The sequence below is a fragment of the Indicator indicator genome, chromosome 33 (genome assembly GCF_027791375.1).
Source record: "Indicator indicator isolate 239-I01 chromosome 33, UM_Iind_1.1, whole genome shotgun sequence".
Classification (NCBI taxonomy): Eukaryota; Metazoa; Chordata; class Aves; order Piciformes; family Indicatoridae; genus Indicator; species Indicator indicator.
This window is the reverse complement of record NC_072042.1, coordinates 2,983,705-3,050,674: the sequence shown is the minus strand read 5'-3', so window position 1 is coordinate 3,050,674 and position 66,970 is coordinate 2,983,705. Positions and strand designations below refer to the sequence as shown.

The following is a 66,970-nucleotide window of genomic DNA, read 5'->3' as shown; positions in this document are numbered from 1 at the left end:
GGTCTGGGAGCTGACACAGGTGATGGAAAACAGCTTCTCAGGATCCTCAGCAGGACCTCAGGTCTCAGCAGTCCCAGCCCAGCTACCCTCTGACAGCTGCAGGGCAGGGCAAAGCTCCCCATTACCCAAACTTTGTACCATTGCCTTGCTATGGAGCTGATGCTCTGACTATGGGCCACAGAGAACTGGACAAAGGGGCTGAGGCCAGTGGAGGTCCCCAGGCACTGGTCCCTGGAGTTTTCAGGGATCCCACGTCCCTGCCCAAGGCAGGGGGGTTGGAACTAGATGATCCTTGAGGTCCCTTCCAGCCCTAACAATTATTCTATGATTCTGCCCAACAGGGTCTGCAAATCAGTGCAAGCAAAGAACAAACTTCCAGCTTCAGACCTGATTGCTTCATTATTATTTTTTTTCCTTCTTTTCCCTCATCCCTTAGCATCAAAGTGGGTTGGTTTTTTTGGTGGTTTTATTTTTCCCCTTCTTCTTGATTTTCTATATTCTTTAGCAGTCGCTGAATTGCTCTTCAGCTTTACAGATTTTTTTTCCACCCACTGCTATTTTAAAGGTCATTTAATTATGATTACAAAGAATTACGGAAAGACAGAGAATTGTCTAAATGCCTCGAGCTGCAACAGGTTATTAGCATGGATTTTTATAGTCGTGTTAAGTGGATTAGTGATTGCAGAGCTTTGTGCTAAGCAGAGCTCAGAACTCTTCCCATCAGACTGCAGCACCCCCAGACTGCAGCACCCAAGGATTGCAGCACCCCATGGACTGCAGCACCCTCCGGCCCTGCAGCACCCAGCTCACTCCTCTAGGTGGGAGCCTGGCAGCACAAATCCAGCATTGGATCACAGGTTCTTCCCTTCCTTTCAACAGCACCTTAATGAGCAGGGCTAGAGGAACCGAGAGTAAATCTCCTGTTTCCACGAGCAGACAGTTTCTAGGCAGAGGCAACTAACTGCTGGTATCCAACCCTCCACCCAAACACTGCACAGCCAAGGACAGAGGCAAAGGATGTGCGGTGCTGGCAGGGCTGCAAACCAGCAGGACAGCAACAGAGACTTGGCAGAGCCACCCCAGGTTTATTTTCTGCTCCCAGCAACTGAAGTTGGTGATATATATTGCACAGAGAATTTAAGTTCATAAAGCCAAGGGAATATTTCCATATCTGCAGATAAAGGTGGACAGGCAAGCTCAGGAAGGCAATGAGGGTGTCAGGAGATGGCACTAAGCAGGCAGCAGTCTCTCGCTGACCTGCTCTGTATCAAGGTGACCTTTGAGGGTCCCTTGCAACCTGATGCATTCTGTGTGATCCTGTGACTTCAGCCTTTTCATCCCAAGTGCTCATTCCACAGAGCTGGGGACAATCAACCACGGTTTGGACTAAGTTGTAAAACCTTGTTCTGTTCTCTACAGGAAAGGCTGAGGGGAAAAAAAAAGACAAAACCACAACTAACTATTAGGAAAGGGACAGTTTGTCCCACAGAGTAGAGCTGACAGTGCAATCACTTCTCTTCCCCCTTCTCTTCCCTCGCTGTCAGACATGAATCAGGCATGTGGGCTGCGAGGACAGGGCAGAGGCTGACAAAGAGCCCTCAGCTCCCACATGCTGCTCCTGAATATTGTGTTTCTTGGAGTCTTTCTGCTCCAGATGCTGTTTTGCAATAAATGCATCACTCCTTTTGTAGCCTGTTGTGTAAAAGTGGAAAGACAGGCTGGGGCCTGGCTCTGCTCTCCCCATGTGGCACAGCAGCAAGGCTGAGCAGAGTAGGACGGGGGCAGGAGGTGGCAGGGGCTGAAGCCACCCTGAGCGCAGTGCTGTGCTGCGGAGGTCCCTGTGCCCTGGATCTGGGGAGCAGCCAGAGCCCAGCACAGCTCCAGCTTCATACCAGCACTGCACTGCTCATGCTGGGGAATTCCCAGCCCTGGGTCTTACCTCATGGGGACGGAGCTGCTCCCAGGGTGTAAGCAAAGGAGAGACTACTTCTGTGGCACATCGGCACTGGGAGCGTTGCACAACGCTGCGTGTGAGGCACAGAGCTTTGCTCCCCACCAGACAGCTCTGGCTGCGTGCATGGCCCTGGGCCAGCCCTTGGCAAGGAGCTGTGCCACCACTCCCTGGTGCTGCCAGTGAGCACCTTCCCCTGCTCAGCCCCAGCAGGCAGAGAGCATCCCCAGGACCCTGCCTGCTGACACAGCCTGACGCAGAGCAGAAGAGCAGCCAGAGCAGCCCCTGCTGCCACTGACATCACAGGAGCTGTGCAGGCAGAGCAGTGCAGTCTGTCTGTCCTTCTGCCCCATGACACACATCCTTCTGTCCTGTGGGAGGGCTGTGAGGAGCCAGGGCTGCCTCACATTGCACAGGCAGACAGGCAGGCAGTGCCACAGCCCCAATGTACCCCGGGTCTCCACTGACCCCACCTTGGAAATGAGCTTCCTGACCAGCAATGTGTGCCCAGCTCAGAGCCTGGCACAGCCAGGACCCCTCTATTCTACAAACCTTTAACAGCACTCCTGGGGAGACCCAGCCTGTGTCCCAAGGGTCCTGAGTCCCCTTAGCACAAGAGGTCCCAAAGCAGCTGTCAGAGGTTAGCCCCTTGGGCTCTTACACTTCATCAGGGCTTGTAAGAGAAGAACTGAAGGTGCACTCTCCTCACCTCCTGGGGGCCCAGGGCAGACACTCCAGCCTGGGAACACCAGGAAGTTATTCTGGGATGAGCAGCCTTCCTCCCTGTGCCCTTTGCACAGTGGCACCACCAGTGTGGTGTGGCCTGTTGGGAGGATGGTACTGGCACCAGTGCCCTCGGTCAGGGAGCTGAGGGTCCAGGCGGGGCTGGGCAATTGCCCTCCTGCTGCTCCCTCCCGCCACAGGCACCTAGGGCTGCCAGGATAGAGCACATCCCTGTGACTCGGGGAGGTGCTCCTGCTGTCAGAGCTGGAAACACGACACCAACCCAGGGAGCAGACGCCAGTGTCCTTTGCTCAGGAAGCATTTGACACCTCTGGGATTTGCTGCCTGTCTCCACACAGCCCAGAGATGTGCCTACAGATGAGGAACAGCTCCGAGCCACTGCCCTGGCTCAGCCCCTGGCTGCAGTGCCAGCCTTGCTGACCCAGCTCACTGCCAGCCTGCCTGCTGAGCTGGGGCACAATGCCACTGAGTGTCTGCATGCTGGGGGCATGTGATGGGCACACTGCCATGAGGCTGGGCACTGGGGCTGGCCCTCAGGACCCACAGAGTTCTCAACCCTGTGTGGTTTGGGAGGCTTTGGCCCCTGCCCAAACGTGCTGGACACAAGGGCAGAGCAAATCCACCTGCCCTCTCCCTGTGGATCAAGGGACATCCCCAGCCCACTCTCCTTACAGCATTAGCACGGTGAGCTCTGCATCTCCTGCACCCAGGTGAGGTCTGCTCCAGGGATATTGCACCATTCCTGGAAGGTAGAAACAGCAGGAGAGATCCCAGCTCTGCTGCCTGCCACTGGCTTGTCTCAGTCATGCTCTGCTCTCAGTTCCTTGGAGCAAATGCTGCTTCCCAGATGCTTCTCAGGAGGTATTTGCTCAGCAATAGGCATAAATCCTCTGCTCTTCACATTGCTCTGGGTGGGATAAGATATTCTGTGGCTCTCTATTTAAACATCTTATGTTAATACCATGAAATGTTTGTTCAACTTCTATTATCTTCCTAGCTCTGAAGTAGTGAAGGCTCCCAGGCACGTCAGAGCACAGCAAATCCACAGCTTCCGACGCTGCAGCACTTGAGCTTAGCAGGGATGTTGCTGGAGAAGGGGAGAGCTAACATTTTCCGGCAGTGGGGCTGTGCCTGGAAGGGCTCAGCCCAACGGTAAATCGCTGCTGTCACCGGCGGTTGTGTAACTGCTCGGTTTTCCCCATCGGAGAGGGAGAAGGAGAGGGAGAGGGAGAGGGAGAGGGAGAGGGAGAGGGAGAGGGAGAGGGAGAGGGAGAGGGGAGGGGAGAGGGAGAGGAGAGGAGAGGAGAGGAGAGGAGAGGAGAGGAGAGGAGAGGAGAGGAGAGGAGAGGAGAGGAGAGGAGAGGAGAGGAGGGGAGGGGAGGGGAGGGGAGGGGAGGGGAGGGGAGGGGAGGGGAGAGGCGAGGCGAGGCGAGGCGAGGCGAGGAGAGGAGAGGAGAGGAGAGGAGAGGAGAGGAGAGGAGAGGAGAGGAGAGGAGAGGAGAGGAGAGGAGAGGAGAGGAGAGGAGAGGAGGGGAGGGGAGGGAGAGGGAGGGGAGGGGAGGGGAGAGGAGAGGAGAGGAGAGGCGAGGAGAGGAGAGGCGAGGAGAGGCGAGGCGAGGAGAGGAGAGGCGAGGAGAGGAGAGGAGAGGAGAGGAGAGGAGAGGAGAGGAGAGGAGAGGAGAGGAGAGGAGAGGAGAGGAGAGGAGAGGAGGGAGGGGAGGGGAGGGGAGGGGAGGGGAGGGGAGGGGAGGGAGGGGAGGGAGAGGGGAGGGGAGGGGAGGGGAGGGAGAGGAGAGGGAGGAGAGGAGAGGAGAGGAGAGGAGAGGAGAGGAGAGGAGAGGAGGAGGAGAGGAGAGGAGAGGAGAGGAGAGGAGAGGAGAGGAGAGGAGAGGAGAGGAGAGGAGAGGAGGGGAGAGGAGAGGAGGGGAGGAGGAGGGGAGGGGAGGGAGAGGAGGGGAGAGGAGGGGAGGGAGGGGAGAGGAGAGGAGAGGAGAGGAGAGGAGAGGAGAGGAGAGGAGAGGAGAGGAGAGGAGAGGAGAGGAGAGGAGAGGAGAGGAGAGGAGAGGAGAGGAGAGGAGAGGAGAGGAGAGGAGAGGAGAGGAGAGGAGAGGAGAGGAGAGGAGAGGAGAGGAGAGGAGAGGAGAGGAGAGGCGAGGAGAGGCGAGGAGAGGAGAGGAGAGGAGAGGAGAGGAGAGGAGAGGAGAGGAGAGGAGAGGAGAGGAGAGGAGAGGAGAGGAGAGGAGAGGAGAGGAGAGGAGAGGAGAGGAGAGGAGAGGAGAGGAGAGGAGAGGAGAGGAGAGGAGAGGAGAGGAGAGGAGAGGAGAGGAGAGGAGAGGAGAGGAGAGGAGAGGAGAGGAGAGGAGAGGAGAGGAGAGGAGAGGAGAGGAGAGGAGAGGAGAGGAGAGGAGAGGAGAGTTTGCCAGTGCCTTGCTGGTGAGCAGTTTTACCATGCATGGGAGAGCTCAGGAGGTGCACACCGAGCTGGACAGCCGACAGGGAGGATTCACTCCACAGCCCCCTCACGGCGTCTCCATCCCTGCCTGGTTGGCAGAGAGCTCACAGACTGGCACAGCCCTGGGACAGCCTGGGCTATGATGGTGACACTTTGCTGACTCTGTGCTTCAGCGTTCAGCAGTTACAGATTTACAGCCTGAGAGACCTTGAAAGGACAGCTCCTTGCCTTGACGGAGGCACAGGAGAAAGCAGCGAGGGTGTGCCCTTTCCATCTGTCACTGAGGGGATGAGCCTGCCCTCCTGCAGCTTAATGCCATCACTCACTAGGAGCAAAGGTAGAGATCAAGGCTGTTTACTCGGAGTAGTACCTAAGGCCGTGTCTACTCAGACACGCAGGCAGACACGGTGACAGCCAAATAAATGGCTCTGGCATGGTCCCTCAGGACTGTGTGCTCTCCTCCAGAGCAAGCACTGCCTCCAAAACACATCTGCTCTGCAAGGAGCCCTTGGGCTACGCAGGGAATCAGTCACTCTGCTTATGAGTGCTTATGAGGAAGCCAGGGAATAAGCTCAAAGGAGAATATTCCCGAGAAAAATTCATCTCTGTGTCTGCAGCTGCAAATGAATCCCATATTGGTGGGTGAGGGTGGCAACTGGGAAGACCCCCAGCAATGTGATGAATACTGTGAGCATACAGGCTCAAAAGAGGAGTCAGTAAGTTCTGCAGATCCTTGTTCAGCATCTCCTCTAGTTCTCCCTGGCCACATTTTCCTTTTGTCTGAGAGTACCTGAGCTACCTTTACCCTTCTTGAATCACCAAGGCAGGTAGCACCACAGTCAAGAGACCAGAAGCTCCTGCCCAGTGTGCAAGAGAGGAGGGACCCTCCCACTGATGCCTCCACTGGGCACACTTCCAAACTGGAGTGATGCATCAGCTGATGGGTTCTCACTCTGGCAACCAGCTCTGATGCTGCCATCAGAGACGTCTTTATTGAGGCAAGCAAGGGCAGCAGATGGTCTCTCAGTCAGTATCTCCATAAATGTGAGTGGTTGTGGCAATAAAAGCAAACAGCTATAAAGGGATGTTGCTAAGCTTTGCTTCCAGCTTCATTGCTTGGCTTTCCTCACGAGGCATGGTGACCCTTTTCCAAAGAAAGGCCATAAATCATCCCTTGTTTTTTCCTTTAATTCCTGGATGTGATGAGCACTGTGTAATAAATTATCCTGCTCGCTGCAAAACCAAATGCAGATGCAGCTCAGCCAGGCTCTTGAATCCCTGTGTGGCAGGGAGGATTCAGTTCATCTACCTGGTGGTGTTCCCATCACCTTGGAGCACACACTGGTAAGTGCAGTGAGAGGAGCCACTAGGTCACTCTGCAGCTGAACAGAGGATTTAGGATGCCAAAGCTGTTGGGAACACACAGATGCCAAGGCAGCCCCAGTCCTGTCCCCGCCCAGAGGCTGCAGCAGGGACCTGCCCCTCCTTAGGGCTTGTCTACACGGGACTCAAAGAAAGGTAAATTGAAGTAACTAAACCTGAAGTGGATTACAGAGCATTACAATTCTGCACAGAACTCTCATTCAGAACTAAGGTGAGCTTAATTCCATTTAATTTGCTACCAAATAAGGCCATTTAAATTGTCCTTCATTAACGTAAGTGGTCCCAAACAGGCATTTATAAACAAGGTGTAATTAGCCCATTTTTAAAAGCAAGTTTGCTGCCTTGGGTGTTGGTGGGAAGGCGAGTCAGGGCCAGAGACATGGCACTGAGAGGGCTCCTGGCTGAGCCTGGAGATGTGTTGGCATCTCACCCCAAGGACGTGGCACGAGCTCAGCTCCTGCCCCACCAGCAGATCCTCAGATCCCTGGATACCACCTAAATGTGTGAGTGGGAGATGAAAGGCTCCGCTAGAGGACGAGCTCTTCCCTCCAAACCTGGGACCATGGGAGTGGTAATCCCTAGAAAAATCCCTAGAAAAATGTGATGCCAGGATTTTATGAGACATCTTCATGAGCGAGGAACCAGACTGGGGGGAAAGCTGATGATGAGTAAGCAGAGAAGTGGAAGCAGGACTGGGAGGGGTTGAATCCAGGACAGGGCTCCTGCCATCACAGGTAACCCCCTGATACTGCTGCCCCAGATGGTTTGTCCCCTTTTTTTTCCCACTAGAAGTCCTGACTCAGAGCCTTTCAGCAGCACCAGGGACTGCAGGCTGTCCTTGCCACCCAGCCTGGCACAGTTGGCACATCCTGTGGTCCAGCATCTGGCCTCACCTGCCCACCCCTGACTCTCACAAGTTTCTCAGCAGGGAATACCCAGTGCATGCTGTGCTGCCCTCAAGCCACACGAGAACTTTCTCTTCAGTTTGTAAATATGAAAAAGAGAGAGGGGAAAAAAATCAATCAGAAGTAACCCCTGGGAGCTTTGGAGCATGGCCAGCATGGCCACTTCTAGGGTAGAGAAGCCAAAAGCCCCTCCCTCCATCCTGATTTCTGTGCTTATCAAATCAAAACAGGCAGCACACCACTGCTGTGGCTGCTCTGCATAAATCAGAACCTCCAGTGCATAAATCAGAATCTCCAGCTTTGCAGCTCTTACTTGGAGTACTTCCTATCAAAAGCACATCTGTGGCCATACTTTTTGGTGCAATAGACTTTAGCCTGGAAGCAAAAGAAGACAAACAATGCTAAATTCATGCTGACTGGAGTAGATTCCAAGGGAAAGAAGAGTTGGGAAAGCACCTACTTAAGCACTGACTAAGGATATTATCTCTGATCTGAATCTAGCCTCTGTGTGTGTGTTGCTGTTGAGTACACAGTGCGGTTTCAGACATGGCCAGAGACAAGAAAAAATGATTGTTTCAGGGTAACCACAAGGAAGATGAATGCAAATGTATTCCTGTAACTGGGAGAGTTCCCTTGCTCTGAAATTGGGCTCTGGTACATGGCCTCAGGGAAGCAAATTTGCAGCTACCTTCATTAAAATGTTTAGGAATGATTAATCGTTAAGTCAGAGACGTTGAATTTCTGCACATTGTGAAATGTTCAATTCCTGCAGTTCTGTGGAGCCTGCAAGGGTGGCTTCAGCGAGCAGCCAGGGGACAGGCACTGGTGGCTGACAGATGCTTCCTGCCAGCTCTTATCTCCTCTCCAGCCCAGCTGATAAGTCCCCGCTGGCTGAATCATAGCCACCTGCCTGCCATCAGGACCCAAGTGGTGCAAGAGTCGTGTGTCAGATCCAGCCCCTGCACAGCGCACGCCTGGCACGCAGCCCGCCTGGGCACCCTCTGGCTGGCACCGCCGGTGCAAGAGGAGTCACCACGGCAGGAGACGCTGCCAGCACCCCTGACCACGCTCTGCCTGTCCACCCATCAGGTGCCCTCAGTGTCACCGTGTGCTGGGGCCAAGCACCAGCTCTTGGAAGCGCAGCTCATCCAGAGCATCAACACAGAGCACCTTCACCGACATGCCCCAAACTCACGGCCATGCCCTCTGCCTAAAGCTGCATACAGCTCGGCCTCAGCTTAAACAGCAGTAGGGCATTCTCAGCAACTCCTCAGAGCCCGCAGGATTATCCTTGCACCTGGCCCAACTCACATCCCCTGCCCGCTGTCCCCTTTCCCTCCGTTTCCAGGCTCTGCTCCCTGGTCTCCTCAGCTTTCCGACTGCCTGTGCCAGGGCTGGGGCCATGTTCTCTTGGGACCAAAACCTGCTCTTTGTCATGGCAAGGGGCAGCAGTGTGGCACCACCTTATATGCGGGCCAGGAGATGCCCTGGCTCTCGAGAAGCACCGAGCACGCATTTTGGAGCTCGAGGGCTGTCATCATTTGACATCCACCTCTCAGGGTGGCAGGAAGAAAGCAGGGGCCAGAACTTGAGTTTTAATGTTTTATTAACCTCAGAGTAACGGTTGCCAAGGCCAAGCTGGAATACCCCCTGAGGAACCAGCTTCTCTGCTCCATGGATCCGCGGCTTATTGCCTTTCTGGGGGCTGCCCCGCGGGCGGGGATCGGGGTTGGGGCAGGGGCTGTGCCCGGAGCGAGCCGGCCAGCAGCCGGCGGCGTTTGTCCCACAAGCACCTGCCGGGACAAATCCCCCGCGGTGCGGCACGGCACGGCACGGCACGGGGTGCGCCGCAGCCAGCAGCGCCTTCGCAGCGGGTCCCTGCCTGCATCTGCCCGGGGAACAGATGAATCCGAAGGCCCACGACTCGCTCACCGCACGCCCGCAGCCATCGCGGGGCAGCACGGCCCCAGGCGAGGCCGCACACCGGGGCGGGCCGGGAAGCAGCTGCCGCTCCGCCCCCGCCAGCTCTGCCCTTCCGCGTTGGCGCTCCTCGAGCCCCGGTATAAAGCAGCGGCGGCCGCCGCCCCGCCCGCTCCGGCCCCATGGAGACAGAGCGGCGGTCTGTCGGCGGCAGCCCGGTAAGAGCTGGGGGTAGATGGATGGGGTGGGAGGACTCGGGGCGGCCCCACGGGCCGGGCAGGACACGCGGTGGTCGCGGCCTGGCCCCGCGGAGGCCGGGGGAAGGGGGCGAGGCCGCTGCTCACGGCCGCTCTCGTCCCGCAGGTCCGGGGCGTGAACGGAGGCCGGGAGTCCCCCGTGGGGAGCCATGAGCGCAGGCAGCGTCTGCCCCGTCCCGGGCTGGCCTGAGACGTTCCTGGGCGCCAGGCCTCCGGCGTCCCGGCTGGTAAAGAGGATGAGCAGCAAGGAGCCGTGCGAGAGCCGCGGCCCGAGCAGGCTGCCCGGCGCGGAGCCGGCTGAGGAGCTGGGGGGCTCTGGGCGGGAGCCCTGCGACAGCGCCGAGATGCAGCTGAAGGTGGACTTCTTTCGCAAGCTGGGCTACTCCTCGGAGGAGATCCACGTCGTGCTGCAGAAGCTGGGCCTGAGTGCTGACACCAACACTGTGCTGGGGGAGCTGGTGAAGCACGGCCCGGCCGAGCGGGACAACACTGAAGCCCCGCCGGAGGCCCCGGAGGCGCCGCTGGTCCCGCGGGGTGGAGCCGGCAACAAGAGCCCCGCGCCCACCCCGGGCCTCGAGGAGGCCGAGAGCGACAACCTGAAGCCCATCGTTATCGACGGCAGTAACGTGGCCATGAGGTGTGTGGGGTGCCTGGGTGGGCAGAGCAGGCTCTGCAGGGCTGTCTCTGCCTGCTGTCATGCCCTGGTGACACCGTGGGTTTATGTGACCTCCAGCCACGAGGGGTGCTGAGAGCTTGGGGGATGAAACTCAGGGGATTTCTGACTGCAGACAGCTCCCACTGGATGTGCTGGTAGCAGCTGCTGTGACTCGGGACACCTCACTGGTGAGGGTGAGCATCATGCTTGCAGGCACAGGCTGTCTTGACAGCCTCTCCTGCCCATGGTCTCGGCCAGTGGCCACAGGGCTCCAACAAGAGCAGATATGCTTCCTGGGGAGTAAAGACATTTCCTTCTATTTTCTAGCTGAGGAGGAGGATAACTGAAGATACATTGTTCTCTTACCTAATGTCTTTATGTAAGTTTTGTAGCAGGAAGTTGCTCAATAAATAATGACAGGGTTAATTAGAGAAGGCTTTGTAACAAGGAGCTGTCTCCTGCCTTGGAGACCTGGCTCCAGATTGACACTCTTGCATTTTGGTTGAATTTCTGTATGGTGTAGAGAATGGATAAGGTGTGGAAAGGGCACACTAGTGTGGTGTCACCCTGGTAGGGCTGTGACTCACCCTCAGCATCTTGGGCGTTCTGGTGCTGGTGGCACAGGCCCTGCAGCCAGAGGCCACCTGCAAGGCCACGTGAGTCAATGCAGTAACTTGGAAGTGCAGGAAGTCTCTGAAGTGTCCAGAATCCCTAGGCTGGGTGTTATTGGCTTGATGTCCCTCCTTTCACCTTGGTTTTTGTTCCCCAGGCTGGCAAGTGTTGCCTGCTCTCACCCTGATCCCTGGTGTTGCTCTCCCCACCTCATCATGGGGCCTCATCATACATGCCCCAGGTTTCTTGCTGTGCTGTGGTTGCAGCTCAGAACAAGCCTTCTTCCCTGTGTTTCAGCTTAACAGGACTTGTAGTGTGTTTGTGATCACAGACACTGATAAAACCTAACCCTGAGTGCATGTGGAGCTGCTGTGCACCTTGCTGTGGATTCGGTCCAAGGTGAAAGTGCCCAGAGAAGGTTTGGTGACAGGTGTGGTTTTTTCTAAGCTGAGGTTGACAGCTCTGAGAACAGGACTGAGAAAAGACAGGGCACAGTCTGTGGTGTGACTGAGCAACAGAGTCCTGGGGATTCTGCTGGGTGGGGAGGATGTGACCTGTGTCCTGCTGTGTGCTTGAGGAAAGGAGCTCCTTGTGAGACCTGAGCTGATAACTCGTCACAGCAGCATTGATTGACCTTGGGTAAGTGCTCATGCTTTAAAAAATTGATTGTTTTGACAGAGCAGCCTCTTGCTTCCCCTTTTGCAAGTGATCCCAAGGAGCAGAGGCAAGATCCCAGCAGCAGTGAGTCAGGGCAGGCCGGCAGCAGTGGCGCTGCCACGGGACAGCTCGGCATGAGAAAAGCAGCAGCCTGCCTTTTTTTGAGCAATTTGCTAGAAGGGGAATTCCGTTCTGAAACTTCCTGTATTGATGGGGAGATGTTCCCTGCTGATTCATTTGCTGTGTGTACTGCGGCCTCCCCGAGCAGCTCTTGACAAACATATGCAAATCAGAGTGGAAATTAGCTTCTACTTCCTTCTAAGGGAATTTTTCCTTGGCTGCTGCCAAATCAGATCAGCCCAATTAGCTGCTTTCTGTAGAGTTGAGATTGGTAGCAGGGGCTCAAAGAGAATCTCTGCTTTTCATGTTTATCTCTGAAGGGTGGTAGTAAGCTGGTTGGTTATCTGCAGCAGAACCAGTCTGACACTGGAGAGAACGTTTAGAGCATCTTCTAATCATTAATGCCAGCCTGATCTGGGATTCTTAATGAAGATACCTTAGGTGTCTCTTTAGATCTTCTTTTAGAGGGAGTATTCTGGTACAACTTTTCAGTTCTCTTGCTGGTTTCAGGGAAGAGTGAGAACAGGAGGAACAAAGTTTTTCTCATGGTGCCACAGCAGCTGCGCTTCCTAGCACTGCCTCTGATGAAATATCAGCTCTGCAGGAATGAGTTCTGGTGAAGTTCATCAGCTTGCAAAGTGGTGTTGGGAGTTGGAATGTCATCCAGGTGGAGATAGGGAGAGTTAAGACTTGGGGCAAGGGTGGTGCCCAGGTGGGCAAAGTCTTCCTGACTTCAAACCTGTTGTTCAGCAGAGTGCACGCTGCTAGAGCGTCATCCTGAGACACAGGCAGCTGGAGCCCAGAAGGACACAGGGCTGTGCTACAGAGGTGCTGAAAGCTTGCCAGAGCCATTATCAACAGAAGAACTGATTGCACTGTCAATACTGGCACTCATAAAACAAGAGTAGTGGTTTCCTCTGAGAAGTTCTGGAAACTTATTGATACGACCTCAGGAATAGTGAAGCAGTGCTGATGTTGATGGCAAACTTTGTTCTCAAGCTGCCAAATTCACCCCTGAGCTGTTAACAGATGTTGCTGTCTCCTGCAAACAGTGCAGTTGTAGCTGACTTTGGGGGCCATGACAGAAGCAGCAGCATCTTTCCTCAGTGCTGATGTTCTTGAGTGCATAAAATGCCTTGGTTTCCTTAACTCCACAAGCAAAACACTGAGGGAGGCTTGCAGTTTGCACTGGCAGAGGTTAGCCACTGGTGTTAGCTGGCAGAATAGGACAAAGGGTGTTCAAGATCATGTTGTACCCAGGGCTAAAAATAAAGATCTGGTGGCCAAAGCCAAAGGCTCTGTTCCAGAGCAGCTGCAGCAGTGCTCCCAGTGAGGATTGGGGTATTTCCTGGTGTAGTGGGGTGCTAAAAGCAGCAGTGATTCTGTGAAGGTCTCAGTGCTGTCACTGCCACAAGGTGTGCAATGCAAACTGTGCTTCTCCCACTCTTCCTCACTAAGGGTTGTCTGAATTCCTGGATCTGTTTGCTCAGTGCATTGCCTGATGAGGCTGTGCACAACCTGAGTATTGACATCTCCATTTTCTCCTTTGATGCAGCCATGGAAACAAAGAGGTCTTCTCCTGCCGAGGGATCCTTCTGGCTGTGCAGTGGTTTTGGGACAGGGGACACAAGGATATCACAGTCTTTGTGCCATCTTGGAGGAAGGAGCAGCCACGACCAGATGTACTAATAACAGGTATGGAAATATGGAAACCAAAAGTAGCTTTTCAGGCTTACTGCTTTGTCATTTAATGAACTTGCAAAGTTCTGGCTAGTTAGTAATTAACTGCTGAATGGGGGATCTTAGCAGGAGGAGATCCAGTAAGCTGAGCTGACCAGCAAGAATTAGTCATTAACTTCTGCCCTGAGCAAGTTCTTGCCTGGATCAGCTGGAATAATTCAGAGAACAAAGAATGCAACATTACTCTGCTTCCTACCTTCCTCTTTCAGGGCACATCTTTGTGCTCTCCATCTGACACTGCAGACTGTACAGGCTTTCCACATGCTAACAGCTAAAGCTTGAGTTTAGTCAGAATGATTCAAATTGAGGGGAGTTTGCTCTGAACTTGCAAACAACTGAGATTTCCAAGAAATCCACACCTGCAGTGTGGCACTGCGAGGTACCAGCCTGCCAGTCTGGAGTGGAAATTGCCCCCTGTGTGTGAATGAATCTGTGGATGGGGCTGGCAGTATCTCAGCAGCCTATGGTGTGCCTTGAGTGTTCTCAGCAGGGCTGGGAGTCCCCCTCTGCCAGCCTAGTGGATGGTGTAGGGCAAGAGATGAGAGCCCAGGCTGGGCTGCTGAGGCGAAGGGACTGAATTTTGGCGTTTCTGTGCCTTTGGGCCGCGCGTGCTCACGGCTGCCTTTGTTCTAGATCAGTACATTCTCCGTGACCTGGAGAAGAAGAAAATTCTGGTGTTCACTCCTTCCAGGAGGGTTGGAGGCAAGCGTGTGGTCTGCTATGACGATAGGTTCATTGTGAAGCTGGCACACGAGTCTGATGGCATCGTGGTGTCCAATGATACCTACCGGGACCTGCAGAACGAGCGGCCGGAGTGGAAGAAGTTCATCGAGGAGCGGCTGCTGATGTACTCCTTTGTCAATGACAAGTATGTGCCCATCTTCCTCTGCTTGCAGGGCATCCCTGAGCCTGCTGCTCAACAGCCATGAGAGCAGCAAAGCTGAAACAGGAGAGTAGAGTGGTGAGACACTGGAGCAGGTTGCCCAGGGAGGTGGTGGGAGCTTCATCCCTGGAGGTTTTAAGGCCAGGCTGGATGTGGCACTGAGCAACCTGATCTAGTGGGAGGTGTCCCTGCCCATGACAGCAAGGTTGGAGTTAGATGATCCTTGAGGTCCCTTCCAACCCTAACAAATCTATGATTTTATGATATAGAGTAGAGTAGGAGTTCTTCAGTTTGGAGAAGAGAAGGCTCTACACCTTATTGTAGCTTTCCTGGTACCTGAAGAGGGGCTACAGGAGAGCTGGGGAAGGACTTCTGACAAGGGTTTGTAGTGACAGGATAAGGGGGAATGGATTTAAGATGGAAGAGGGGAGGTTCAGACTGGAGATTAGGAAAATTTACAGTGAGGGTGGTGAGACATTGGAACAGGTTGCCCAGGGTGGTTGTGCCTGCCCCCTCCCTGGTGGTGTTCAAGGCCAGGCTGGATGAGGCCTTCAGCAAGCTGGACTAGTAAAGATGTCTCTGCCTGTGGCAGGGGGGTTGGAACTAGGTGATCTTTAAGGCCCCTTCCAACCATTCTGTGATTCTATGCTGTCTTGTTTTAGTGATCAATGAAAAGAGCAAAATGCTGATAGAGAATAAAAAAAGCCCTGCAGAGACCTTTTTTTGGAGAAGGAAGTGTGGTGGGAAGAGCTGCCCAGCTGTGGTGAGGTACAAAAGATCATCTCAATAGCTGTGCATGGTTTTGAGCTAGGAACTCTGCTTTAGTGGAGTTCCTAGGAGGGCTCCAAGACTTGATTTTTCTCACAGGAAAATCATTAGCAGGCCCAGCAGCAAGTCAGCCACAGAGCACAAAATCTCTCCTGGTGCCTGAAGTGAAACACTTCCTGCTGTTTTTTTGCAGGTGACAGGAGGCTTCTCTGCAGTGAAAAGGGAAAGCTTTTTAGGGCTTGGCTAGCTTTAAATCTTCAATGGAATGGAAGACCTTGAGAAGAAATTAAACCCTGACCCAAGAAAGTGAACTGCTTCTGATTTGAGATTTCTTTTTCTTCAGGTTTATGCCTCCAGATGATCCCTTGGGGCGTCACGGCCCCAGCCTGGATAACTTTCTCAGGAAGAAACCTGTGGTGCCAGAACACAAGAAACAGCAGTGCCCTTATGGTAAGACCTAAACATGGGGGGCTGAGGTGTCCCTGAAGTCAAGCTCACATCTGGTACAGCTGCTCATTCCACACTCATCCTGTGCTCTGCCTTGCCTTGCAGGGAAGAAATGCACTTATGGAATTAAGTGTAAATTCTACCACCCTGAAAGGATCAATCAGCCCCAGCGCTCCTTAGCTGATGAACTCCGAGCCAATGCAAGGCTGTCTCCAACCAGAAGTACCAGTGCCAAGGAGGAGAAAAAGGGCAAGAGAGGTTCCCAGGCAGAGCTCTTGTGCTCTGTGCCCACAGAGAGCGAGAAAAGCTCTTTGCAGAAGGCCTCTGCAGAGAGGAAAATCTTGACCCACAAAGCAAAGCCCAGTGACGTTCTGCTTCAGGTCAAAGGTGGCTGCATGTCAGGAAGTGTCCCCCCTAATAGTGGGAGCCACAGGTCCTCTGAGAGGTACCAGCAGCCTCATATGGACTCTCTGTCTTACATCTCTCAGGAGCATCTTGACTCAGGCATTGGATCTCTGGAGAACCAACTGTCTGATATGTGGCCTTACAGATCTCCCAGTCACTGTGATCATTCCCATGCTGATCCAGTAGCAGTCTGCAGCTGTGGGAGGCAGAGACCACTCTACACACATTCTCCCAGCTTGGAGCAAAACGGTCTGGTCTCCTACAAGCATGCTTCCCATAAGTCTTCTTCCTCTGGTGCTAGCTTCTTGCAGTACAGCCCTGAGATCTCTCACTCAGGAGCACCTCACTCTTTCTCAAGCTATGGAGTGCCTGTGCACCCAGCTAGCCCTGGGCAGTACAGCCTGCCCGGTGAGTACAGTGCCCCTGCAGCCCCTTCCCGTGAGTACTGGTCTGAGCCGTACCAGGTGGCGCCGGCCGCAGCGCGACCCAGCGGCGTTCGTGCCCCCCGGGCGGTGCAGAGAGCCCCGGGGCCAGCCTATGGGGAGTGCGGCTCCCAGTGGGCAGTGCCTGAGCAGTTCGCAGAGGAGCGTGCCAACGTGCATGTCAAGCTGTGTGGCATCTTCCACCCCCACCTGGTGGATGCTGTCATGAGTCGCTTCCCTCGGCTGCTGGACCCCCAGAGGCTGGCTGCAGAGATCCTCACCTACAAGTCCCAGAACCCCGGGGTCTGAGGCTGACGCTGAGGGCAGCCCTGCGTGGGCAAAGCCTGAGGCTGGTGCCTGCACTCCAGCTGCCATAGGTGCCTCCTGAGAGCCCCTCCTTACTCCTTGGAAGTACGAGGTTCCAGCTGGAAGCTGGGTGCTAGATGGGTGTGCTCGCAGCCAGCTCTGGGCTAGACAGTGCCCCTCTGAGAGGTGGCAGTGCCATGGGGGCTCTGGGTGCTGGACAGAGGAGAGGCTGCAGCTCCAGAGCAGAACTTCCCCTTTTGGGGTTGTGTGGTGAGTCAGGCACCCCCTGAACTCCTGTTTGGAACTGGAGGTGGCCTCACTCCTCCCATTGGCTTGTTTTGAGTGGCTCAGTGTTGTCAAGCATATGGAGGGAGGACTTGGGGGGGCTTGTGAAAGATGAGGGGGTGCTACCTGTGCAGTGGCATGGGGCCTGTGAGGACAAATGCATTGTCAGGCTCTTAGCTCTCAGCTAAGCCTCTTCACTAAACCCTGCTGTGCAGATGTGTGGAGAATATTGGATTATGAATGTGGTGTGAAGCTGAGTGACTTTAATTTGGCTTTATTGGGGCACTTCTTTAATGATGCTTTCTCTACTCCTCCCACCTAAGCTTATACAAGATGAGGTCATCCTCCAGTTGGTACCACAAGTGCTTAGCAAGCTGCTCAGCTCCCAGAAACGAGGAGCTGGGGGTGCAATCCCTGCTCAGGGGGAGAGGCTGGGGCTGCTCCAAAGCTGCAGGCAGCACTTTGGTGCCTATAGGAAGCTGCACTGCCAAAGCAGGAGCCCTGAGCATGCTGTGGGTGCTGCTCAGATGCTGACCCTGCTTGTGGCCTGTCACAGCTGTCCCTGTACAGCACTGACAGCAGTTGGCAATGTTGTGCCTTTTGTCTTCAGCCAGCAATAGTCCAACAGCTGTGGTCCCCTCTGGAGCTTCCTCTACTGTTCCTGGGGATTCCTTCAGATTTTTCTCTATAAAGCTGTTGCTTTATCTCCCTTTGTGCTGAGGTTTTCCTGTCCCCTTCAGCTTCGTCAAACTATAGCAGCAGCCAAAAGTGTAGAATAAGACTTCTTGGTAAGACTGTTCCCCTTTTGCTCTATAAGATGGTTTGGGTTGGGATTTTTTTTTTGGTTTTTTTTGGTTGTTGTTTTTACTGTTGATACTGTAACAGATTTTTAAATATGCAAAACCAGTTGCTGTAAGTAATTGGTTCTGGTCCTGGCATTTCACTGTGCTCAGAATGCAAAAGTTGTTTCTTGCACTGGCAGGCCAGAAGCAGTTGATTTGTTGATACACATTGTATCTGTCTTTTTTTGTTGTTGTTGTTGTTACCTTTTTAAAGAGTCCATCTTGTGGTTAAACCAAGGTTGAGTGGCAAATCCTGAAGGGGAGAGCAGAATCCAGCTGTTCCCCAGAGCCATCCTCGGGGGCAGCCTGTGGTCTGTCACTGCCCTCCCTCTGTCCAAGGGGTGACCTACCCAGACTGGCACCATGTGCCATGGAAAAAAAAAAAAAAACCCACAGGGACCCAGAAACCTGTATGCCTGGTAAATGAGGATACATTACAGCTTGGTAATGTTTCATGTTAGTAAGCAAAATGCTTCTTAATTTTAAATAACCTGATACTTTGCATATTTGTAAATGACAGGGCAGGGGGTGGGGGTGGGGGGAAGAAAGGGTTTTTTTTAATGTTATTTGTCCAGCAACTTGCTGCTTGCTGCTGGTTTTAATTAGGACTGTTCTTGACTCAGCCATTGTGTTACTTGGCATGGTCTGTTGTTGTGCTGGGTGGAATGCTGATATCTGCAGCTTCTCTTTGCAATCAGAGGGTTCCCATTTTCTACTCAAGCTGACATTTTACTGGACTTTCTCATTCTGCAGTATTTAGTTTCTGTGCTGAAGGGAGGCAGCTGTGGGAAACCCATGGCAAAGAAAGAACTTGTGTTATATCAATAAACTGCTGAGTTGAGTCCTTGGGTCTCTGGTGGCTTTTTGGAAGTTCATTCCACGTCTTGCTTGGCTTTCCAGGGAAGCCAGAGGAGCTTTGCCTCCTTCCCTGGGGTTCCTCTGGCAGACTGAGCTCTCTGTTGGCAGTGCCAGACTGATGGGAATCTTATCGATGCCTCTATCTGAAGGGTGGGTGTCAAGATGAGGGTGCCAGACTCCTTGTTGGTGCCCAGTGACAGGACAAGGAGCAACAGGTACAAACTGGAACCCAGGAGGCTCCACCTCAACACAAGGAGACACTTCTTTAAGGTGAGGGTGACAGAGCCTTGGAGCAGGCTCCCCAGAGAGGTTGTGGAGTCTCCTCTGAAGACTTTCAAAACCCTCCTGGGTGTGTTCCTGTGTGACCTGCCCTGGGTGATCCTGCTTGGGCAGGGGGGTTGGATTAGATCTCTGGAGGTCCTGTCCAGCCCCTACCATTCTGTGATGTCTGCCTATTGACAAGCTTGTTAATCAGTGAGGTGTGATGAGGTGAAAAATCAAACTCCGTGTGGCTGTGGCAGACAAGAGCCTGCCCAGTGAGCACTGCCACTGCTGGAGGGGATGCTCTGACAGTCCAGGTGTGGTGGGGCAGCAGTGCTGAGTGTGGCTCTGGCTCCTGTGGGAGAAGCATGGTGTTGGTGGATGTCTCAGGTGCCAGGGCAGTGCTCTCCTGGTTATTTCAGAACAACCAAGTGCTTCACAGGTCCACAAGGCAGGCTGGAGATGAAGTCCATCTCTTATCCAGTCACAGCACAGCTGTGTCAGGTGTTGGGACAGGAGAATACAGGAACTGTGACATGTCAGGACTGCTCTACAGCTTCACTACAAACTGGAAGGAACTGCAGGAGGAATCTCAATGCTGCCAGTCCTGTGTAAGAACCTTCCCCTCCCACCTGGGCTGTTCATACCAGGCTGGTAAATACCTTTGCAGCCTTTGTTAGAGCTGTGCTCCCTGTGGCACGGGGCAGTGGCTGTTCATCACAGCCAAGGGGAGCTGGTGCTGAGGACAAATCTGACCCCTCACAGGCTGGAAGGTCATTTGTTGCCTGTGGGAGAGGAGCCTCCTGAGGATGTCAGCTGGAGGGAGTGAGCTCATGTGGCTCTCTAGGTGTGTGGTGGCTTGGGGGGTGGGGAGAGAGTTAAGTGATGTCATAGATTTAATCAGACCTTCCAAGCAGGTGAGAACTTCTCTGCTGTTTGTCTTGGGGGCTGTAGCTGCAAAATGCTGCAAGATTTTAAGGCTGAGCTTCCTGTAAAACACCTAAATAGATCATTGGAGTTTGGCAGGGGTGTGTAGATGTGGGGGGAGTGTTTGGTTTTACTTCTGTTAAAGCTGGATTGGTACAACCAAAGAAATTAGTGCAGAAAGCCCAGAGGTTCACTACCCTAACCAGGAGAGGAGAGGCTGGTGGGCAGCTGGCTTGGTTCTGATGTTCCCAGCCCTTTCCCTCAAGCCTAGTGGCACACGGAGCTGCCTTGGGGGAAGGTCAGTCCCCAACACATTGTGGCCAAGATCATTCCCAGGAGCTGCTGCTATGTGCTCTCTTGTCACCCAGATTCCCAGCCACTTCCCCTGGATTCTTTCTCCCACACAAGGGTTGTGTGGATGAACCTGCACCTCCTGCCCTAGAGCACCATGTGTGCTCCCCTGCCAGTGCTGCTGCCCCATTTGCCTGGCCTCCCAGAGGTGGGAATGCTGATCAGAGCTGTCCCTGCTGCAGACTTTTCCCTCCTGCCCTGAGCTGCTCATGTGCCATGGGCCACTGCCCTGGGGCTGCCTCTGGCTGTGCTGTCACTGGGGAGTTTTCAGGTCATGTCCTGTGGCTCACCACTTCCTCCTGGTGCTGTAGCAGGCAGGACAGGGCAGTTGTGCTTCTTACCCATCTGAAGTGGGTTAGACCTTCCTGTCACACTGAGCTGTTGGAGCTAAGGAGGTCACACAGGCACCCTGTGAAGTTTCCTGTACAGCTGGGTTGCCCTGCTTCACCCTGTTGGCAATGTGCAGATGGCGCCGTGTCTTGCTGAGTCCCACGAGAGGCTGGCTCCTCTCTGAGCAATTTTTCCTACCCTAACAGCTGCTGTTCCCTTGGGAAGGGGGAGGTCTCAGGATGAGCTGGAGAATGGGGTGCAGAAGGCTCCTGAAAAGCATCAGGGCACAAGAAAGGAACAGAAGTGCTGTGATGACCCAAAGCTGTTTCAGTTGGATGGTGGAGTCTACTTCTCTGGAGACTTTCAAACCTCACCTGGATGCATTCCTGTGCAGCCTGTCCTAGGTGATCCTGCTTTGGCAGGGGGCTTGGACTGGATCTCTGGAGGTCCCTTCCAACCTCTAATGTACTGTGACATAATGGTGGGGCTTGGCTTGAAGGGCTGGGAGCTCAACAAAACAAGTCTGGTGACCCCATCCATCACCAGCTCCTTCCTTCCAGATCAAACATGCTGTCCTTCACCCTCCAGCAGTGCTCAGGTCACTTGTCACCTCTGCTGCTTCCTGCTGGAGCCAGGTCCCTGTTCTCAGCATGAGATCACTGTGGCTGCAGCCTGCCCCAAAGCACAAGGCAGGTCCAAGGAGGGTAGGGGAACTTTGACCTGAATGTGAGGAGGCTGGGTGAAGATGCTTGTAGAGAGCAGTGAGGGGTGAAGCAGGGTGTTCGGGGTGTAGGGAATGGTTTCCTCTTGGCCTGTCCGGTTGTGGTAGAAATAAATGGAAAAGGTAAAGAATATAATCCTCTGGAGAGATTCCAACCCCACCTGGACACTGCTCTGGGCAAGCTGCTTTTATCAGAGGGGGTTAACTGGATGGTCTTCAGAGGTCCCTTCTAGCTGCCTCCAGTCTGGGATTGTGTGAAAGGCTTTGCTCCCTCTGTGCAGTGGCAGAAGGAGCAGGCAGGGCAAGAGTTCACCTTCAGCAGGGCGTCCTGACCTTGTGTTTTCAGATGAGTGCTCAAAAGAGGGAAGGAAGAACTGGGAAGCTGTGCTGTGGCAGAGGTCAGGGGAGGAACTGCTGCATTCTCATTTCTCCTTCTTCTGTGCCAGGCAGCAACCCAGGCAGGGCCCTGGGTGGAGATGCATCCCCCAGTCCAAGAGGATCCAGCACCCAGGGGCTGCAGGGCCCAGCTGCTTTACTGTTTGCTCCCCTCTCCCTGGCACCAGCTGCCTGGTGCAGTCCTTGCTCGCTGAGCTCCCGTTTGAACCTCTCTGGTTCCTCCTCAGGGGATTTCCAGCATGTGGCTAGCTCAGCTGCACCACTTGAAGGCGTTTCCAGAGATGGGAAGCTGACCCAAGGCTCCAGCAGGAGCTGAGGGAAAGGGGCAGCTACGTAATGGAAGGACACGAGTGTGGCATCGTGTGGGGGCTGGGGCAGTGCCACCCGTCTGGGGCAGGTCACCGAGGAGGAAGCAGGTTCACCATCAAACGACCCTTTTCACCCAGCTCAGAAGCCAGCAGGGCTGTTCTCACCCTGTGGGCTGGAAGAGGAAGAGCTGCCCCGGGCAAGCTCTGCCCTGCCTGTCTGGGGCACTGTCTTGCAGGGAGTGAGTAGCTGCGGAGTGAATGTGGCACCGACGTGAGCAGAAAGGTGCCAGAGCTGGAGAGGGTCTGGGTCCTGCCAGAGGGGAGGGATGTGGGCAGAGGCAGGGAGGCTGGTGATGTGCTGGGAATGGTGCAGTGCTGCCACTCACCCTCCAGCCACACATTTTTCAGTTCCCCTGTCACCAGCCTTTCTTGAGGCTTAGACCATGTCCGGGATTTCCTGGGGGAAAGTTGTTCCTTCAGGACTTGCAGCAGGGAGCAGAAATGTTGTCTCAGTTTCTCTTGAGCAGGCTGCCCAGAGCAAAGTGCCCGTGGGGAGCAGCCAGCTGAGCCCTCCTGGAGCAGCCTCCAACGAGGAGCAGCCCTGAGCTGAGCTTCACCCTGAGCCTGGCCCCGGCCCCGGCCGCCGCCCCCGCGCCCCCAGCCCGCGTTGCACAAACCTGCTGGAGTAAACACGGCTCTGGTTGAGCAATAGGTCAGGAGGATCTGCATGGTGTGGTGGCCACGGCAAAGGTTTCTGCAGCTCTTGCCTCACTCCGAGGTGGGTGCAGCAGGGGCTGCCAACCCACTGGGCTGCTCCAGAGTTGGGGTATAGAGCTAATGGGAGCTTGATTTTTGCCCTCCACCTCCTGAGCCCTGTCCATGGCAGAACTGCTGGCAGGGGAGTTCCAGCCCAGTGGATTGCAGTCATGGAGCTGAGCTCTGGTTGCAGCAAGGCTGAGCCCTTGTCACATAGCTGCAAAGCTGGTGTCTGACACCACCTGTGTTGGGTGATGCTTTTCCTGTGGGAGAAAGTTTGACCAGTTTGGGGCTGGGGGTTCACTGCAGAAAGGACCCAAGAGTGGATCATTTGCAGGAGCTGATTTACTTTGAAGTGGGACAGCCTCACAGATAGAAATACCAAACACCCTGTAGGAGCCAGGTTGGTGCAGGATGAGTCAGGCCACTGCTATTCAGGTTGCATCAGTTCCCTGATGTGGGTGCTGCATGGACAAGTTGGGATCACTGCTGGCTGTAGGAGCCTGTCCCCAGCCCTTGCACCTGGCCAGCTCCCTGGGGTGGAGACTGCAGTCAGGGCTGTGGGGACAGTTTCTATGTCCTCTCCAGAGCCCTGGGGACAGCAGCAGGCCCAGGGTCACGGCAGCTGTTCCACAGCCTTGTGGGGTTAATTCTCAAGCAGAATAAGCCAAGTCTGCCTGGTGCTGGCAAGAAAAACCAGAATGAAAGCATTCCCATAAAAGCTTTTGTGCTGGAGGCCAATTCTCAGGGCTGCAGGACTGTGAGGAGCAGGGTCACAGGGGAACCCTCAGCTCTGTACCATGGGGAGATCTCTGCACTCACCCCAAGGGAAAAGTCCACTCTGGAGCAAGCACCAGCTGGGGAGGAGACAAGAGAGGCTTAGATGTTGCTCTGGCTGGTCCCAGGGGCAGATGCTTGCTTGCGTGGTGGGTCCAGGGCATCTGCCCTGCTTAGAGAGCCAGCTTTTGGCACAAATTTGTTCCATGCTTTGTCCCCTGCCCCTTCCCAGAGAGCAGTGAGGTCTCTGCAGTGTGGTGGGGGCTTAGCCATGCCAGCCCCTGCAGGGGAAGGACCAAAGAGACACAGCCAGGGGACAAGTGGCCTCTGTATTTTATAGCAGTAGGGACACAGCCTGTATTCCCCTGAGGCTGGACCAAGGCTTGGGCATAGAGTGGACCCTCACCCTGTGCCTCGCTTGGCAGCCCAGGGCCCATCCCGCTGCCTGTGGTGCCTGTGGCCATGCAGACTCTGCTCTCCCAGAGCTGGGAGGCTCAGCACCCTTGCAAGCCCCCCCACAACCCTGTCATCTCCCATTCCTGGGCTCAGAGCCTGCTGTGCTTGGCACTGGCACTGCCCAGGCACAGTATCCCTGACTGAGCCATTCTGAGGGCACCAGTGCTCCTCGGCCACCCTATAGGAGCCAGTTCCCCCTGGGTGCTGTGGCAAGGAGCCAGCTGAGAGCTGTGATGGTGTGGAGCAGCTGATGAGGGATTTGTCTGGCCCATGAGGAAGTGGATGGGGCAGCTCTTGGGTTTTGCAATCCATCCTTGGTCTCAGTGACTCCAGCTTGTGCAAGGTGAACAGGACCTGGGGGTGATCTTGCTCCTCACTCCTGGAAGCTCCCAAGAAGCTGTAGCAGATCAGGAAGATGCTCCTTGCTGGGCTCCACAAGAGACAACCCACCCAGGGTACAGTCAGCCCCAGGGGTGGCTTTAACCTGTCCTTGGCAGCCCAGGAGCCCAACCTGTTCCTGGGAAATGGCCACAGTGCTGCTGAATGGGCAGGGCTGGGCAGGATAGGGCAGGAAGGGCTGAGCTGGCACTGAGGGATGGAGCCACAAACAAGGACATGGGCACACAGCTGGGACCACAATGTCCTGGTCTGTGTCCTGCGGTGCCTGTGCAGGGAGGGACATGTGTGGGTGCCCTGCTTATGCCATCACTCATGGTTGGTACCTGTCATGGAGCTGCTGGCCCCAAAAGCCTGCCCGGGCACGGGGATGGCTGCCAGCATGGCTCCATCCACTGGCGTCCTTCAACAGAGAGGCAAAGGGTGAGAGGGCAAGTGAGGGCTGGAGATCTGCCAGTGCTGCCCAGTGTGCCCATCCTCAGCTGTGGCTGCAGGTGGCAGGTCCCCCTCAGGCACCCAGCTGCTACCTGCTGTGCTCTCCCCCTCGCTCTCGCTGGCACTTTGGTCCTGGGTGTCCCCCAGCAGCTCGGGGCTGTCGCTGCCATCCCATCGCCGTGGGCACTCCTGCAGCTGGGAAGGGGTGTGAGGGTCGGGGGTACCAGCGGGGATGGGGGGAGGGCTGGGGGCCCCCCGGGGCACTCACCCGCTGGCGCAGACCTTGCTGTTCCCGCAGCAGCTCCAGGAAGCGGCTGCTCCACAGCAGCTTCTCGGCGCCCAGCTCGGTGCAGAGGAAGCGGACGTCAGCCTCCAGCGCCTCCAGCCTGCCCAGCACGGCCTCCATGGGGTCCCTGCACCGCTGCCGCTCCACCACTGCCCTGGCACCACAGCTCAGCTCCTGCTGGCACCCTGTGACACCACCCCACCAGGGACCCCCGTGCTGTGCCAGGGACCCACCTGCCTGCCCGGGCTCCAGTGCAGCAGTGGAGTCTCTGTCTTCCTCTTCTTCCTCGCTGCCATCACTGCCACTTTCCAGCCTCAGCCGCAGTGCCACACCAAGCTGAAAGCCCCCACGGATAGTAGGGACTGACACATCTGCCTGTGGCTGAGTCCAGACGGCCCCTGGCACTGCCTGTGACTGGGCAACCCTGCTCTGCTATGCCCTGGGGACCTACAGCCCCCCTGGTGCCATAGGGCTGCCCAACAGACCATGCCACCAGGCTCAGCTGTGTCCTGGGGGGTGGAGATCTCCATAGCCACCTTGGGGGCACCTTGGGGGAGTTACCTCCTCAGTGATGTGGAAGGCTCCATCCCAACAGCTCTTGTAGCAGATCAGCAGGTACTGGGGGAGAGGACAGCAGCCATGCAGTGAGTGCAGCAGGCTTGACCCTGCCCCTGGCACTGCAGAGCCCAGAGCAATGTCCTGTGTCCCCGGGGCTCTTGGTGGGCAGAGCCAAACAGCACCACGGGCCAAGAGCCAACCCTTTGGCATGAGGGTCCCAGTGCCCCAGCCGTGCTGCCCCAAACCACAGCCTCCAGTGCCACCAGTACAGGGATGGAGCCCTGGCAGCGTGCCCATGCCCCTGGTTCTGGGCACACACCACGTCTGGAGCCAACACAAGCTGGTGAAGGCCCTTAGGGAAGGGGCCCTGCAGTACCAACCCATGCCAGCCTCCAGAGCCACTGCAGCCCCCACAGCATCATCTCGGAGAGAGAGAGGAACCAGCGGCACCCAGCACGCAGCAGCTGCCTCCACCTCAGCACCGGCGGATCCTGCCTGCCCATGGGGCCCCTGCGGACCAGGACATGGAGAGGTGACACTCCCACAGCCCCGGGGGCCGCTGCCTCGCTGCCCAGAGGGACGCATGGCAGCCATGGTGCGCAGCACCACACCGCGGGGTCGAGCCCTGCTCCCCGAGTGCCAGAGGCCAGCACACAGGACGTGCCCAGCAGGGACTCCTGCTGCCCCTCCCCAGCTCTGTCCCCTTACCGGGTGATGCAACACACGAGAACCCCTCCCAGCGTGGCCGCTGCCCTTCCTGCCTGCTGTCAGCTCCCGGCCGCTGCTTGTCTGCTGCCCTGAGGTCGCTAAACTCCTGCCTAATCCTCTTGGTGACGAGGCTGGGCAGGGGATTAGTGTTTCTCCTGCTCTACCTTTGGTGGCCATAAGCACAGTTGCTGCTTTGCCACCCTGCATTTGCTCTGCTCAGGGTTCAGCTCCTGCAGGGAAAGGCCTTGGTTTTTATTTTTAATGATTGTTTTTTCCCTTTCATCAGCGTTCAGGTAAAAGCCTGTGCAGCAGCCCTGGCTCCCATGTCCAAGGGCCCTCCTCGAGACAAGCAACCACTCAGGCTCTTTAGGAAGAGAACCAGAAGCCTTCAGCAATAGAAGTTTTAGGCACAGCTGCCAGAGCCTGGCTCCAGCATCCAGCTCACAACACAGGAGCACAGGATGTTAGAGGTTGCAAGGGATCTCTGAAGATCGAGTCCAACCCCCTCCCCCCCCCCCCCTCTTCCCCAGCTGGAGCAGGGCTATAGAATCCAGCACAGGTCACACAGGAACACATCCAGATGGGTCTTGAAAGTCTCCACAGAAGGAGACACACTTGTAGGGGATGTTGATTACGCTCCCAAAGTGACTGCAGACCCCACACAGTCCACAGGAGAGATGCTGCTGCAGAGCTGTGGCCATCTGTGCCTGGCCTGGGACAAGCAACTCTTCCCTTGTCCCTGTCCCAGGGTAGCCACAGGGCTGCTGCCCATCAGCTGGAGGCAGGAGGGCAGGGCTGTGCCAGCAGCAGGACAAGAGGCTGTTAACTGGGAGCAGAGCAGTTGCTATTTCTGTCCCAATCAATGTGCTGGCTCCTGGGGCTGCTGCTCATCAGAACAGGCTGTCCCCTTCCTTTAGTGACAAACACTGCTGGAGGCAGCAAAGGTTGCATTTTCCCTTTGTCCTCGCAGCCCCCCGATGCCTGTCACAGGGACAGTGCAGCTGATTCATTGCCACAAACACTGCCTGCACTCACAGGACTCCAGCTACACCAGCCCTTTGCTGCTGCTCTGCAGGTCAATGTTCTGGCCAGAAAGGTGCAGCAGCTTTCCTCCAGGTCAAAGAGAAGGGTTTGACCCTCTGAAGCTCAGGTGCTCTTAGAGTCCTTGTGTTGGAACAGCAGCAGCAGTGGGAGAAAAGCTGCTTTTGTTCCATGGCCAAGTAACCAAAACCCATCAGCCAAGGCTCCTTTTTTTCAGCAAAGCAAATCCTTTTAGGAGTTCACGCTGTTTCCTACATCTTCCACCCCCCTCTAGTTAACCTCTCTAACTTAAAACACAAAAAAAGTAGGCCAGCTTTGCAGCTTGGCCTTTAAGCTGTTCCATCCTGACAGCCACAGCCCCTGACAGCAGTGCCAGCAGCTTGCCCTGCCCTGGGATAAGCCCCTGCCCTAAGTGGCTGCAGAGCTGCCTTGATCCTTGAACCTGCAACCTAATGAGGGAGAACTTCTTCACCTCTACACCTGGCTTCACTCCTGGGCACTACTCTGCACCTGCTGGAGGTTGCTGAGAGAGAGCCAAGGTACCTGGAGAGCAGAGGTGCAGCAGAAGATAATGAATGCTGGGAATGAACCGGGTTGCTCCAAGTGCACAGAGAGGGCTGTGGAGCAGAGGCTGCAGCCCTTCCCATGGCCCTCCCTCCACCAGCAGTGCCTTACAGCTTGATAATAAAACAAATACACTGCCTGGAGGCAAAGCAAAGCTGATTTCACCCTCAGCACTGGCACCTGGACTGGCTCTTGTGAGCAGCACTCAGCACCCACGCTTGTCCCTCTGTGCACTCATCCAGAGGCAGTCGGGGCTGCTGGGCCCTTATCGGCAGGCGTCCTGCCAGCAGCAGCAGCAGCTCTGACTTACAGCCAAGTCCCACCTAGAAGCAGGATTTAGCTGAACATGACTGGAGATTAAGGCCTGGCAATCCTTTCAGGACTCAGTGTTGTGTCTACCAGAGGAAAGAGAGAACAAAGAGTGACAGGGAACAGCTCTTATGCCAAAGTGGAGGAATTCCAGCAAAGTCCTCACAAAGCAGCCAGAGGATAAAAAGCAGGAGGAGTCAAACCGTGGACTGAACAAAACATGAGAAGAGAGACAAACATGGAGCTTTATTGTTTATGTACAAATGGCAGAAGTTTGTATTAAAAAGAGAATCCACCCAACCTTGAAGACAGCAAAGAGCAAGATGGCTTTGAGCTCCAGCCTTCCCTGCATCTAAAAGCAGTGTACATTCTAGGGGATGGTGTTCAAAATGAAAGTCAGAGAACAGGGTGAAGCCACCTTCTCCTCTGCTCAACTAAGAATCAAAATGAGCTGTTCCACAACATGAAGATCCTTCCACTCTACATGGATTAAAACAAAGAAACCAAAAGTCAATTTCTTACCTATACACTTTGGTTTAAAAAAAAAAAATAAACAACAACAAAACCAAAACAAACCTACACGGCTAAGTATCAGCAACAAAAGTCATCTAGGTCTGACAACATGGATGGGACATACTGACTCATACCCCAGTTCCAGTGGAAAAAGAAATAGCTCTCCATGGGTTTGCAGATGACAGGGGTGGCAGCAGCAAAAATCAGCCAATTTTAGGAAGTTCCCAACTGAGGAAGCACAGAATTGTCAGGAATTCAGGACTACTACTACTACTACTACACTTTAGTCCTCCTGCAACTCAGATGATTTCAAAATGAGGCAAAGTACATGGTCCAAAATTCCCCCACCCCCACCCCCCACCCCAGCTAAGTTCTTTAGTGAGCCCCTCCATCTGCAGCCACTGGGCCAGAGCTGCCATCGTGCTCATTCACTCGACTGGTACTTTTCTCAGTGGGGATTCATGTAGACCTACATCCCAGAAGCATCACCACTGATGGGTCTAGTAGTCCTGTGGAGAGAGGAAAGGAGAAGCACATTAGGAGCTTTCTACCTCCTCTTCTGCTTGCAGAGCTGGGATTCTGAGTCTTCTCTCACTTCTACATACCCTTAGTGGCAAGCAAAGACAGAAAAGAGATTTTTTTTTTTTCCTTGTAGCTAAACATTCAAAAGAAAAGACCCTTCAAAACCTGCATCAACCAAAACCAGATGCTTGTAATGCTCCAAATCATGAGAAGATACCAGGACACAAACCAGCTTTTGCCATCACAAGTGCACAGGAGTGAGCTGCGACCTAGCTCCACAACGAGCCTACCTGGGCTTAGTTACTGTTACATCCACCAGACAAAGCTTATTTCATACCATGGTATTCCTTCAATCCATGAAAATAAGATCTTAAACTACAGCAGAGGGAGGCTTTGTGAGATTAGGAGTCAGTCAGCCACTCAAAAGTCTACCAATGAGCAATGAAAACAAGGACAGAGCACAGATACTTACGGCTCTTGGCTTTTTGTTTAACTTGAGATCAATCCTGTGGTTGGAAAAGATAAGAGAAATGTCCATTTCAATACATTAAACCAACACTAGAGTTCAAAGAACCAGCTACTGCATATGGCACAGGCTACAACAAAGACTATTTGGTTAATTCAATCCACATTCTCAATTGGGCTGAGCCAAATCACTGTCCCAGCGTTACTGGGCAAGAGAGCAGGAAGGAGATGGAGAGTGGATTCTTTAGGTTTTGGCAAAAAAAAAAAAAAGCAACATTCCATCCTCTCCAAAAAGAGTTAATCAAGGTTCAGCATCAAAATCACAGGGAAGTTAAAGCAGCATCAAGAAATAAGGTTAAACAGGCATGCTCTATGTTAATCTGTTAGAACTGTAACTATGCCACAGGTAAATTATTCAGACATAGTGAAAATGGTTAATTACTGGGAGTAAAGAAAGGAGTTTAAGGTGACAGGGATTACAAGAGCCAAAGGTAGAGAGTTTGTTACATTTTTTTCCAGAAGGAAATATCCAAATCTACACTAATCTCCTTCAGAAGCAAAAGCCAGAAGAATCAGGTTTTAAACTACATTTCTCTAAGTTTACAGATTTCTCCATTAAAAGTGAAACAATAGAAAAGGTAAAAGGAGAGTGCAGTTAATTTTGCTGAAGTTATTAAATAAAATGTTACCTCCATCACGCTTTTCTGTTTTTAAAAAAACCTTCCCAGCCTACCCTAATATACATACCTACAATTAAACAGATAAACTAGGGGTTAGAAAGGTCTCAAAGGCACATTGGTGTCTACACACTAATAACACAGCACAAGTACTAAGTCAAGTCAAACTTACTCAAAGTCATAATCAAACATGCCAGACGGGCTGAGGGGCAGCATTTGAAAGGAAGAAAGCAATAGAAATTAATATACTAATGAATTAAATCAATTAGTTGATTAGCCACCCTAGTGAGATTACTAAAAATAAATTTTAAAAAAGGTAAAAAAAAAAATAAAAAAATAATCAAGCCACTGTTCAAAAGCCACAAAGTTCTTCAGGTCTCTAAACCAGGGCTGGGCACAAAAAGCCTTCCAGATCTAGCAATGCAGAACCCCCTCCCCACATGGATTTCTGGGAGAAAAGAGTTAGAGCAGAGGCAGAGTGGGGGATTCTAGGGGCTGGAGAAGGCAGCTCAGAGCTGTCAGTGCAGAGCAGCTCTCAGGCAGAGGGAAACTGATTTGGCTGCAAAAACCAGTGAGGGGGTGGTCAGCAGCAGCAGCTTTGTCTAGGTCATTACAGCAAAGCAAAGCTCCTACAGGCAGAGGTGGAGACAGGAACAAGGTGGCCAACTTTGCACCCAAGTGTCCTCATCACACACACACCCCCACACACACCACACCCCCCTTGCACCCTCTCCCTCCACGGCTGAACAGAGACATTGGGCACTTGGCAAGAGCTCCTGACAGTTTGGAGGCACCACCAAAGTGCTGTCCCAGACCCAGTTCTGCCCTAAAGCCAACAACTCTGATTGTGGGAAGGGACTGATCATCAAATCAGCTGGATCCAGCAGCTTGTCAGCACTGGATTTCCAAGAGGAAACAGGATTGTTTCCTCCCAAAATACTCATTAGCAATGAAAACTGCTCAGCACACAGAAAAAGTCCTTGTCTTGGCCTTCCTGTGGCCTCTTGACTTCGATCAAACACTGGAACTGCCATCTGGTTCTCTGGTTTTAACTGTTTGAAGTTAAACTGCCCATTCACACCAGTTCTGCCCAGTCTGATCCAGCTCTCCACACTACTCAGGGTGGCAGAAAATCCAGTGGAGTGAGTGCCCCTTCAGAGTGCCTGTCCCCAACACCTCCCAGTCCTTCAGAACAGGTGAGCAGAACTCAAAGGTAAGCTGGCCACTGGAAGAGCCTCTGAACTGCTGACATTTCTCTTTTTAACCTAGATGTAGTTGGAAATTGTTTCTGTCAAAATTTAGGGGACAGTCAGTAATGGCAAGCACAATTTTAATGTTTTTTATTACAGATAGACTTCATTATTTTCTTTTAATTATCTACCTGGCCATGCTAAGCATCACAAAGCAGTCAATCACTAACTCACTAAGCCTTCCACAGCACAGATGTGTCTGAGGGATCTCTGAGGCTAGAATCTCTGCACCAGACCAGACCAGGGCTCCTCATGTCCAACACTGTGCTCAGCAGGAGCCAGCATCAGCTGCCTCAGTGGCAGGAAGGCAGCAGAAACTCCAAAGTCCCCCAACCTGTCAGTGGGGAAGGATCCTCCTAACTCCTGTCACTGACATTTGGGTTGTGGAATGAAGCAAAAGAATTTGTCTCATGCAGAGCAATGTGCCTTGGCCCTGCTGCAGGGCCGTTTGCTCCCTGTGGAAGTGAACAGGATTCCAGAATTTGCCACTTTCTTAGGCTGCTCCTCAGTTTTACAGCTTGTTTCTCTAAACTGGTTTAGAGATGCAGTGCCTTGTGTTACCCCTGAATTCCCTTCCAATTTTCTACAGGCAAATAAGGAGTTTTCAACTGCTCTGGATTCCCAGCTCCCAAGGAACCAAAGGGACATCTGCTCTCTCAGAATGTTCACCCAGTTAAGCCTCTGCAGGAGGAAAATTCTAAGCTAAGAATTAAAGACACACTAACGACTCAAAACCTAACAAAGGAGAAAAAGTAGTTAAAAGTTTATCAAGCACTCTACCTACCTCTGCATGTCCTCCCAAACCAGCCTTCCCCCACTTTTACCACTTTCCTTTCACACACTTCTCTCTGGTACCTGAATGGGAAGGTCCCTTGAAGAGGAAAGGCCATCCACACACAAAGCCAAGATGCTCACAGCTGGCAAGGACACTTCGTTTGCAAAAGCTCTTTGACTTCTAACACTCTGTAGGTACCAGTTCAGCCACAACTTCCAGGGAAGTGCAGCTCTGCAGTAACTGTCTCCTCTTGCCAAGAGCATGGAGTTTCCAGGGATTCCTCCCCTTGGGCCTGACCCCACAGTGGAGTCAGCTCCGTGGGGCACCGAGTCCCGGGGAAGCCGCAGGCTGTGCCAGCCGCCAGGGAGCAGGTGTGAGGCAGGGGGAGGTGTTTGAGGTTTTCAAGCTCCCCCAGCCTGCCATGCCCACCTCAGGGGTATGCTGTAAGGGGCAGAACTGGTCAGCTAAATTCAATCATAAACAGTTCAGGAGATCTGCCTCACAGCAATTTCAGGTCAGTTTAATAACACTTTGAGGTGAACGTGACAGAGGAACTCTTCCATGGCATAGTCAAAAGAGACTCAGTCTGGGACATGACAGCTGAAAGGGCTTGGAGTGGAAATCTTTGTGAAGATACTGGGAGTGTCCACACCCTCAAAACATTCAATTTGCTTCTTCCCCCTCTTTCTGCAGAGGAAGCACTGACACTCCTGTCTTACTTGGCTCTGCAGAAAGCAAGAAGCCAGCACAGGAGGCCAGGACTGCAACCTCCTTCCACCAGAAGGAAGAAAGCTTTATTTTCCTGGAGAGACAGAACTGAAACACTGGGCCAGAATCAGAGCTGCACCAGAGCTGAGGTTAGTGCCCTGTGCTGTTTAATTTCTCCAGCTTCAAGCCTCCCCTTCTGGACACAACGGGGGCAGTGGGGTCCTGATGAGTGCTACAGGACATGTACAACTGAAAACAGAACAATCACCAAACAAATGACCTGAGCTGCTCATTACTCCAACAAGTCACCAGTTCCTGTCACACAATGCAGTGAATTCCACCACAGCTAAGGCTCAGACACAGGACAAGAAAGCTGCTGGCACCACTAACCTGTGCCGGTTTTTGTTCTTCCGTTTTTTGTGGCTGCTGTGGTGGCTCCCAGAAGAAGTAGAGGAAGCAGCTTTCTGGGGTTTCACCCCCTGCACAGACCCATCCAGCTCTTCAGCATCCTCCTGGCTGGGCTCATTCTCCTGGTTGTGGAAGTCTGGAGAAGTGTCACTTTCCGTGCCACTGCCCGGCTCCCCTAGAGCAGGACAGACAGAGGAGCACAGAGTCAGCCCCGCAGCGCACAGCCCAGGCTGCCCTGGCAAAGCCCTGCACGGAGGCAGCAGAGATGCACCAAGCCCCAGGGCACCAGCAGGAGGAAAACCTGGAAGGTGGACAGCAAACGACCTCCTCAGCCACTGAAGCACACGAGAACTGCATCTGATTTGGTGTTCATTACACAAACACAAAAATCCTGACTGTAAGCAGCATCTCCCCACCTCACCTGCACCTAAACAGCAGACACACAAACAAACAAACACACTGCTTCAGCTCCTCCATCCTCTGCCTCCAAAGAGCTCCAGATCTGTTCCAAGAAGGTTTATGCACAATAAACCCTCACTGGCTCAGCCTGACTTCTGCTTCTCACAGTGACTCTGCTGAGCTGGGGGACAGAGCCCATGCTGGGAGTGCTCAGGGGTGGTAGCCACAGTCTCTGGGCAGGAAGCACATACAGCAGGGACCCAGACAGCTGGAGATGGGGCTGAGGGGTGAGGAGGAGTAGGACTCCTTCCAGATTACTCTGAGAAGAATGGAGAGATGACTTACGCTTCTCAACAAGCTGGTCCTGAACTCCAGCTAATGCACTGACAGCCTGCAAAAGGGAGAGGGACATTAGTGAGGGCAGCAATTCACCCACTGCTCCCCAAAGGCTCAGAGCCACAGAGATCATCTCAAAGAGACACATCAGGGCTCTGCTGCGAAGAGCCCAGCGCCAGAAAGGCCCAGCAGAGCGGGGTGAGGAGCAGGAAAATAAAGCCACAGATGGCAGGGAATGTGTGGCATTGGTGGCTCCTGGCTGTGGATGCTTTCACCTCTCTGGGCAATGGGAAAAGGTTTCTGGAAGAGGCTGCAGTGGCGGGGGGGGGGTGAAGATGCTGGAGATGGGGGAGACTGGGCAAGTGCTGGGTCTTAAATGGAAAACTGGTCCTGCAGGTGCAGAAGCACCAAGGGAAGGGGATGGGGACTGGGATGTGCAGAGAGTCAGGGATGTCCATGCAGTCCTGCCGGCACCCTGCCCGGCACTCACCGCTGCCGAGGTAACCGAGGACTTGCTGAAGAGCCGCTCGGCCTCCTTGAACTTGCGGTTTCTGCGGTCGTTTTTGCTGTTGGAGTTCCTGAAACGCAGAGAAAGGCGATAGCTCGGGGCCGCGGGGCCGGGCGGGGCCGGGCCGGGCCGGGGCAGGGACTCACTTCTGGTTGGTGAGGTACCGGTCCCAGCCGCGGATGATGTTCCCGTACATCTGCGTGTCCTCCAGATAGCTGCCTTCGAAGGCGTAGATCTGCCGCTCCAGGTTGGCTAGCGTCTCCTGCCGGGCACAGGCAGCGTATGGAATGGGCCCGGCCCCGCGCCCGCCCCGCGGCCCAGGCCCCGCCGCCCGCCCGCCCGCCTGCCTCTCGGCCCGGGCCCGGGCCCCGCCGATCTCCGCCTCTCCCCGGCCCCCCCGCTCACCGCCAGCTCCTGCTTGCGCTTCACCAGCTCGGCCAGCTCCCGGCGGGTGTCGGGGATCTGCGGGGGGCCACCGGCCTTAGCGTGCAGCGCGGCCATGGCGGCTACGGCCTGAGCGGGCCGGGCGGGCGGGGCGGCGACGGCTGCGCTGCCGGGAGGGGCCGCCGGGGGCAGCGCCGAGCCCGGCCCCGCCGCCAGCTCCGCCCGACCCCGCTCCGCCCGGCCCAGCCCCGCCGGAGTGGCCCCGCCCGCTGCCCGCAGCACCGAGAGCAGGAGCTTGCATGTGAAAGGAAGGCCCCGAGTATAGAGGCCGCCGGACTAGGGCGGCTTCGGTTTCCACCGCCTTCAGCCTCGGCACCCCGGTCTGGCGGCCGTTCCCCAGCGGGTGAACTCACGCACCAGATCCAGCCCGCAGTGCTGCTTTGGGGGACCAGACCCAGAGCAGCTCCAAGAGGTCAGCTTCCCTTTCGCGGCACCGATCAGCTCGGGCCACACCGTGGCTTCCCAGGAAGCCTGTGACAGCCTGGGCACTGAGTAAGCCCCCGGGGCCATGCTCGATAAGGAGGGTCCAGGCAGGCGGTGGCATACAGACCCCACCCTTCCACAGGCAGAGCCTCTCACAGAGAGCAATTCTGCATCTTCATTTTTAACTGATTTGGTGTCCTTGATCCTGCAACACAGAGCTGCTTCAAGGACCATAAAGGATGGGGGGAAAGAGACACCAGAAAAACATTACAACTAATATCAAATAGGGCTAAATGTACAAATTCTTTATTCAAAAACCCCTAGAGTACATATAAAGGAGATCCTCCTGACAAAACTCATCCTACCACCGTTTGAAAACTTACCTCAGTGCCCCTATTTACATCAGAAACTTCCAGGCTGTGTATACAAGATGCAGCACTGGTATACACGAAGTATGTACACAGTGGGGATGAGCTCGTGACACTGAACAACAGCCAGGCAAATGAGCAAACAGTGTGGGAAATACACACTTCTTATACCATGGGGAGAGGACACCAAAACCAGGGGAGATGTGAGTACTTTCAGTGAGTGGAACTGGCTTTTCTCATCCTGAAGGGTGTTCTCTTACGAGAAGACTATTTTAAACAAATGCCTTCTATAAACTTAAATAGTGCAAACTCTGGCTAAAACATGTCACCACAGAGAGGGGATATATGAACAGTACAAACCCACCCAAGGAGATGTTACTCATGGGGAGGGGTGGAATGAGGAACAAAGGCCCCAGCATCAGACCCAGGCACTCAGCACCCAGGGACAGTTTCAGCACTGTCTGTCACAACAGGTAGGGGCAGACCCTGACTCTGACCCAGTCATAGAACTGACACCCAAACCCCTCCCTAGGAAAGGTTTCACTTCCATTCCGAAGAACCTTGTAGTTTTTGGTGTACTGCAGTGCATGTTGCCACAAAGCAAACAAGGACCCAACACACAGACACAAGAGGGGCTTGGCACCATTTCTGCTGCCTTAGCTGCCAGCTGGGTCAATTCTCCTGCTTGGAGCTCCTCACGGGCAAAAGGATTTGGCAAACTACCGACAGGATGTGTTACAAAACATCTTGTGTTACTTTCTAACTCATATTTCAGTTCAGTAGCATTTCAAAGGGCTACAACAAAACAGTTAATAAAAATCATGTCAAGATATGCCAGTGGTGGTTTGCAGCTCCCTAGACAAGGGCAGTCTCAACGTGTGTTCAGCGTTCCCAGCAGTTGAGCTTTCACGTCCAAGAGCTCTTCTGCTTGTTGTGGGGGGAATAAAAAAAAAAACAAAAAGGAAAAAAACCCAGCAAGCTGTATTTCCTGATACACAGAACTATCAAGAGATGAAAAACCAGTGAGCTTCCCCCAAATATGCTATGAGATCAGCAACAAAAAGGACTTTAAGGCAGTAAGAGGCATCAATGCTGTGATGCTTCAGCGTTCACATCCCAACACACGTTCCGCTGCAAAGAAACTCTTTCCTGTCCCACCCCTGCCATCTTCTCCTCATTTGTTAACTGTCAGACTCTTCCTCCTTCTCCTCCTCGTCATCATCGTCCTTTGCGTTGGCCTCAGATTTATCTGAGGACTCGTGGAGAAGGACATATTCCCTGCTGCTGAACCCGAACTTGAGCACATCCTTCTCCTTCAGTTCGTAGTAGCGCTGGGGCTCGATGCGCTGGTTGTTGAGGAAGGTGCCGTTCCCCGAGCCCAAGTCGATGATGTAGGGCCGCACGCGGCGCCCAACGGTGCCGTCGGCACGGGTGTACTCCACCAGCCTGGGGAGACAGAAACACAGCCACAAGGGCATCACACACTGTGAGATCAAAGGGGCTTTCCATGAGCCCCAGTGTCTGCACTCAGCAGCAAAAAAAAAAAAAAAAAAAGTGCGAGACTGCGGGAATTCTACCAGGCTGCATTCATTGACTGAGCCTTCTGATGTAAACCTGCAATTGGCTGCCCCCAAGGGAGCATCTCTGCAGCAGCAGGAAAGCCCCCGTTTAGAGATCAGCAGACTCTGCTGTGAAACACTCAGTGAATAAAACCTCTCCCTCTACCACGTTCACTGCCAGTCACAGCAGCCAGCTCATCCCAGTTCAGAGCTCTGTGTGATTTCTCTTGCTAAAAGGCTGCTCACAGCTAAATTAGAGCAAGCAGCAACTTTTGATTGCTGCTGGCATGACAGGCAGCAGTCGAACCGATATCCCATCACTCTGATGTATTCACAGCAGACCCACATGTCAGATGCACACATCCACAGGTTTAGTTTTCATTCAGAAGCTCCTAAGCAACACCTGTTGCAGCAGCAGAGCGGCACTTACCGGTACTGGAAGACGGCGTGCTGCTTGGAGCACGAGGGGTGGTCGATGGGGATGTCGGCGATGCGGCGGTGCCGGCCCAGCAGGTAGGCACTCTGCCTGTGGATGTACATCACGGGCAGGAACTCATCGTTCTTGAAGGGGTAGAGGCGCCAGCGCTTCTTAGGGATCCGCGCCTCGGGGGGCTCGCTGTACTTAATCACAACGCCCCGGAAGGTATTGGTGTCTTCCAGAAGCGCACCTGACAGTTCGAAGCTTGGCTTCTCTTTGTTTGCAGCAGCTTTTTCTTTTGGTTTGTTATCAGACTGCCCCAGTTCGGGGTTCTGGTCACCACCACCCCCACCCCCCTCCTCGGTGTTCTGTCGGTGCTCTCGTCTTCTCTCATTATAAAACTCCCTCTCTGCTTGCTGCTCACGGATGTTCTGCACATCCCTCTCCCGCTCGTGGCCTCGAACTCCAGGCCTCTCGCTTGGATTCCTCCTTCTGTCTGAGTGTTCTCTGTGCCTGTCTCTGTCACCGCTTCTCTCCCTCCTGTGTTCTTCCTCTGATGGATGCCTCTGCTTCCGCTCCTCATTCCCTCTGCGGCTGTGGTCATCTCGCTCCTGAAAGGAAGAATCCCTTACAGTGACACATTGAAACGCAAAGAGCAGAAAATCTGCCCCAGCTTTTAAGACGATCACAGCCACACACAGAACACACTGAGCCTGGACATGCTGTGTGCAGATCTGACACACAGCAACATAAACTTCCTGCACTGCCAGACTGTTTGGATTGCTACATTTCACACTTATTAAAGACAAATCAAGAGACAGCACAATGCACCATCTGCTCCGTGGTGGCACAGCTGGGTTCACACACGTGTGGATGCCCAGTCGCTCCGGGCAAAGCCTGGGGGGGGAGGGGGGGGGTCCCACGAGGCAGTGGCCTGCCCAGATTCCCCAGATTCCCTCCCTTCCCTGACACCGCACGCTCCGAGGTTCAAAATGCAACATCGGCCAGCTAAGAAGCACTTTTCGTACCTCGCGCGGTTGAGTCCCATAGGTACAGTTACCGCTGCGAAGCCAGGAAGCGCGCAAAGCCCCGCCAACACCTCCGTGGGCAGGACTGGGCCTCGCCGCTACCGACAGCGCGATTTACCTGCTTCACCTTCACGGCGGCGTGATGCGGGCTCCGGCTCCGCCTGCCGCGCGGGGACCGGCTCCTCCGCCCGGACTTGCTCTTCCTCTTAGGCGATCTTGAAAACAACGAAAGGGGAAAATGAGCCGCGGGGCCACCCCGGCGCAGCGCGGGGCCCGCCGCCTCTCCTACCTGCTGCTCCTGCCGCGGCTGCCCGGGCGCGGCCCGGCCGGGGCCGGCGGCGACTGGCTGCCCCGCGCCGAACGGGAGGCGGAGCGCCGGGGGCTCCGCTTCTCGGCCTTCACCGCCGCCTCCCGCCGCCGCTGCCGCTCCCGCCGCCGCTCTGCCGCCGCCTCCATGGCGCCGCTTCCGGCCCGCGCGCTCCACCCGGAAGGACTTCCGCCGGCGCGGCCCCGCCCTCGGCCCAGCCGCGCCTGCGCAGCGCCCCGCCGGAGCCTCCGCGGGTCCCCATGGTAACGAATACCGCGGTCGCCGTGGTTACGGCTGTCGCTGCCGCCATGATACCGCCGCCGGACTCGCTGCTGCGCTATGACACGCCCGTGCTCGTCACCCGCCGCACCGAGAAGCGCTCCCCGAAAGTGAGCAGGGCCCCGCAAACCGCGGCGCCGACGGCCGTGCGCCACCCGCTCCTACCGTGCTCTGTTCTCTCCTCAGGCCCCTCCGCTGCAGGGAAGCCAGGCGCCGCCCGCACCGACCGGACCCGTCCCGCCAATCGCCTCCGAATCCCCGAAGCAGGCGCAGGAGCTCCTCAACGCCATCCTGCCGCCGCGGTGAGCGGGGCCGGGTCCACCCACGCCTGGCAGCGCCCGGGCGGACCCCTTTCGTGACTGCCTGTGCTTCTCGTGGCAGGGAATGGGAGGAGGAGAACCACCGGTGGGTGCAGGAGGTGTCCAGCGCGCCCGGCACCCGCCTGGACGTCGTCCAGCTCCAGGAGCAGCTGGACCTGCGGCTGCAGCAGCGGCAGGCGCGGGAGACTGGGATCTGCTCGGTGCGCCGGGAGCTCTACTCGCAGTGCTTCGGTCAGTGCCGGCGGCGGCCCGGGGGGAGGCACAGCCCCGCACCCTTGCGCTCCTTGAGCCCTCCAAACCTACTGCCCCACGGCGCTCCACCTTCCACAAGGTTCAGTACAGCCTCGGTCCCCGCAGGGCAGGGCTCTGTAACCATTACGTCGGCCGGGGCTCTCGGCTTCTACAGGGAGAATTTTACGGTGGCTGTTACTCAGCTGATACTCAGATGTTGTAAAGACAGAATAGCGAAAGATGCAAAGAAGATCAGCGCTCTCTTAGTTGTACCTAACCCGAGTTAATTCACAGTAGCTTAAACCTCTCTCTGTTACCCACTCTTGCAGGCTGATGACCTGGTGCAGAGGCTGCCATGGGTTTGAGCAGGATTCTCCTGCAGGCTTTTGACTCTTGAGGAGGCTTCCAAATAACAAAAAATAGTCACATTTTTAGGAGTTTGCCGTTAAAGCTTTATCGGATGAGCATTTCTATTGCCACCATAGAGGCTGTGCCACCACTGATTAATTTCCTAGCACTCGATGCTCCAGCCGGAATGTAACAACACAAAGCTAATTATTGTTATTTCTAGCGTCTGGTGCCTGCGGTGCAGAGAACAGGTACAAGACCCTGCACACCCAGCTGCACAGCAGTGACTCTGACAGGGTCTCTGTTCCCTCTCTCAGATGAACTGATCCGGCAGACCACCATCGCATGTGCCGAGCGTGGGCTGCTGCTGCTGCGCGTCAGGGACGAGCTGCAGATGACGCTGGCTGCCTACCAGGCGCTGTACGAGAGCAGTACAGCCTTTGGCCTGCGCAAGGCGCTGCAGGCTGAGCAAGGCAAGGCTGACATGGAGAAAAGGGTGAGTCGGGCTCTTTTTCATCCCAGCCTGCAGCTTTCTGCACACGACGCAGTGTGAGGATGTGACAGCTCAGCTCCCCCGCGCAGTCAGTTGTCTCTGGTTCCACGGGATGGCAGCAAAGATCGGCAAAATCCTGGCCCTTGCCTTTCCCAAGTTTTAATTGCCCTTCGGGAATGATGTGTTGTAGCTGGAAAGCTTAAGTGTACAACATAGAACTTCACAGAATCACGGAATGTCAGGTTGGAAGGGACCCTAAGGATCACATCTGGTTCAACCTTTCTAGGTAACAGTAGAGTTGAAATGATCTGGCCCAGCACCCTGGCAAGCTGAGTCTTGAAACTGTCCAGTGTAGGGGAATCCACTGCTTCTCTTGGGAGATGTTTCCAATGTCTGACTGTTTTCATGGGGAAAAATGTGCTCCTGGAGTCCAGTTGGCATCCCCTCAGCACTAACTTACACCCATTACCCCTTGTCTCCTCTATATAACTCCTTGTAAAAACAGAGTCTCCATCCTCTTGGTACCCACCCTTTATGTACAGAATTTGTCCCATCTTAGCTGAAAAGAGACTAACAAACAAAACTAGAGAGATCTGTGCTCTTTTCCAAGATTGCAGAGCTAGAAGAGGAAAAACAGGAGCTGGAGAGACAAGTGAGTGAGCAGAAAGCTCTCTGTGCAGCTACTGAAAGACGGGAAAACGAAAAGCGGCAGATAGAGGAAAAGAAACACTCTGAGGAGGTTCAAGTCCTGAAAAAAATGAATCAACAGCTGAAGGTGAGTAAAATCACACAGTTCCAAATAGTAAAACCTCTCATGTTGTAATCAGGTTTTAAAAAGTAACTTTCTCCTTATAGTTTTAGGAGTGTTACCTTTATGATGTGTTTGTGTTAATGTCCCACTTCTCTTTAAATTCCAATGGAAAGGGAAAATGTTGCTTTTCCATTCTCTACTCCCTTGCTCAATCAGCAACTGGTCAGGACTAGCGAACCTGAGGATGGCACCAGCAGGTGGGGTTAACTGAATTCCGGTCATACACTTGCTAGGGAGAGCCCAGAATTTGTTCAGAAAATGATAAATTGTTGCAGTTGGGAGAAGAGCAGAAACCTGCAGCTCAACCCCACACAGCAGAGGCTCCAAATTGATTCGATACCCCAGAAATCTACTTCTGCATAACTGTGAGGTTGCAACAGCCACCCCCCTTCTCAATTAACAACTAGAAAATCAAGAGAAGGCAATGGAAGATGTTTAGTTTCTTTGCTGTTGGCCATCAGAATTGCTGCCTTGATAACAAGACACAGCCTTTAACAATATCACCTCCTAAGAACAGCTGTGCACTAGTGCAGCAGGGACTGCACCACTACAGGAGGGATGCTGTGCATGCTGCTTTGTGAAAACAGAGCTTCTGAAAGGAAAAAAAAAATCCCACACCTTTTGAGTACACAAGCTACCAGGAACAACATAAAATATTCTGGCTACAGTTAAGCACACACCCATCACCCCAGGCTGCTCCCCTTCCCTTCATCACTCCCACAGTATCTCCTTTCTAACCCATTAACATCTCCAGGCCATCTCGAAATGTTTCAGGGCACAAAAAATGGACTAACTTAAAGCAAATGAAGCCCTGTTCCTCCCTCAAGCATCTGCCCAGCTGTGTAGGTACCACTGCTGTGGTTGATTTTGATGGCAGCTGTAGGAAGAGGACAAACCCAAGAGCTGCAGGCACTCCGTGCTTCATGGGGAGCTCACCCATCAATCTACTAATTGGGCGTCAAGTTGTCTCAGTAACTGAGAAACTTGCTGTTCCCAGCTACTTTTGTCCCAGAGTCAGTTTATGTTCCAGAGGCTGGAGTGCCAAGTATTTCATTTAGCTAACACAGCCCAGCCTGAAATCAGAGTGTTCAGACCACGGTTTCAACAGCTTTTATTTAATTTCCTCTCACTGCTTTACATTACCAAAGGACTCTTTCATTGTATGGAACCAGGGCCAGCTCTTTTCTTCTCAAGAGTGCAACAAGTGAGAATGCCAAGAATGAAAAGCTAATTTATGAAACATGCAGGAAGGAATGGGAGAGCTGAGGGAAAAAAAAAAAAAAAAAAAAAAAGAACCCAGCCTGCTTCTCTTCAAGTATTGCAGCATCCCCCAGCTCCTCCCCTGTTGTCTAACAGACAATTTACCACTTTGCAGCAACATGGGTTTAGTTTATAGGTTAAATCTCATTTGACTTACTGTCTCATTTGTTTTTCAGGCCCAACTTGAAAGCATCGTTGCAGCAAATAAGTAGATTATTATTTTGGGGGGGGGGGGGATTTTGCCCTCCAGGCAGTGCTCAGAAAAGCTGTCAGAGCAAGAAGGTTGCAATTAAGATTTGTCTTCATAAAACAATCTGAAATTCCCATTTGCTGATAACCAGGGCAGAAGAGCTCTGTTCTTTCTTCCTTCCTTTCTTTTCTTTCTCTATCGAAGAGTTGAAATTCAAGAATTTGAATTCTTTGTTAATTACTGCAGCCTCTTTCAATGCCCTCTCAGCATTCAGCTCATTGAATAGTCAACCTGTCCGGGGCTTGCCTGGTGGTAGTGTGTTAGACAACCTTCAAAGTAATAAACTACTAAACATTTCTCTCCCCATCTCTGTAGCATTAATTACTTTGAAAATGTTGTAGAAAAATTCTAAGTGGCTACAATAAACCTAAGTCACATTCACTAAGAAATTTCAGGTTTTGGGGGCAAGGGGGGAATGCTTTGAGTATGTGCAAGTTGTGTTCATTGTACCTCCAAACCCTTTGTCAGTCACCAGTGGTGGCCTGGGATGAGCAAGAGCAAAGCCCTCAATGTGAAATAGAGGGGTAGGACAGCATGCCAAGTGTCACTGCTTGGTGGAAGCTAATGAAATCTTTACATGAGGTAGGTGGCTAACCAGCAGGCTAACCAGCAGGCTAACCAGCAGGCTAACCAGCAGGCTATACATAGCAATCAGGCATAGGAACGTTTGTTCACTGCAGTCATCTGACAAACTCCACGAAGCTTCTTTCCAGAGGAAAATAAAAAAAAAAGAAAAACCCCAAACCAACCCAAACCAATCCCCACCACCCCCCAGCACTGAGCATCACTTGGGGACATGTTCTGCCAGCAGAGTGTTTACTGGCCTGAGCTGGGGATGTGGAAATACCACGATCTCCAACTGCATAAAGAACTTTCAGATGATGCAGAAACAAAGAGCAAGATGCTGCTCCTGGGAATGAGGCAGCCAAGGCCAAGCAGGCTCTGAATGGGAATTACAAGCTTTATATTAAAAAAGCCACTGCACACCAGAGCTGGTTTATGTAAAATTTAATAGAAGAAGCAGTTACTGCTTATGTTTGTATTTTTTGTGCTTTGATCTTTGTCCCTCCAAGCCAGTTTTCTTCTTGTTCTTATTCTTATTTTTCACGTTGTGAGTTTCATAATACCGGACTCCGACTTTCTTGGAGCGCTGCTGCCTCTCAGCTCGTCTCCTCTGCAAGGACACACAGAACAGATCAGCAAACCCACAGCACCACAGCCTGGACTTGTCTGCATTCTTTCAGAAGTTGGTCATTTTGCATTCCGCACACCTGAATGTCACTTGGTACTGAAGTGATTCTAGATTATCATTTAGCGAACAGACAACAGATTCTAGACAATCTCACTTGATATTAAGTTATTCTAGAACTGTCTAGATCTCATCAACACAAACACAAAACAGCAGCAGCAGCTGTTTGGAGACAGACCAGCAGTGCCCACCCAGTTCCAAGTCCTTCCATCTCCCAGCAGTCAGTGGGCAGAGTAAAGCTGAGAGCAGGGCAAGTACCCAAAAAGGGTTCTCCTTTGCCAAGTTCCTCCTCCTGTCATGGCTACCTGCTGGACCCTTTTACAGGACCATGCCAAGCTGGCACACCTCAGGTCAGCAGCAGGTGCCCTCAGTGACAGACCCTGCTCTTCCTGCCCAGTCTCAAAAGCTCCTCAGTAACCATGGTCAGTCCATGCATAAAAAGCCAGCTCTGGGACCCTGCTCACTTGTGCCCTACAAGAAATCAGACTTACCTCTTTGGATGTAAGCTTCTTGCAAGGCTGATTGTCATCATCTTCTTCCTCTTCTGCTTTCCTTTTCCTTTTCTTCTCTATGTTGCCTGCAAACAGCAGAGATCACACACTCAGTCATCTTCCAGAACACTCATCTGTGTGCAGAGCTCAGACTGGGATCACCATCCCAGTTACTCCAGCAGAGCACTCCTCTGGTCCTATTTTAACACCACATGTTCCTTACCAGAGACACTATCACTACAAACACTTCTCCTAAACAGCAGACTGCTCAAATTTCCGAGTCCCGAAGGATTCCAAGCCTTGTCAGAAGAGACTTCTTCCACATGACTTTGTCTTTAATCAAACTTACTATGAAAGCTGAAGCCAGAGACTCTGGAAGTCACCAAAGTGAAAACCTATAGCCTGAAGTAGCTCTGTGCTTTTATAACCTCGTAAACCCTTTCCACTCCCTCTGTGTAATATTACACCATGTGGAAGGGCAGCTGCTCAGATGCCATCTGCCCAGAGCACCACTCTTTGGGAAGGATATTTGTCTTCCCCCTCATTCACTAGCAGAGGGACAATCTTACTATGGACAGAAAGGCTACAGTGAGGTCATCAGACAGTCCTTTGGTTAGTTACAGAAAGATTGAAATAGCTTTAGGGGAAAAAAAAATCTGCAATCAGGAGTTAATGAACATTTTCCCCCCTAACTCCTCCTCTTCTCCTGCTTGTAGAATTCTTTAATCTACCAAGCTTGGTTTTACCTCTGTCTTCAGTTTCTTTGGGTTCTTCAGACTTCTGCATGGATTTTGCAAACACTTTTTCACTCAACTGCTTTGGGATTCTACAAAAGAAGGACAAAACAGGCAGCAGAAAGGGACAAAACAGGCAGCAGAAAGGGACAAAACAGGCAGCAGAAAGGGACAAAACAGGCAACAAAAGAAAGTTGTAACACCAAATATAACCATCTCTGAGGGATCAGCAGCTACAAAACCTGTTACAATGCTTTTGCCTCTGCAGCTACAGGGTTTGTGCACTGCACACAGGACAAAGCATAGTACTTAGCTTCGAAATCTTCACCCTCACAAAGCTGGTGGATGAGCTTTGCTAGATCTGGGCCTGCTCTGAGCTAGAACCCTCATGTACATACAACAGGGACCAGCTGCTGTATCCAGGCAGCACATCAGCTTTGGTACTGGGCAAGAACCCAGCACTGAGCAGTGGTTCAAGGATGCAATCCTGCAACCCAGGATATCAACAGATTTCTAATGTGCTGCTTAAGAGGGAGCTTTCCAAAAGGGAAAACATATTTAGTTATCCTGGTAAACAGAACTTCAGGGAATAGGCTTCCAAAGCCAAACTACACTTAGGCAAAGCTCAAATATTTATGGCTAAACCAGGCAAGCTGTGGACACTTTTGTGTGTGACAACAGAGGAACCAGTCAAGCAAGTCATGAATGGAGTGACACTACAGCAGAACCTCATTAACCCTTGCCCCCCCTGCAAAATACCTGAGCCCCTGACCAGACTCAGGTACCTTATTGCTGAGAATCTCTTGGCTTTGGCTTTATCCAGAAACTTTTTGTATTTTGCAATCTTCTCATCCAAAGCCTTAAGAACTTCCTTAGGGCTCTCCTTGGCGACTGGCACAGCCAACTGCGATTCCTCCTCTATGGAATTCTGAAGCTGCTCGTTTTCCTCTTCCTGCTCCTCCTCCTCCCCAGATGAGTCAGTGTCTGTCCCATCAAAGCCTGGCACATCTACAGGAACCAGGTCTTCCTCTGAGAACTGAGGTGCCACATTAATCCTCCCAAAGTTCTGCCGGACGTGAGCCATCAGCTGTTTCATTTCAGACTCTGTCTGTCTCTGCTCTCCTGCTGGCTCCACACCTGGTGCTGCTGACTCAGAGATTGTCTCACTGTTATCCTGGCTGGATGGCACAGCCACTTCCAATGCAGGAGGCTACAAGAAAGAGTGGAATGGACTCATTATCCATAAAGTCTACCCCACCATCTCCAAGAGCAGCACCTATTTCATATCTCTGCAAAAAGCCTAAGGTGGCACAGGCTAACAGTGTGATCACTGCTGACATTCCTGCTTGGCAGATGATGCAAAAGGGTTCAGACATCTCTGTAAAGAGCACTGCTACCTGCTCCTCACCAAGTTCAAGTGAGTGTCCCGAATCACCAGGCTTTGGAAGAGCCCAAAACTTGCAGTGCTCAAGTAACACTCTGGGAAAACAAACAGCAAACACAAAGCAAGAGGCACAAGCATCACCTGGGGACCTGCTTCTGCATTTGGTGGCTTCACAAAGAATGGGATTCTGCCTCTCTGCCAGTCATTGAGAACCATCTTGCTCACAGTCTGAATGTCAGGCTCACCACCCTGAAAGAACCCAGGAACAGCTTGTGGTTTGTCCTGCAGACATGACCATCCTTCTACAGAAACATTCATGTTGCCCATGTTCATTACCAGGCCACATGCTCTTCCAGCCTGCAAATGCAGGAAATTGTCACACCTTGAGCAGCTTTCCAGTCCTAGCAGCAAGTTTCTCAAGGAACTCTTCAGTATCCTGCCAGGAATCAATTTTGTATGTCCTTCTGATGTACTCTGGCTTGGCTCTTTCCAGCACAGCACCAATGTGGTCTTCAGGGCTCTTAATCTTTTCAACTTGAACCTGAAAGCAAACAGTGCAATATCAACCCCTGGCAAGCATGCATTCATCTCTTCAAACCCATCACCCTGAGGACAGCAAGGCCTCCCCAGCACTCAGTGCAGGCACATACCACTCCTTTCAGCACTATGTCTGTTTCTGAGTCTCCAGACGGATAAACCACGCCGGGGCAGTCGATGAGGAAGATCCTCCGCATCAGGGTGATGTACTGCCACACCTGCAAGAGCAGAGTGCCCCCATGTCACCTCCTGCCACACAGCCCTCTGGCTGCCTTTGAAACGCTTCAGCACACAGGAGTCATCTCAGGAACTTGCTATCAGCACACAGAAACACAACACCCCTTGGCACTGCTGTCAGCCAGCCAGGACGCACCGCACCGCGGATCCTCCTGCGTCAGCCAACACCATCCCTGTGCTGCTCCGCCAAGCCACCAGCTCACAGCACCCTGGGGAGGAAACTACAGCCACAGCAACCCCCAGTATCCTGGGGCTTTCCTCTCCCATGATCCTTAACTTTGGGGATACTTAGCAGTAAAAGGAACAGGCTAGCAAAGAGGATTCCTGTAACTCCATGGTCCTGTTTACTTGATCAGGGGGCTGGAGCACCTCTGCTAGGAGGACAGGCTGAGGGAGCTGGGGTTCAGCCTGGAGAAGAGAAGGCTCCAGGGAGACCTCCAGTACTTGAAGGGGGCCTACAAGAAGGCTGGAGAGGGAGTATTTACAAAGACCTGGAGTGATAGGATGAGGCATAATGGTTTGAAATTAGAGAAGAGTAGATTTAGGTTGGAAATTAGGAGGAAATTCTTCACCATGAGGGTGGTGGAATACTGGAACAGGTTGCCCAGGGAGGCAGAGGCCCCATCCTTGGAGATACTCAAAATCAGCCCTCTGACAGGGCTCTGGGCAGCCTGATCTAGCAGAGGATGTCCCTGCTTACTGCAGGGGGGTTGAACTAGATGACCTTTGGAGGTCCCTTTCAACCCAAACCATTCTATGATTCTATGAGGAAAGTCAGAAATCCAGCAGTGGCAGAGCCTGGCAGTACAAACACATCCACTCTGCTCTGGGAGAGCACCGGGAGTCAGAAGAGCTGAGCTCTTCAGATCCCAGCACCACAGGACAGGTAGAGCAGGAATTTGGGGATGCTGCCAGCAGTACAACTTCAGAGCAACACCTGCTCAGGTCCATTACCCACTGCTTGGGTCACAGAGCCTGTGCAGCTCAAGTGCTAGGCCTGAGAATGTCACTGAGCCAATTTTGCAGGAATTCTGCACTTGCATAGCTAAATTTTTATTGTTAATGCAGGGATCTCTTCCTACCTTTGTTTCACCTGCAATAGGGGCCACATTGCAGACCTTCTTAGACCGTAAGGTGTTGATCACAGAGCTTTTGCCAACGTTGGGATAACCAATGAAACCCACACTGATCTGCTTCTTGTCAGAGTGCAGCTGTTAAGAAAGAACACAGAAAGAAGACAAAAATGAGATCAGCTCCTTCCTATTGGGAGTAATGTGCAAGAGGACAAACCTATTTGCTCTCTAAGCTGACTTGTTGCTTCAAAAGGAAAAAGTGAACCCCTGGCATTCCCTCTTGCTCTAAAATTGCCTGGGAGTGTCTTGTTTAGGTTGAGAAACCAAGCAAATACAAAGGGGAGCTGGGCACAGAACACAGATGTGTCTTGAAGGGCCAGCAACTAAAAACAGCAGAAAGTGCCCTTCTTGGAACAATGAAGACACCTTGGAGGTGAACACCCTCATGAATGTGCACAGGCAGGGCATGACCAGGTGTGAAGCGTGATCCTTTCTTCTAGGAGCAGCAGGGGGACACTGCCTAGGAATAACTGAGGCCAGAGCATGGCAGTCAAACCCCCTCTTGCTGGATCTCCTCAGTCTGACAAACACTTGGACCACATTTGAAGGAACATCTTCCATTTTCCTTCCAGAGAGGGCAGCTTTGCTGTCACTGGCTGACAGAATGGCCACAGGGAAGTGCACTGAGCCCTACACACTAACAGCAGAGGAAAGTCCACACTAAACCCCCCCCAAAAAAAACAACACAACCCCCCCACAAACCACTCCATACCTTCCCAAACTGCCTCAGAAGCTGTATGAAGGCACCTTTGCCAAAGGGGTTTGTGAGGCTGGCATGGAAAGCCAGCGTTGGGTACTCCTGGGAAAGGACAGCAACCCAGCGCTTCTGAGGAGCGAAAGAGGACTCGGTCAGGGAAAGGAGCTGCTTGTGAGCAGGACATAGCATCCCCACTTGGGTCACACACACAACTGCCTATGAAAACTGCAATGGAAGAGCCTTTGAAGCACTTCACCAAGCCAACAGCTAAAAGGACAGAGTATTGTTTTTAGAAAAGACAAACAATTTCCCCAAAGCGCCTTCCTTGCTCGCTAGAACTAATTAGGTTAACTACATAAAGCAAACCAGCTGTGGGGGATATGGATCTTAGGCAGGCTAACATTTAGCAGACTCTAGAGACATCAGCTGAACTGTTAAAGCCAGACAGAGGAAGTAGAGAATTTGTGGCTGGTGAGTGTTGCTCAACTCAGCCAATCTTGGACAGATTTACACTGAAATCCTTACTTTTACAGCAGGCAAGCAGAGAGTTCCCATTAACCCAGCTCCAGGACGCCCTTTGAGACCAGCATGAGCCCCAAATGACTGGCAAGAGAATCAAAGCAGAAGCTACAAAAGGAACAGGGAAGGTCCAGGGAGTACCAGGCAGGACTGTGCTTACAGTAGCCCAAGTAGGAACAAGATCACACTTGTTCAGGACAAAGATGAGATGTTTCCAGTGCTTCTCCTTTTTAAGGTAAGATTCCACGTGAGGGGAGCGAGTACCCATGGGATCCCGGGCGTCAAGAACTTGAACAACAACATCTGATGAGTCTATCACCTGAAAGAGATCACATAGAAGGATCTTGCAGAAAGCCAAGACATCTAGAGGAGATATTTAGAGAATTTACATCATTTTCTAAACAACATCTTCAACTTAAAATCCTTGTACCCTTCACAAATAGCTGTGACTTCCCCCCAGGCCACTGAAGCTCAGACCAATGCCCAGCAGTTCTCCCCCTCTTCCCCAGGTCAAGAGCTGAACAGCTTTACCTGTCCTTTTGCATGCAGCACTTGGGAATGAAAACACTGCACAACATTAATTGCTGCAGCAGACAAAAACAACACTCACCCATCCACTCTGCAGCAATTCAATCCTGCCATTTCATAAAGGATCAGGACATAAAGTCTGTTTTCTCCATTAGTATGAAACACACAACCAAGGAGGAACCTGCTGTTAGCCCACTAAGGATCTACAGCAGGGAGCTGCCATTTTACGACTTGCTTCAAGCCAAGTGAATTTGTTTCACAGCTATTTCCTGCATTTTTGGCAGCCTCTTACCAAAATCTGTTTTGCTCTATCATTCCCAGAGCTTTTAATTCTAAATGAAAAGGTTTTAAGCTACATTCAGAAATTCAGAGCAAAATGTCAAGCCACTTCACACCTAGCAGTCACAGAGAGCACACAAACTACCCTTACAGCCCTAAATCCTTCTCAGCAGTCAAGGTGGCTCATGGGGAACTGAGGGTCACAGCCTTCCAAAGATGACCCTATCAGCATGCCAGATGTTTTCAGCCTAAAGAATTGTAAGGGGCATGTGGTGAAGCCCCAGGAATCTGAGAGAAGCAAACACTTCCATGCTGCCAGTCCATCTCTAGACCCTGCACTTTAGGGATGTTTGTTCCAGTGGGACACGAGCTCAAGAATCAAGCTCAGTCAGGCAGAGATTGGAAACAGAATCTCTGCTCTCTCCTACAGCTGCCTTTTTCTGTTCCTGTCCATGAACTGCACAAGCATCAGGAAAGGCTGCAGGGTGCCCTCAGTTCAACCAGGCTATCAGGAAAGCAACAAGGGAATGACACACTCAGGACATCTCCATAGAAAGTCACTGTCTAAATGTTTCCAAGAAATTCACAGCAAATTCAATTGTACCAAAGCTTCCCCAAGAGAGCACTGAATGGCTTTCAGAGCTTTTCTGATTAATGCTGTGCAGGATTTCCCACGCTGGGCTCAAGCACCTGACTTGGTAAAGGCTGAAAAACAGAGAAGACTCTACTGTGTCTTATAAACGTTGCTCACCTTGTAGAGCTCACCCCAGATTCTTTTGGATTGCCCTTTCTTATAGATGTCCTCTTGTGCTTCATCCCTGGAAGTGGATATTCAGAGACATCAGCAACCACAAGCCTAGGGTTAAAGTGCAGTCTTCTCTAAAGCCATTTACAGACAAATGAGAAGACAAGGCCCAAGTAACAGAGAGCTGGGTGGGATCTGCTCCCCTCCTCCCCGTTCAATCTACCCATGTGCAGAAAGATCCCCAAAACATGCATTCTTTCCAAGATCCCCATCTGCCCACTGATGAGAGCTCCTCATCTAACCCAGAATCTCAGTCTGGAGATATTCTGACATGCAACAGAAAATTAATTAGCAATAAAGACAGAAGAGTCGCACAGGAGCAAGTCTGGTTGAACACACAGGGAGATAACACGATTGAAAACAAACAAACAAACAAACAAATTCAGCTAATTTCACTTTTCCTCCTACTCATGACAGCATCTCTGGATGTGTTAGACCCTGCTTAAAGGACAAAGCTGGCCTTTAGAAGCCTAAAGGAGGAATGGAGTCCCCTTCCCTCTTTACCGCACGCCGGTGTCCTCCGTCACCAAGTCTCGGTCCTTGCCCTGGTCGTAGGCATCCGAGGAGGCTTCAGCATTCTCCACCAGTGCCTGCACGTCACTGGCTGAAAGAGTTGGTCTCTTCCTCTGGGATTTGGGGCCAAACGTTGTTTCAAACGTTTCAGTGTCAAGAATGTGAACTCTGGAGGTCTAAAGAGAAGCAGGTTGGTGAAAAACTCCCCCTCCCAGCACTGGTTTCCATCTGGTGACAGGCAGCGAGCAAGGCCCCAGCTGCAGGGGGACAGGAGTTACAGGCCCCTCTCCTAACAATGTTTGAGTTTTCCAGCTTAATCCCTCAGAAACACAACAGTGGATAGTTAATAACCAACAAAACACACTGTGCTTGCCAGAGAACCATGCTTCAGTTCTCGCTTGTCAAAGGCAATTAAAGCTCCGATGATGCAAATTCAGCTGCTATCTTTGATCATTTCTTATTTTTCTAACAAGTGCACAAATCTCTCCAAATTCACAGGTTTTTGTCAGGGACAATTACAGTCAAAACTGCAGATTTTCAAGCCTGTAATGAATGCCAACTTTTCTTGGACTAGCACCCAATTCACCGCTGAAATCAGTTGGGTTTGTTTGTGTTTCTTTGAACTTCTCCCTTAATTTCAGTGCTTTTTATGCTATAAACCTGGAACATTTCCGTATGAAGAACTAGCCAGTGGAGTCCAAAAGGACAGGTTAGATGTCAGGAAAAAGGCAACACTAACTACAATTCAATTTACTAGAAATAAAGGCTGCACACACAAGAATTTCTGAATCAAGATAAGAAGCAGATTGGAGTTTGGGATTGTCACACAGCAGCATCTGTGGTGAAGTGCCCTCAAAAAAGGTCCTCCTGCCACAGGAGCCAATAGAAGCATTGGCACCTAAGGTGGGGAGGTGTTGAGGTCAGCCAAAGCTACCTTTGGATGCTTTAGGGCAAGTTTGCTGTCACAGAATGGGGTTTTCTAATAAAGAGTAGATCTCACAAACTACGGGAAGCTAACATCCTGCTTCTCGACATCCACGGTGGCAGGCTCTCAAAAACATCCCTCCCCAAGTCACCCGCTCCAACTCTCCCACCCAAGAGGTCTAGAACAGACTGAGCACAGACATCACAACCAGCCACAGCAGGCTGGTGGCAGCTCTGTGCCCCCAGCACCCAGCTGTGCCCCCAGAGCCCAGCGACACCCACGTGCGGTTTGATCCGGTCGTAGAAAAGGGACATGGGCAGCTTCTTCTGCTTCATCACCACCCTGTAAGGATCCTTGATGACATTTTCCATCTCCTCTTGAAACTTCTGCAGGGAGGACTGCTTGATCACACGAGTGTTTCCTGAGGGGGAAATAAAATAACAAATCAACATTGCACCTGGCCATTCCCCTGTCTTAGCTGCTCTCCAGACTCCACTAACAAACCATGGAATCAAGAACACCAGCCACAAAAAGTAAGAGGGTTTTGACTTGAGACAACCCCCAAATCAGCACAAAGAACCCAATCTCTCTCTTTCCCATCATTTAAAGAAACTTTGAGAAGCATCCCTTGGACACTTAACCCACAAACAGATGGGTGAGACCCAGGAGATGATCAGAGACAGAATAACTCCACTTTAGAGGGGTGCACAGAGAGTAGAAGCCCAAAGCACTGACACAGGAAAGCCTGAGCCCACCCCCATGTCGGGGGGTCCTTTACCTTCATTTTTAATCTGTCCCACACAGCACTGAGACCTCAAACACCAGTTTTACCAGTTCCAAGCTTGCTGAGCCTGACAGTTGAAGAAAACTCACCAAACCATTTAATATTTGGTTCCACTCTTGCAACTGTGCCAGGTGCCACCGTTGACTGATACTGCAGAGGCTTGATCACTTTACCATGCTTGTTTCTAAGTGAGAGATGAGAACAGCTATAAATATGCAGGGGCAACACACCCTCCTCTGGAACCTTTGTTCACCAGGCCAGAAAAACACCAAACCCAGAAGTGCCCATAACTGGGGTCCCCTGAAATTGTTACTGGAGATAACATTGCCTGTAAAGGGCAATTGCACTGGCATGGGAGAATTGATGCCAGCCAGTGCCCACTCATGTCTCACTCCAGTCTGACCATGAAGGCTGCTTTTGTCACACCAGGAATGGCTTGTTGGGGGGCAGAGAGCCCCGAAGTACAAATTCCTCACAAACACTGCTCCTCATGGGCTCCCTGGAACTCTGTAACCAGCTCCACCCATCAGCTGGTGCAGAACACTCATCACAAGACAATTTCCACGTTGAGACCTGGCTTAAATTTAGCAATTTTCAAAATACATAGTCCCCAGAGTGCTCTCAAAACAAAGCCAAATCTGGCAAAACAAAACCAAAACAGCTAATCTGAAGCAGTGCTCTTGGAAAGCCCTGCAGCACCTACACCACGGCTCAGCCCTCTGTTACAGGGTGGAGGCTGCTCCACTGCCAGAGGCTCTCCAGGGGAGTGCCTCAGGGAAGGGCCTGCAGGGAAGTTGGGTTCTTCAAAGGTGAGTTTTTCAGTTCTGCTGTTAGGGGAAATGAAGGAATTCTGGGCATTTTGGGGGTCACGACATTCCAGTGAGCACACAGCAACTGTTCTGCATCACGTTTCCCAGCTGCACTCAGTGATACCCATCGCTGCCGTCTCGGGAGCTCAGGACACGGTTTCCCGGCACACGGTGTAAGCGAGCACACGGAGGAGCAGCTCCACACCCAGAAACGGGGCCGTTTGCTCCCGGAATGAGCACAGCTGCTCTCGGCGCACTGCCACTCGCCGCATGGGCTGAACGCGCTAAACGCGCTCCCTGTGCTGCGGGCCTCGGCGGCATTCCGGTAGCGTCACCGACAGTGCAGCGACAAGCGTCTGCTCACGGCCGGTAACCGGGCCCGGCCCTGCGCCCCAGCATAACCCGAGAGCAGCTCTCACCTCCGTTCCTTCTGCCGGTACATGTTGAGGCGCCGGATGGTGGCTCGGTCCCGCATGTTGTTTCCTCCCGCGCCCCCCACGCGATCTGCGGAGACAAGACAGAGTCAGGCCTGGCCCGGTCCAGGAGGCACAGTCTGGCCCGGTACAGCCCGTCCCAGACCCCTACACATACCGGGGTTGGTGCTGGCGCGGGAGGGGTTGATGGTGCTGCGGCCCTTGTACTGTGGCTTCACCATGGTGCTGGCGGGGCCCCTGCGCGGGGCGGGCAGCGCTCAGGGGCAGATCGGGGAGAACCGAAAGGCCGCTCGGCCACACACGCCGCACCGGGCAGGAAGCGGTGGAAGAGGCACTTCCGGCACAGGAGGGTCAGCGCCGTGACGTACTTCCGTTGCCTCACTTCCGGCAGCGCGCACGGACTTGCCGACCGCTTGCGTCCTCGGTCGCCATGGCAACGCGTGGAGCTAGCTCGGCATCGCCGCTCTGCTTCCCCCCGATCCCTCACGGCCCTTCTGGTCCTGTCCAGCCCCGCCGTGCCCTTGGGACTTCACAGGGCTTCCTCAACTCGGGGCCACGTCCTGTCCGCCATGACCCACCCGCGGGGCCCGGTCCGGCCCCACCAGGCCGAGGCTCGCCCGACCGCCCCTGTGCGGAGCGAGTGGAGGGCGGTGTACCACTGGGCCAGAGGGGTGACCCGCAGGGACCGTTTCAAAGGCAGAGCGGGCTGTAATAGCGAGGGTGCTGGCACAGGAGCCCTCATTGTTTGTGGAATGTTGTTTATTCACAGAAACATAATGAGAATCATTTGCGAGCTTGGCATTAACGCTCCGTTCCGTTCGCAGATGAACGCATGTGGTCGGCACACGGGTGTCTGGGTGCAGGGGCGCTCATGCGAGCACTGCTGTGTCAGAGCACACGGCAGGCCAGGACCACTGGGATGTTCACGGACGCACAGGGTTGTTTCCTCTGGGTTACTAACAATGGTTTTTAAACGTTAGAAATAACAATACTTTTAATATGTATGTAAAGAATTGCCCGAACAGGGCAGTAACTTAAATCTAGGCAAATTCCATGTCTGAAGACACAGCCTGCATTCATCTTGCTGCCAGATTTTAATAGAAATTGGAAAGATCCTCACCTAGGGGGAATTAACAAAGCTCCACTAAAATGGTGTTAATTTAGACCAGGGATTGGGCTGGGGCCAAACTGCTCAGCACGTTGGGGAATCGTTCCCCAAACCAAGGTCTGGCCCCGTGCTTCTAAATGCTCATTAGCAGCAGAGTGTTCACGGCGAGTTCCATTTCCTTCTAGTGCTGCTAATGCTCTTCTAAAGCCAGAACAATAACACAGCTCCTGCAGGTTTTTTTTTTCTTCTTTTGATGCTTTTCAGCATTTTGTTGTAGATAGTACCCTGTCCCTGTTGTACAACCAAGCCCAAATGAGTCAGAACTTGTGAGATGTGTTGTAAGATGGCGGTCTTGACTTCTCAGGCTGTTTTGGTTAAGCCTGTGATTTCTGTTGTATTTCTCCCCCCTCCCCTCCCCTTAATAGACTATTATCTGTGCCTTGGGCATTTAAAAAAAATACACATTGATGTGGGCATAAAAAAATTAATTCCAAATTGCAGATAATTGTTTAAGCTATCAGACTTGAGGCTCAGGCAGAAGAGTTTTCCCAGGACAAGTGTGTTTTCCATTAGAGTTGATATCAATCTGTCAGAAGATCCTTTTGATTTTCAGATTTTTTAGACTAAATAGTTGAGTAATACTCGCTCTGTTCTCCCCCACTCTTTCTTCCTTTTCCTTAAGAAAACACTCTTCTTATTGTTAGCAAGATACCTTGGAGTGCATCCAGAAAACTGCTGTCTCTTTCTGTGAAAGAATAGAAATAGCTTTAGACATGAGGTTATGTAATGGAGAACTTTTCTTGGTAATGCCTCAGAGTTAATTGTTGAATTCCCACGTCGAAAGCTTTAACAGGGAGGTCTCGGCACCACTTTCCCCAGCCTTGCTTTACAGGGAGCTCTCTGCTCCCAGTTGGAGTGTTTTGGGCTCAGAAGAGAAGATTATACTCATAATGTAAGGGAATTGCATTCAAACCAGAAGAAATTCCTCCTTTCAGCTGCGCTTTCCTCCCTCTCATGTTTTTTTCCTGACCAAAATGGCATTACTGGGGCCAGCAGCTGGTATTTAACTCGCAGTCCCCCTGTAGCTGTGGTTGGTTGCTTGTGTATCTGATAACACCAGTCAGACATTTCACTCTGCTAAACCCACTTTTTTGTTGCTCTATGACTCACAAACTTTTTGATTGCTCTTGATGCATCCTCCCAGCTCAATCTTGAACTTTTTTTTATTTTGTGTGTGTGTGTCTTCTTCTTAAATTGGCTGCAGTGGGATGAGTCCATCCTGCACACAACAGCTCAGGGCAGGGGGGGGGTTTGCGGTGGGTGCCAGGCCTTAGCATCATCGACACGAGTAGCTTGGCCATGGCTGGAACAAAATCATCCTTGGATTTCATGTGGCCTCTTCCTTGTCAAAATCCCAGGGAATGTGGTTGTGTGATGCCATCAGGATGACTCACTGCCATAATTACATATGTTCTGAGGGGTTATTCCCGTTGTATTATTAAAACCCAGTGATGTTTGATTTTTGGCAGGGACACTCTTCCTTGTATGATTACAGATTTTGTCAATTAAATGAAGGAAAGATAGATTTCCAAGACTTCAGAACAAGACTGGACTTGTACTCCCAGAACTTTTTCAGTGTGGTATTGAGCTCCTATGTTTTATTTAACAGGATGAAGGCAACATCAGCCATCTTGCTCTCCTTGTTGCTGTGAATCCCTGCAGAGCACAAGGACAGAAGTGGGCTTCTTAGCTAGCCTTCAGAATCACCCTGCACACAGCCAGAGCTGTGGATCATTTATCTTCACAGTAGTTTTCCCAGCTCAGTTCCTCAGAAATAGATTTTTGGGGATAGAGCTTACAAGAGCAAGAGGCAACCTCCTTGACAAAAGGCTCCAAGGTTGGTCAGCTCCTTAAAGGCTCCAAGGTTGGTCAGCTCCTTAACAGGGAGAACCAAAGTGCCTTGCCTCAGATCTGAAGTTCACCAAATGGTGACTGAAAGCAACAGGGGAAAGCTGAAGGGAGAAAAAAATCCAAGTCAAGCAAGAAAAGCCAGAGACCTGCTGGCTTGATATGTGGCAGGACCTGACCTGGCCAGCAGTGACTGGCAGGTGAGGTCCCAGCCCTGTGTTTAGCTTGTGCTGTAAATAAAATATTTTCTACCCCATGGCCTCTTTTCTTTCAGTGCTGCTCTTCCAAAGTCATGGAGGTTCTGGCAAGCAGCCCCAGCTGAGCTATGATTTGGCATTCAGCAGGGTTTAATATATTCTGTATAGATGGCACTGGCCTGATTTGTGGTGACTGGTTACCTACAGCTGCTGTTTCTGTTATTTTAACAGAGTTTTTTTTTTTTTTTTTCCAAAACCTTCTGCCTGACTTCTCTCTCTGGGAAGACTTCTGACAACAAAACCTGTAAATTTCTCTCAAATAACCCTGTCAGTCCTCTCAGACAATGTAACCCAAGCAGGAGTATTAGGGAATAACCTGCTTCACTATCCTACTCGGTTTCCTTTAATCAAAGCTCAGATTTCTTCTGAGTGAGAAATCATTGTAACATAAACAAGAGCTAAAGAATATATACATTGCCTCCACCTCCAGGGGGGTTGAGAGCCAGTAAGTGATTGTCTGAAGAGTGTGTGTGCACATTTCACTTGGTTGTGGCTGCTGAAAATGCAGATTTATGTTACACAGAGAGGTGAAGAACAGCCTCCAAGCACCCTGTGTTTGGTGACATTTGTCTGCTTGAGCCCCTAAATCTCAGCAAATGGGATAGAAATGAAAGAGTTCCAAAGCCACGACTGGAAGCTGTCAATATCGAATCATAGAATGGCTTAAGTCGGAAGAGACCTTAGAGGTCATCTGCTCCAACCTCCTTGCCATGGGCAGGGACACCTCTGAACTCGACTCGATTGCTCAAGGCCTCATCCAACCTGCCCTTGAACACCCCCAGGGTGTCCCCATCATAAGAAGGACCCAGAGCTGTTGGATCGAGTCCAGAGGAGAGCCACAAAGATGATCCAAGGGCTGGAGCACCTCTGCTGTGAGGACAGGCTGAGGGAGGTGGAGGTGTTCTGCCTGGAGAAGACTCCAGGGGGACCTTAGAGCTGCTTTCCAATACCTGAAGGGATCCTACAGGAAGGATGCAGAGGGACTTTTCACAAGGATGTCTAGAGACACAACAAGGAGGAATGGTTTGAAGCTGAGGGAGAGCAGGGTTAGAGTGGAGCTTAGGAAGAAGTTCTTCAGTAGGAGGGTGGTGAGACTCTGAAACAGGTTTCCCAGGGAGGCTGAATTCTTCCTTGCACTTTTTTCCCTATTACTGGGGTGAGGTACCCCAAAGCCCAGCAAAGTGCTCAGAAACGTTCCCATGGATTTTGGGTGGAATTCTGTCCAGCGACCAAGCACCAGTGTGTTCAGCAGTAGAAATGAAGTTCTCTGTGTGGCAGAGTTTTTGACAAGGACCTGTCTGTCTGTCTGCACATCTGGCAGCTACTCCTCCAGCTCAGGTGGTCGAAGTACAGAGCACAGACACATAGAGATGTGGGAGCAGCAGCATTCCAGTGCTGTGATCCCTGCAGGTACGTTTGGCTCCTGGGCAGCAGAGAGAAGGTACTGAGGAGAGGCTCCTTCTTTCCCAGTGGTTTCTGGGATTTGACTCCAGTTGTGGTGAATAAAGCAGAGGAGGCTTGTTCAGCAAACCCATTTATTTGTTTATTTGTTTCAAGAAGCATATTTTACAGTGATGCCATGGAGAGAACACCACCACAGATTCGTTTGGTGGGGCTGAAGGAGAGCATTTTTGTGCGTGGCAGTTGAGATGACACCAACCTAAGGGAAGCTCTGGCTTGGACTGTTGAGCTCAGGGTGCAAATCACGATGGTCAAAGGCAAAAATGTTTCTAAATTCATAAAGGAGGCAGCTCTCTGGGAGTGGGGACAGACACAATGCTCAAGCTAATTAGAGAAAGGGAAGTGGGGTTTAGATTTTTATGTTTTCCATCCTAATTTTTCTAAACCACTTTAATTTTAAAATTACTCCTCCTGATTTCCCTAACAGGCATTTTAAACTTTCCTTTGCTTTTCTCTCTTTTTTTTCCTTCGCATTTTGCTATGAAAAAAAAAAGGAAGAAAGAAGGGAAAAGGCTACAACAGAAAGAAGTTTATCAAGTTTTATATTTTTCCTCTTTTTCTAAATACCTCTAGAGGGTTCTCTGAAATGGTTGTGTTGATTTATGATGTGCAGTTTAATTTAGACATAATATTGCCAGGAGTTGGTGAGGGGGATCCAGTCGGTGAGGGGGATCCAGTCAGTGAGGGTTGCACTCCCTTGACTTGGTCCTCATTGGGAGCAGGCTTGGGAGGCTGCAGCAGGAGGGAGGGGTGGGTTCTGAGCAAGCTGAGGGTGGTGAAAGGGTAACTGCTTATTGCTGCTAAAAGCAGAAGGGAAGAAGGGGTTTGCTTACATGCAACACCACGGCACAAACAAAATGCTTGTCTCAGAGGCTAGCTGAGGCTAGAACACAAAGTGAGAGCTGAGCTTTCAGCTGGGAGGCTTTCAGGAATCGTCTGAACGTGATCCATAAACAACTCAGAGGATGACTTTCAAGAACCTCTTTCTCTCTCTGCTTGGAATGCTGCTCGTTTATCATTGTGCTGAAATGGAATCCCCTTTAACAGATATAACAGCTTCTTGTTTACTTAAACACAAAGTGGATGATGGGCTGAAAGGTTTGGCTGCCAGCAGAGCAGTCATGAGCAGCTTGGTACAGCTCCGGAGCTGAAACAACTGTGCAGCTCCCATGGCCTGCGCTCAGCCAAGTCAGGCTCAGAGTGGATGGAGCAAAGGGAGGGCTGAGGTGTCCTCTGACGGAACTGAGTCCCCAGACCAGGACTGCTGGAGTGAGCAGAGAGCTCTCCTGTGCTGAGCCTTATGCTTGCTGCCTCACTCTGCCCTCCAAACCTGCAGAGCAGAGGAGGTGATGTGAACACCAGCACAGCTGAGCTTGAATTCACCAGGGTGAGCTTTGGGGTGAGCTTTTCACTGCCCATCACCTCACCAGGGGAGCCTAGGAGCTTCAGTGGCACATCACTGAGCCACCCTGGGCAGATCTCTGGATCCAGGGCACCTCTCTGGCTCTGTCCCTCAGAACCTGAGGGCTTTTGCTGAACTCTAGAGGAATTAAATGTCTGCACATGTTTATATCAAGGAAGCACATTCTAAAATACCAGGGAAAGGGAGTGGTGGCCAAGGAGGATAGAGCTCTTGTGCAGAGAAGGCAGCATCCACCTGTGCCCTGCAAAGGTCTCACAAGGTCTCTGTCCTGCACGGTCCTGGCCCCAGTTTCTCTGCCCAGATGTCAGCTCTAGTAGAGCAGGAGCACTCGTGCTGAATCCAGGGAATTCCAGCTGGCACCATGCAGACCAGCAGCTTCTACTGAACTTTAGACTTTGCTTTTCCTCTGCAGAGCCTGAGCTGTGCCTTCCCCTTCTCCCCCCACCTGCCTACCCTCCTGCTGCTCCCTGGGTGATGCCCACGCGGCCAGACGAGCGCAGCCCTAGCCCAGGGTGGGGTCCTGCAGCTGTGACTGTGCAAGCAGAGTCACAACGTTTCAGCAACCTGTGGTTTTGGTAACCTCTCATTTTCTCCATGTGCTGCATGTTAACTGGATCCTGCAGCGGGAAATTCCTCAGGGGCTCCACAGAGCTCAGCTGGGGTCCTGTGAGCGCAGGGCAGCTCATTTGTGGCTGCAGTGCAGCTGGCAACGTTTTTCTGGGATTTTCTTAAAGCTTTGGTGAGTTTCCCTTCCACAAGTGAGTCTCTGTCCTGTGGGACACCAGCCTCCATAGGGGCCAAGGCATGAACCACACACTTGGGAAGCTGGGTTGTCATTTTTGGTTTGTGTTTGTGTTTTGTTTTGTTTTGTTTTTTAATTTGAAATAACTCTTTGAAGCAGATTCAGGGCAGATACCACTGACCTCTTACCACAAACGTTTAACATGTACTCGCAATGATAAAGTCATACAGCTTAAAACACAAAATAAAGGGGAGGGGAAGAGAAAGAGGCCACTGCTTTTGTGTGAGTCCAGGTCCCAGGTCACGGAGAGCAGCCACATGGGTCCAGCCTTGACCCCCTGGCTGCAGCTGTGCTGTGCTGGGGCCACATGCCTGGTCTTGAGTCAAGGCCTTTGGTCATGAAATCTCATATCTGGGTCCTTTGCTGGCTCATACTCCACCTCTCCTCCCTGCAGCATCCTCCACGGGGCCCTGGGGAGGTCAGCTTCCTTCTGGCTGTGCTCTCCTTGGCAGTGTCCATCTGCGGTCCCGGGAGCAGTGTGTGTGCAGCCTCCTTAAATACTGTGTGTGTGGTTCCTCTCGGGTCTGTGGGTCGGTCTGGGAGTATATGTCTGTCTTTCTGGATGTGTGTACGTGTTGGGTAGCAGTGCTCTGGTTCAATAAAGCTTTCATATACATAGCAGCAATGAAGTCTTGCCATCAAGTGACGTAAAGGGGCAGCTACTGGGCAGGGCTAGCGGCCGTGGCGGGGACCGCAGCCCCTCTCTGTTTGCTTTTCCTCTTCTTGGTGCCAGACTTGGCATCTTTGGTGTCTTTCCGATTTCTGTTCCCATTCACATTGCCTTGCTTTCCTTGCTCTTCCTTTTTCTTCCTTTTCCCTGCAGTAAAGCAAAAGGACATCATGAGGGTCACCAGGCAGAGAGAGCTGGCCCACACCCGCTGCTGCTTGGCCATTGTTTCATGCCATGCAGAGAGAGGGGCCCAACAGCTTCCTTGTCTGGGCTTTGCCCAAATGTAAGCAGGGAAGAAGGGTCCCATCAGGGCTTAGGTCTGTCACAGCCATCCTGCAGCAGCAGCACTGACACCTGCACCTCTCAGCAGCCACACACCAGGGCCCTCAGGAGCTCAGGAGCTTCCAGCAGAGCCTCTACGTCCACCTCCCCCTGCCCAAAGCTTCCATCCCTCTGCTCTTACTCACTGCTCAGAACCACTTTCCCTCAAAACACTGAACTCAGCTGCAATCCTTGTCCACCCTGGAAGGGGATGACCAAACCACCATTTGTCCTGCAGACACTCTCATTGCTGGGAAGACACAGAGCTAAGCATTCAGGAGAACTCGAGTGCCTGCAGTGCCCAGGCATGCTCTGTGCTGTGCTGGCCAGGGAAGAAGCTGAGCTCTCTGACAGCCTGAAGGAGTCCAGCACAGAGCCATGGAAATGATTAAGGGAGTGGAACATCTTCCTTATGAGGACAGACTGAGGGAGCTGGGACTCTTTAGTTTGGAGAAGAGGAAACCAAGAGGTGACCTCATTAATGGTTGTAAATATATAAAGGGTGAGTGCCAAGAGGATGGAGCCAGGCTCTGCTCAGTAGATGCCCAATGACAGAACAAGGGGCAATGGATGGAAGTTGAGGCATAGGAAGTTCCATGGAAACAGGAGGAAGAATTATTTCACTGTGAGGGTGACAGAACAGTGGAACAGGCTGCCCAGGTGGGGTGTAGAGTCTCCCTCTCTCGAGATATTCAAGACCTGCCTGAATGAGTTCCTGTGTGACCTGGTCTAGGTGATCCTGCTTTGGCAGGGGGGTTGGACTGGATATGATCTCTCGAGGTCCCTTCTAGCCCCTAACATTCTGTGATCCTGTGTGACCAGCTGTGTGTCCCAGCTGTCTGTCTGACAGCCCCTACCATCCACCCAAGGGCTGTGCTGCTCCCACCCAGGGGGCTCCCTAGCTGCTGTCATCTTGTGCTCCCTGCACCGCAGAGGGGAGTGAGCTGCACAGCGTGTGTGTGGTAGGGACAATCAGCTGAATACTGGAGCCTGACCAGGGGAGGGTGGTGGGAGGGGTGGTGGACATCCCACAGCTGCTCACCTTCGGGGCACTGGTTCTTCTGCACGGTGCATCGCCGCACCTCGGTGGTGGCAGGACACAGGGACAAGTCTCCGGAGGGAGCCTGCAGAATCCGCCGCGTTCGGTCTTCATTGCCCTTCTTGAAGCCACAGAGCTTCCTCTTCTTGGAGCAGGGCCCCCAGGGCCCCCACTCACTCATTTCACATTGTGCTGCCAGATAACAAGAGAGGCCAGCAGTGACTCTCATTTCTGTGTTGCTGCTCCCAGAGCCCATGTTCATCATTGTAACCCTCCCCTATTGCAGGCTTGCTGAGGACATGCATTTGCCCAGCAGCTTCCTATGTTTCCAAGGCCCCTCATGACCTTGCTGTGCTGCACGAACTCCCAGCCACCCCTCAGACACAAGGCAGCAATGATGGGTGCTGCTTCCCATCTAGGCTGGTTTTCAGAGGGCTCTACCCTGCAAAGGACTGGACCTGGTCTGTACCCTCACAGATAACCCCTCCTCTCTGAGGGGTTCACCACTGTGCCTGAGCACCACTCACCAGGACTGCTGCACTCCATGGTGCCATTGGCAGCAGAGTAGCCTTCGGGGCAGGTGACATAACATCTCCCTTTGTGCAAGTACAAACCTTCCTTACACTTTGTGCAAAAGTTTCGACTGAAACAGGACTCACAGTTCTCAATTTTGCATTCTGGAGAAAAGAAAGAAAGAAACAAACAAACACAAAGCTCTCAATGTAGTCTGATGTGAGCAAAAGACTCAGGAAGCTCTTGACTGCTAACTGGAGTTCAGTCCTGACTCTGAAGGATCTGCCAACAGCCAGGGCAAGTCTCTGAGCCTCCTACGAGGCCTGGTTGTTCCACTCAGACAGAAGTCAGTTTTCTTTGCCCTGTTTGCTGTGTTGCAGCTCTTACAGCCAGCAACAGTCATGGCCAAATTGAAATTGGGCAGAGTGGAAAAGATTTGGCCTCGTGCTCAGCTTGTGAGCATCAGACAGCCAAAGTGGGACAGCACAAGGATTAAAGTCCCATGCCAACTGGTACAGTACAGGCTGCAAAGGGGTTAGGTGGAAATTTGGCCATGAGGGTGGTTTGCATGAAACTTCTATTTTTCCATGTCCAGCTCCTTGCTGGTGCTCTGGCTGAAAAGAGCCAAGGATCTCATTCAGAGAGCTGCTTGGCTGTGGTAGATGTGGAGAGAAGGAAAGAAACTTGTGCAAGCAGCACCTTAAAAGCTGAAAGAGGAGCAGTAGAAGCTTCCAAGGACATTGTTTGGGCCATCTCTAGTGGCTGTTCAAAGGGAAGGAGCAGCAAAACCTGTCCTCGAGCTGCACTCAAGGGGTGTTAGCTATCATCAGGGTAAATGATGGAGTTATTCCCTGGGGAGGTCGCTGCCTTCTCCCCTTCATTACCACCACATCATCTCCTCTCACCTGCCCACAGGTGGCAGGATGCCCTGCAGAGCACCTCCACCCTCCCAGGTGTGCCCCTTTGCCCCCCAGCTGGCACTCACTGATGCACTTGTTCATGTCTGTGTTGCGAAGGCCGAAGTACCCCAGGGGACAGGAGGGCAGGCAGATCCCGATCTGCCGGATGTCGTTCCTCTCCAGAAGGATGAACAGTTTGGGGGAACATCTCAGGCACCCGTTGAACTCGGAGCACAGGTCACAGCCCCTGGCACAGCCCTGACTCAGCTCAGTGCTAACTGGAAGAGGAGAGGCAGTGGTCAGTGCCCGCACGGCCGGGCTTGGCATGCTCCGGATTCAGTCCCAGAACACCAGCACAGAGGAGCAGGGACTGGAGCGAGCTGAGGCCTGGAGTCCTGCTGACCTGCTCTGTGTGGCTCCTGGCACCGCTCCTGCCAGGAGCCCCAGTGCCCTCAGGTGCCTGCACTATGCCAATCACAGGCACAAGGGTCTCATCAGCAGCAGCAGGACCCAGCAGCAGCCCTCAGCTCTGCACAGCCCCAGCACTGCCTCCTCTCAGGCTCCCTGCCAGCTGCTTGTGCTGGGCAGACACCCATGAGGGACATGTGCCCAACATCTCCTCACTGTGTCCTCTCTTGGAGCTGACAGTGCTACCCTACCAAGCTACAGACAGGCTGCAAGAGGAGCAGGGAGCAGAGCTGCGTGGTGCTGGAGCAGAACCCTCTGACCAACTCTGCGCTGTGCTCCGAGCCCTGCTGTGTCCTGAGTCTCATCTCATTCTGACCCTGCTTGTGTTAACTGTATCTGGCAGGGCAGGAGATTTCACTGCCCCCAAAATAGAGGTGTGCTCTCATCTCCTAAGTCGAGTCCAAGAAAAATACTCAATCCAATGTCTGGAGAGTTTTCTGCTTTTAATTATCATATAAAATGCTGCTTGTTTTGAAAGCAATGGCATTCTTTGCAGGCTAGAATGCAGGTTATTTTTATTAGTTCATTATGCAAGCAGCCTCCTTGTTTATAGAAAAGCTGTGTGCTTCAAGTGTATTCTGTTAAATGCTATGTTTACTCCACTTCAAAAGCAAGCGTGGAGCACCGCAGCATTCATGTGCCAGACCAAGAGGAAAGAAAACTTCTCTCCTCCTGCAGTGACCCAAGACCCTGGCAGCTCCCCTGGTGCCTGTCCCTGCCCCATTGCTGGGTCCATGGGCACAGAGGCTGC

The 66,970-nt window shown here is 52.5% G+C and overlaps 6 protein-coding genes across 9 annotated transcripts in view; 2 read left to right on the top strand and 4 right to left on the bottom strand.

The window, feature by feature from the left end:
* The first annotated feature begins 9,761 nt into the window (after window positions 1-9,761).
* On the top strand, window positions 9,762-16,630 carry ZC3H12A (zinc finger CCCH-type containing 12A). The gene is made up of 5 exons (XM_054395184.1): window positions 9,762-10,249; window positions 13,212-13,351; window positions 14,030-14,264; window positions 15,391-15,497; window positions 15,600-16,630. The coding sequence occupies exons 1-5, from the start codon at window positions 9,762-9,764 to the stop codon at window positions 16,628-16,630; spliced, it is 2,001 nt and encodes a 666-aa protein (XP_054251159.1).
* Window positions 16,631-28,442: 11,812 nt separating this feature from the next.
* MEAF6 (MYST/Esa1 associated factor 6) lies at window positions 28,443-35,254 on the bottom strand. Of its 4 annotated transcripts, none has more exons than XM_054395297.1 (7): window positions 35,159-35,254; window positions 34,900-35,015; window positions 34,736-34,823; window positions 34,255-34,300; window positions 33,493-33,685; window positions 29,700-29,733; window positions 29,175-29,214 (listed from the first exon to the last, which is right to left on the bottom strand). In XM_054395297.1, exons 1-7 carry the CDS (start codon window positions 35,252-35,254, stop codon window positions 29,206-29,208), a joined length of 582 nt encoding a protein of 193 aa, XP_054251272.1. In that variant the 3' UTR covers window positions 29,175-29,205. The 4 variants fall into 4 exon arrangements, with proteins under 4 accessions (XP_054251270.1, XP_054251273.1, XP_054251272.1 ...); XM_054395294.1 differs by lacking the exon at window positions 29,175-29,214 and adding an exon at window positions 30,542-30,571 and having other exon boundaries at window positions 29,640-29,733; XM_054395295.1 differs by lacking the exons at window positions 29,175-29,214; window positions 29,700-29,733 and adding an exon at window positions 28,443-28,672.
* A 690-nt stretch (window positions 35,255-35,944) lies between these two features.
* Window positions 35,945-39,449, bottom strand: SNIP1 (Smad nuclear interacting protein 1). The gene is made up of 4 exons (XM_054395318.1): window positions 39,283-39,449; window positions 39,112-39,208; window positions 37,978-38,576; window positions 35,945-37,434 (listed from the first exon to the last, which is right to left on the bottom strand). The coding sequence occupies exons 1-4, from the start codon at window positions 39,447-39,449 to the stop codon at window positions 37,170-37,172; spliced, it is 1,128 nt and encodes a 375-aa protein (XP_054251293.1). The 3' UTR covers window positions 35,945-37,169.
* A 159-nt stretch (window positions 39,450-39,608) lies between these two features.
* DNALI1 (dynein axonemal light intermediate chain 1) lies at window positions 39,609-43,254 on the top strand. The gene is made up of 6 exons (XM_054395440.1): window positions 39,609-39,725; window positions 39,781-39,881; window positions 39,961-40,130; window positions 40,796-40,974; window positions 41,582-41,746; window positions 43,219-43,254. Exons 1-6 carry the CDS (start codon window positions 39,609-39,611, stop codon window positions 43,252-43,254), a joined length of 768 nt encoding a protein of 255 aa, XP_054251415.1.
* A 1,062-nt stretch (window positions 43,255-44,316) lies between these two features.
* GNL2 (G protein nucleolar 2) lies at window positions 44,317-55,571 on the bottom strand. The gene is made up of 16 exons (XM_054395228.1): window positions 55,508-55,571; window positions 55,336-55,420; window positions 54,197-54,291; window positions 53,605-53,744; window positions 52,390-52,574; window positions 51,832-51,898; window positions 50,434-50,592; window positions 49,770-49,883; window positions 49,007-49,135; window positions 47,801-47,905; window positions 47,533-47,691; window positions 47,283-47,399; window positions 46,552-46,976; window positions 45,764-45,858; window positions 45,033-45,109; window positions 44,317-44,466 (listed from the first exon to the last, which is right to left on the bottom strand). The coding sequence occupies exons 1-16, from the start codon at window positions 55,569-55,571 to the stop codon at window positions 44,317-44,319; spliced, it is 2,166 nt and encodes a 721-aa protein (XP_054251203.1).
* A 7,397-nt stretch (window positions 55,572-62,968) lies between these two features.
* RSPO1 (R-spondin 1) overlaps window positions 62,969-66,970 on the bottom strand; it is a 5,064-nt gene continuing 1,062 nt past the window's right edge. Inside the window, exons 2-5 of the mRNA XM_054395398.1 lie at window positions 65,838-66,029; window positions 64,867-65,016; window positions 64,343-64,531; window positions 62,969-63,126 (exon numbers count right to left, since the gene is read on the bottom strand). Coding sequence (XP_054251373.1) covers window positions 62,969-63,126; window positions 64,343-64,531; window positions 64,867-65,016; window positions 65,838-66,029 — 689 coding nt within the window. The remainder of the gene's footprint in view (window positions 63,127-64,342; window positions 64,532-64,866; window positions 65,017-65,837; window positions 66,030-66,970) is intronic.

Excerpts from the sequence above, each read along its gene's own strand:
- DNALI1 (XM_054395440.1), top strand. The coding sequence starts at position 39,609 with ATGATACCGCCGCCGGACTCGCTGCTGCGCTATGACACGCCCGTGCTC. Across the intron at positions 40,131-40,795 it reads GCTCTACTCGCAGTGCTTCG|ATGAACTGATCCGGCAGACC; the intron begins GTCAGTGCCGGC and ends TCCCTCTCTCAG. Across the intron at positions 41,747-43,218 it reads AAATGAATCAACAGCTGAAG|GCCCAACTTGAAAGCATCGT; the intron begins GTGAGTAAAATC and ends TTTGTTTTTCAG.
- GNL2 (XM_054395228.1), bottom strand. The coding sequence starts at position 55,571 with ATGGTGAAGCCACAGTACAAGGGCCGCAGCACCATCAACCCCTCCCGC. Across the intron at positions 53,745-54,196 it reads ACCAAATATTAAATGGTTTG|GAAACACTCGTGTGATCAAG; the intron begins GTGAGTTTTCTT and ends TTTCCCCCTCAG. Across the intron at positions 52,575-53,604 it reads ACGACCGGATCAAACCGCAC|ACCTCCAGAGTTCACATTCT; the intron begins GTGGGTGTCGCT and ends GCTTCTCTTTAG.
- SNIP1 (XM_054395318.1), bottom strand. The coding sequence starts at position 39,449 with ATGGAGGCGGCGGCAGAGCGGCGGCGGGAGCGGCAGCGGCGGCGGGAG. Across the intron at positions 39,209-39,282 it reads AGCCGCGGCAGGAGCAGCAG|ATCGCCTAAGAGGAAGAGCA; the intron begins GTAGGAGAGGCG and ends GTTGTTTTCAAG. Across the intron at positions 37,435-37,977 it reads CACGCCGTCTTCCAGTACCG|GCTGGTGGAGTACACCCGTG; the intron begins GTAAGTGCCGCT and ends CTGTCTCCCCAG.
- MEAF6 (XM_054395294.1), bottom strand. The coding sequence starts at position 35,254 with ATGGCCGCGCTGCACGCTAAGGCCGGTGGCCCCCCGCAGATCCCCGAC. Across the intron at positions 35,016-35,158 it reads AGCGCAAGCAGGAGCTGGCG|GAGACGCTAGCCAACCTGGA; the intron begins GTGAGCGGGGGG and ends TGTGCCCGGCAG. Across the intron at positions 34,301-34,735 it reads CCTCGGTTACCTCGGCAGCG|GCTGTCAGTGCATTAGCTGG; the intron begins GTGAGTGCCGGG and ends TCCCTTTTGCAG.
- ZC3H12A (XM_054395184.1), top strand. The coding sequence starts at position 9,762 with ATGAGCGCAGGCAGCGTCTGCCCCGTCCCGGGCTGGCCTGAGACGTTC. Across the intron at positions 10,250-13,211 it reads GGCAGTAACGTGGCCATGAG|CCATGGAAACAAAGAGGTCT; the intron begins GTGTGTGGGGTG and ends CCTTTGATGCAG. Across the intron at positions 14,265-15,390 it reads TACTCCTTTGTCAATGACAA|GTTTATGCCTCCAGATGATC; the intron begins GTATGTGCCCAT and ends CTTTTTCTTCAG.